Consider the following 70,119-nt stretch of genomic DNA (forward strand, 5'->3'; position numbering starts at 1 on the left):
CTGATCTGGGGACCAGCGGCAGGGCCCCAGGCCAGCGGCCATCTCAGCATGACACCCCCAGTTTTTACCTCAAAGCGTCTTTATTCGCCCTCCTTCCTCAGGGTTGGTGTTTCTGGATTCACCATTCCAAATTGGGAGCCTTTTTCTCAACATTGAAATCACGCCACTCTCCTCTGGCTTCCGCCGCTTTTTTCAGAAGTCTCTTGTTGGCTTAGCTGTCATTCCTACGTGCTGTTGGTAAGATGTTTCTCTCTGGTGTTCTGCAGCTTCAGAACAATATGCCAGCATGTGTATTTGTTTATTGATCCTGCTTGATATGTGCTGTGTTTCCTGTAATAGTAAATTCATGTCTTTGGTCAATTCTGGAGAATTTCTGGTGATTTCATATCTAGCTTTTAGCTCATTAATTCTATCTCTAGCTACATCCAATATACTACCTACCTAATTGAACGACTGGGGTTTAAATTTAGCAAGTAGATTTTTCCAATCTCAAAGTTTTTATTTTTCAAATCTGCTTGATCATTTTGGATATTTCCTTACCCTTCCTCATTTTTTTTATTCTGTCTTTTGTTTCTTTGAATATTTCATATATAACTATTTGGTATGCTGTTTTTGAAATTTCCAGTATCTGAAGTTCCTGGGAGCCTAGTATTTGTGACTTTTCTGCCGACTCGCACTCATGGGCTCCTTTCCTCGTGCCTGGTTTTGGCCTGAGCTCCTCTCTGGGTTAAGGTGACCGGCCTGGACGGCGGGGGCCTTCGTTGGGGAAGTCCTCCTCCGGGGGACTCGTGCCCCACGTCCGGACTCCTGGCTGCACTGGAGGCCCCATTCCGCACTCCCTTCTCTGGGTGAGCCGAGGTTTGCCCTCCAGCCCCCACGCAGGGCCCCCCAGAGGGCCTGGGCTCCTCCAGGCTCTTCCCACTCACCTGTCACCAGGTTTTTCATGGTGTTTTCTTTTTAAGCCTTTAGGGATTTTTTTAGCATGAAAAGGGATATTCACGTTCTTCACCCAAGATGTAGTGGCGCCCTGGTGGAGGGGTGCTCAGAGCACCTACTGCGCACACCGCAGAGGTGGAGCCCCCGGCCATGCGCCAGCTCGGAGCCTCCAGGGTCCCGTCTCCGCCTGCCCCAATGTGTCCCTGAGAAATACACGGGTCCATGGGTCCTGCTGGCCTTCCTCGTACCAACCTCTCGGGAGTGTCTGCACAGTCATCACCCCTCCTCCCCCCACAGCCCCTCATTCTCGGCTGCTGTGACCCCCACACCCCAGAGTCTGCCCCTCTCTGGCTGCTCACTGGAGCCTCCTGCTACAACAAGTCCTCAAAATAGCTGCCTGGGCTGGCTCCTCCCCCACCCCAGTGGTCCCCACACAGCCACCCCTTCCCCAGGCTCCAGGTGCCGTCTGAGCACTGAGGCCAGAATCCTGAACCCCAGGGGCTCCCTTGGCCCACAACCTGCCCCGACTTGTCCGAGCATGCAGACACTCCCATCCTTGACCCCCATCCTGCTTCCTGCCCCCGGCATCGCCCTGCACGCAGGGATGCAGATGGGGGACAGCTGCCACGATGGGATGAATGTGTCCCACAAAGTCACCTCCAAGGGCCGCCCAGTCCTGGGGGCATGATTAGCTGGGATGGTCACGGGGCGGCAGGGTGGCCGGCCCTCCCGAGCAGAGGGGAGGGCAGGAAAGACCCCTGCAGTTTCAGGGGGAGCAGGGCCCCCGCCCACACCTTGATTTGGGACATCCGGCCGTGGTTTTCAGCCCCTGGGTGGTGGGGTCTTTGGCCAGGGCGGCCCGGCGGGAGAGGAGCCCTGCCCTCGGCCTGCGGGAGCCCAGGGACCCGCCTGCCCCTGCGGCTCCCCATGGCCCCTCTTGGACGCCCTCTGCTTCGGCTCCCGGGTCCCGAGCAGGCCCCTGGCTTTCACCCCCCGTGTTCCTTCTGCTTGGACGGCCTCTCGGCTCCGCACCTCCCACCCCTCCTGATTCCGGCTCCCTCTGGAGACGCCCCAGGGCTGGGCTCAGACACCACCTTCTCCACGGGGCTGCCCTGGGCTCCCAGCCGGGGTAGGGGCCCTGGATGGTCTCTAGACCCCTGGCTGGGGGTTTCTCCCCTAAGAGGGCCTGGGGTGCCCCCAGGGGTAAGCCCCACCTCTCGGCCTCTTCCATACATGTTCATTTCATACACATTTGTTGAGTGATTCCTGGGTGCCAGAACTTTCCGAGGAGCTGCTTCAACGGCTGCCCTGACCCCATTCCAGCACCGTCATGGGGGAGCCCAGGGGGAGCCCCAACTGGGCTTGGGGAGGAGGGAGAGGAAGAGACAGTGTCCACAGGGGGATCTTATGAAGCAGGGAGGACGCAACCACCCTGGCTGGAAGGTGTCCCAGGAAGGGGCGGCCGCTCTCACAGGCCTGGGTGCCGGCCTCAGTGGGCGTCCAGGAGTTCAGGGGCTGAGGGTGGGGGGAGAGCGAGGGAAGAGAAAAGAGGCCGGGGGGCTGGAGAGGGCAGGGAGCGGATGGCAGGAGGCCCAGGGCCGCCTTCGGGAGCTTCAACCTGACCCTCAGGAGGAGGATGTTGGGGATAGCGGGGGACGCTGCCATGAGGGCCGGAGGAGCAGTGGGGAGGCAGGTGGCAGGATGGCAGCAGGGCAGGGGCTCCTTTGGCTCGTGCCAGCCTAAGGAAACATCCCAGTGGAAGCTTCCATGGACCCGAGGGCGAGGGCGAGGGTGAAGGGCCTCCCGGATCCCAGGCCGCTGACAGCTGAGGCTGGGGGGACGGGTGGGTGGGCGGGAGGCACGGGGGAGCCCGGAGAGGCCACAGGAAACTGTCGACATTTAATAAGAAAGAACAGTTCAACACCAACAGCAATGGGGCGAGGCGAGGGGTCCGCGCCCGGGCTCAGGTCACGTACTGGTACAGCTCCATGATGTCCTCCAGGAAGTCCAGGTAGAATTTGCAGCTCCTGGAGTCCTGGCCCTGCTTGAGGGTCTCTAAGTCTGCGGCAGAGACCCCAGGGTCTGACTGCCCGGCCCGCTGCAGGGGGAAGGGGGCAGCTACCACGCATCCAAGGAAGGTCCCGGTTGCGTTGGGGGGCACAGCCCCATCCTGGGAGCCCCCGTCTGGTGTTGGGGGCCCAGCCCTGTCCCAGGAGCTGCACTCCGAGGGTGTGCTGGGGGACATGGCCCTGCCCAAGGGGTCCCAGGCTGTGGACGAGGTGGACGCAGAGCTTGGTCCTGGACCCCAGGTCTGCAGGAGAGTGTGTCCCCCGCCCGGGAGAGGCCGGTTGAGGGGAGCATCGCCAGGGGCCGTAAGGGGGCCATTCCCCGGGGCGCGGCTCACGTTTCCGGAGGACCCTCACGTCGCCCTTCTTCAGGTAGAAGCACAGATCACTGAAGTAGTCCTGCAGCAGCCCCCCTGTGGTGGGGAGAGGCGGTGGCTGGGGTCCCCGGGGCCACCTGCTCCCTCGAGGCCACGGCTGCCGGGTACCCCGCACCCACATGGGAAGAAACCAGTGCCGGCGGGGGGAACAGTCCTGTCCCCGGGGGACCCAGAGCCCCTGAGCCCTGGGGGCAGCTCCCCCCCAGAACAGGCTGGGGTCCAGGGGAGGGGCTGGGCCGGGGGCAGGGGTGGGGGCAGCACCCACCGATGAACTTCATGGCCACCAGCTTGAGGTTCTTGTGCGGGCTCCTCAGGTACAGGAAGGCCTGCATCAGGAACTGGTGGTAGCTGCCAAAGTTGCTCTCCACCTGTGGGGGCCGAGACGCCACAGCCATCGGGGACTGGCCCCGGGTGAGCGGGCTGGGGCCTGGGCAGGGCGCTGGGGCAGGCCTGGCCCTGGCGGAGGCCGTGGGGAGCCCGGGCGCAGCTGCCAGGGCCTGGGGAGGGGGCCTGCGTGGCGCCTTCCCCTGGGGTGTGCTCTGCGGATGGGCCCGCGGCAGCCGTTTCTGAGAGGGGGAGCCAGGCGGGGTCAGGGGCCACCTGGGGCCCTGAGGCAAAGCCAAGCGCAGCGGGCAGGGCAGGGCAGGGAGGTGGAGAGAAGGGGGAGCTTCTCAGGGGCCGGTGCCCACCACAGGCTCTCGGTTGGGGGAGCAGGCTCAGACGGGCGTCCTGCTGCCTGCACCACCAAGGGCCTGGATGAGCGGGTTCCCGTCCACCATGGCCCTCACTTCCCTTGAAGGCCTCTGGGTTGTGGGGACCCTACAGCCAGCCCCTCACCCTTTACCACGGGCCCCTCTCACAGCCACCTTCCCTCTGGGCTCCCCCCAGCCGGGCTCCTTGGGGCTGCACTGTGGCCCAAGCCCCCATACCCAGCCCCATCCTTCCCATCACGGCCTGGACGTCCCATCCCAGCCACACACCACCCAAGGCCCAGGACAACCCCTCGCTCTGTGTGAACCCCAGCACGCTGCTCTAAATTCACCCTCCACCCGGAAGGGCACCTCAGCCGAGAACCAAGCCACACGTGGGAAATCTGCCCATCGCCGCCTGTTCTAGTTTGCTAAAGCTGCCAGAATACAAAACACCAGAAATGGATTGGCTTTTATAAAAGGGGGTTTATTTGGTTACACAGTTACAGTCTTAAGGCCATAAAGTGTCCAAGGTAACACATCAGCAATCGGGTACCTTCACTGGAGGATGGCCAATGCTGTCCGGAAAACCTCTGTTAGCTGGGAAGGCATGTGGCTGATGTCTGCTCCAAGTTCTGTTTTCAAAATGGTTTCAAAATGGCTTTGTCACAGGACGTTCCTCTCTAGGCCGCAGCTCCTCTTCAAAATGTCACTCTTGGTTGCTATTGGGGTGTTTGTTCTCTCTTAGCTTCTCTGGAGCAAGAGTCTGCTTTCAAAGGCCGTCTTCAAACTGTCTCTCATCAGCAGCTCCTCTTGTCTCAGCTTCTGTGCATTCTTCAGAGTGTCCCTCTTGGCTGTAGCAAGCTCGCTCCTTCTATCTGAGCGTATATAGTGCCCTAGTAAACTAATCAAGGCCCATGCTGAACGGGTGGGGCCACACCTCCATGGAAATTATCCAATCAGAGTTATCACCTACAGTTGGGTGGGTCATGTCTCCATGGAAACAGTCAAAGGATTCCAATCTAATCAGCAATAAAACATCTGCCCCACAAGACTGCATCAAAGAACTTGGCTTTTTCTGGGGACATATACTTTCAAACTGGCACACCTCCCTTTTCCCACCTGCCGCCACCCCAGGTCACCCCTGGTCACCCCTGGTCACAGCCAAGCTGCACGTGCCGTCCCAGTGCCCCTGCGCCGCTCTCCCGTGCCCTTTTCCTCTCAAGGACATGAGGACCCCCAAGGCTGGCCGGTGCCACGTGGGAAGGCTCTGGGACAGCCTGACGCCGCTGCTCCCTGGTGCTCAGAGGCTGCTCAAAGCAGAAGGCATCTAAGTGAGGGGCAGCCCTGGCCCAGCCTGGCCCAGCACACCGTGACGGTGCTCAAAGTGAGGACGATGGGTCCCTGGAGCGAGCGCAAGCGACCAGGCCACAGAGTCACAAGGAGCCTCATGAGAGAAGAGTTAAGATAAAGGAAGCAGAAAGGCGGCTACATCAAAAAAAAATGGAAACCGTATGCTGATACATTTTACGTTGGTTTTAATAAGAAGGGAAGCGTTTAAACAAGGCGCTTTGCTTCTTCTGGGCGTGTTTTTACAACAGGGGTACTGACGTGGATTTGCTCCCGTCGGTGGAAGCAGGGAAGAGCTCAGGCGGGCGCTTGAGTGGCCCGGCAGCCCGGGGTGAGGAGGGGGCTGGGGGGGCAGCCACAGCGGCAGGTGCCTGTTTCTGCCCAGCCCTGGCTGAGAGATGGGTCAACAGGGCACCCCACAATTATTACAACAAACTGGACAGAAGGAGCGTTTGCATTACTTAGAGATGGGGCCACTGGGTTGGAATGACAGGGCAAGAGGAACAACTACGAGCCATGGAACTTAAAGGATATAAGGTTTCTAGGAAAGGACTGACTTAAAACCCAGAATTTACACGCTGGGGGGCTCCAGAGCTGTGCGCCCTGGCGGGTGGGACTTCCTGCCCAGGCTCCGTGTCCCAAACGTCAGGGGGCCCGGCCAGCCTCAGACAGCAGCTGCTTCCCTTGGGTCTGGTAACACTTAGCCACACCTAGGAAGGCGTGAAAACGGGGAGCTCTCTGAGAAACCGGGAGGAACGAGGAGACAGAAGGAAAGGAGCAAGAACATAAGGCCCCAAAGCCATGTGCTCAAACATCCTCGGAAAGTGCACTGGTCAGTTTCACGGGCCGCACAGCACGTCTTCTCTTATTCACAGTGTTTTGAAACATTTCGGAGAATCTGATATTTAAACTTACGATTTTAATTAAACATCCAGAAGCATTTCATTAAGTCTGTAATCAACATGTAAATGTTCATGGAAATTTACCTTGCTAAATCCGCAAGGTTTAATTCCTCAGTTATCCTCCCAATGGGGGAATGTCTGGAGATAATGTCAACTGTCTAATGTTTAAGAGTGTGGGCTGTTTAATAAATTAACGAGGTTAATAAATTGGGTATTAAATAAAATACAAATGATAGTGTATATGCCTTGACATGCAAAAATAAATACTTTAAAGATTTAAGAACCTATTAACAGATTTCCTTCTAACCCTTAGCTGAACTGGCTGGCGTGAAAGGGAGGCCGCCCCAGGCAGAAACGGGCAGGACAGAGACGAGCAGTGAGAGTGTGGGCTGACGAGGGGCTGCTCGAGCCCGAGGATGCGGGGTGGCCGTTGGTCCTGGGCCCCCCAGCCTGGGCGCTAAAGCTCAGTGGACAAGAGAGGGCCAGGTGCCGGGCCCAGGGGCCACAGAGGAGGCAGAGTGAGCCCAGTGTAAAACAGGGGCCTTGAAGGCCAGCACCAGGTCGACAGGCCCCTCCAAGGACAGACGGGGGGACCAAAAGCCTGTCTGTCCTGGCTGGGTTAGCGGCTGCAACCAAACAAGTCTTCTTGAGGAACGACCACCGCGGCTCAGAGCCCCCAAGGTTTCGAGAGTTTGGGTTTACCCCACCTGTGCAGTATGCGGTGCTCGGAGCCAAGAAGTTCACCTGGAAATGCAGTCTTGGCATCACCCCAGGATGCCTGGTAGAAGCATCTGTGAGGGCACCTGTGAGAGCCACACAGATAAAGCCACCGTCCAAAATGAAAAACCAAAGGCAGGAAAATCCACTACGAGCCAGAGTCAGAAAACATAGCCAATGGCCAGACTGTTGGAGCACCGGAACATCAGGAGGGCGAACCCCTCAGTAGAGACGACAAACTACCTCAGATGATCCCGTCTACAGGAAAGAGCAAAACACTGTGAAGAAAGAGCAGGTGCACTTGAAAAAGGAACAAAAGAGAAACAAAACAAAAGCCAGAGCCACTGCCGTGAAAAAGGTGTGTGGAACAGCAATCAGAGGCGACACGGACCGAGATACTGCACTGGGGGGTCGGTCTAGAAAATCACCCGAAACGCGGCACAAACAGACAAGCCTGAGGTTCAGGCACCCTTTCCCCTGCTCTGGGACAGTGGATCGGGCCTTTCCCTGTTTTTCCTCGGCCAGCTGGTCCTGGACTTTGTCAGTGGACAGCGGTGGAGGGCAGGGAAGGGTCCGTGCGTCCTGCTCTGGGTGTCAGCTGCCCCCGGGGCACCCCCAAGACCCCCATGGGCTCCGGCAGCAGGAGCAGCCTCTTCAAAGCTCAGCTCCGGCAGTGCCCAGCGGGCAGCAGCTCCCCCGGGACCCGCCCCACAGAGCACCCAGAGGGCATGTTTCCAGCAAGTTCCACATCACAGCGACTCCCCTGCCATCTGGTGAGCCCTGGCCGGCTGAGCTCTCCAACGAGGTCTGAATCTCAGCCCGGGGACGGGCTCCCCCCAGCCTGTCCTTTCCTTTCCGGTGCTGCCCCTCCTTGCCCATCCTTTCTGCTGCTCCGTTACACACATATCTGCATTCTCATCTTCCTTAGAGTCCCTGTACTTCCTACCAGCCAGTTTCTCGCTACCCCAACTCCCCGCTGCAGTTGCTTAGCTGCGTTATATTGAGCTTTCCCTCTCCATCCGCTGCGTGGGTCTGTCTTCCGACTGGGCCTGGCTGCGGCGGGACCCCCGGCGACCTGAGGCCCGAGTTTCAGGGCCCTTGCCCGCAGGCAGCAGCACGGCTCCCTTCCCCGGCAGCCATGGACGGGGAGCTCAGTGCTGCGCTCGGCCCCCAGGCACCCCCAAACCAGTCCCCACGAGCCGCCTTTGCCGTCTACCCCTGGGCCACTCCTGGGACCAGGGCCATCCCCAGGGCAGGGGGATTTCTTAAAGAGACCCCAAAGCACAGGCCCCAGGGGAGCAACACACCGGGCTCCAAGGCAAGGAAAGCTCCCGTATCAACACAGACACCCCCCACACAGTAAAGAGACAGCCATGGACCCAAGGGGATCCTTGCAATGCCAGTAACGGAGCCGGGATCCAAGGCGGGCACATCAAGAATTCACATGCGTTTCTAAGCCAGAGACAGAGAGCCCATATCAGATGGAGGGTCCAGAAGGCCGCGTGTGGGTGCAGGGGCCCTTCCGCCTGGAGCAGGGTACAAAGGTCATTGCAGATCCCACAGGTCTCTGCTCCCCTCACCTTTGCACACACCCTCCCTGCCTTTTCTGGGAACTCCAGCCCCCTCCTCCAGGAAGCTCTCCCTGGCTGCGCCTATCCTCGGAGGTGCTGGGCCCACGGCTGGTGATGTTAGGGGGCTTTTTCACTTGCATCTTCTCCTCCTTCCCCGTTTCCTTCCTTCTACACTCCATCAGGTCACGGCCCCATCCTCCATCATGTCGGAGGAAGGAAGTGGCACAGGTAGAAACTACAGCAAATCTTTCTGCCTTTGGGGTCCCCAAGCCTGAACCCTTCAAAAGCAGGAACTGGCAAGCAAGATGGGCAGTTTAAAGGATGCGAATGGAAAAGGATTCTCCCAGAGTAGAGATTCTGGGAGGTCGGTGGGGTGGGCAGGGAGGAGGCACAGATCCTAAGAGGCCTGTGGGTGACGGCTGGGTAGGCACCCACACCCCCGGGGCAGTGGGCAGCCTCGGCAGGGATCCCCACGTCCTCCGGCATTGCCCACGTGGACTGTGGGCCAGGGGCTGGGTGTGCTCCCTGCTGCCCGCCGCCCCAGCCTCGGCCCTGCCCGGGGTCCCCACACGGTTGGGAGGGTTCTCAGCCAGGGGACCCCGTGCGGGCCGAGTCTGAGGCCCAGGCTGTTCTCCCGCTGTTAGGGTGAGGTGGAGACCTTGTTCCTCTCCCCCCCACTCCGCACCAAGCCCCACGCAGGCTCCTAGCCAGGAGGGTCTGCAGAGTCGGGGCTCTGGGGAACAGGATGGACCCCCCACACCTGCCCTCGGGCTCTAATGGGCTCTGTGTCCCCGAGGGCCCTGGGGGACAGTGACGGGGGGAGGGTACGACTGTCAGGCCGAGCTCCGTGGCCCAGGCCCACAGACAGCGTCCTGCACTGTCCACACCCGGGATCTGCGTTTCAACACGGAGGGAAACTTCCCTCCCGGAGGCTGAATCCCTGAAATCCCACAGCCAGTGTGGAGTCGGTGCTTACCAGGTGCCGGGCCCTCAGGGACCTGGGGGCGGCCCTGCTCCCCCGGGACGCCCACCCCCCACCCGCCCGGCCCCTTTCTGGAAGGGCCTTACCATGTGGATGAAGATGTCGTTCTCGGCGCCCAGGCCCTGGCCCCACGTCAGCTTGCTGAACAGCTCCTTCCGGAACTCCCACTTCAGCAAGATGGCACAGCGCAGGAAGGTGAACTTCGTGTTCTGTGGGTGCAAAGCAGGGTGCAACCCGTCACCCCCGGGGCCTGTGGTGTCCTCCCTGCCCGGAGCCCCGAGGGTGCTCACTCTGGTACCCAGGGAGGCCCCACAGAGGCGGGAGGTCACCCCCACCCAGCCCTCCCCCAGGCCGGGGCCCCTCCCTCGTCAGCAGCCAGCAGCCCTGTGGCCTCAGGGTCCCTTAGAAAATCCCACTCCCAGGCCTGGCCTCTCCTGGCCTTGCCGAGGCCGGGGCAGGGGACAGCCCTGCCTGGTGCTGGGGCTCACACTCCCGTCCCCCCGAGACAGCGCTCTGTGGAGGGAAGGGCCGTCTCCTCTCTGGTGTCCACAACATCCTGCTCACAGTGTTCTGTGAACGCTGCGGCCTCGAGCTGACCCAGGAGGACCCTCTACCTACTCCCCAGGCAGGACCCATCCTGCCTTCCTGCACCCTCTGTCACTGGGTGGAGCTCGGCCTCTGGGCAGCTGAGTCCAGGACTGCAGATCCTGAGGCCCAGTCAGAGGCCTGCCTCCTCCAGGCAGCCTCCCCTGGTTGCCCCAGCCCTCTCCTGCTTCAAAACTTACCAGCTGTCCCACTCAGTCTCCCGCTGGGTCATATCCCTGGTCTTATACTGGTCTCTCATTCATTCACTCGTCCCTTTGTTCTTTCATTCACTTCTGCCGCCCACACCCACTCAGCAGCTGCCCTGGGCCTGGCTCTGGGCTGGGGGCTGGCTCGACAGAAATGACCCTGAAACAGGTGCTCTCTAGTCCTGAGGGTCTCCCAGGCCGTGGGGACAGGGGTGACAGGCACAGAGGCTCTTAGGCTTGATGGCTCCAGGACACGGGCAGAAAGGAGGATGGACTGAGAAGCCAGATCGAGGGGGAGAAACGGGAATTGGGGTAGCTCCCTGAAAGCTCAAGGAGGGGTGGAGGGGTGCGTGCGACACCGAGCCAGGCCGGAGCACAAGGCGGAGCAGGGCCGGCCCTGGGAGTCGGCTTGGGGCGCCCTACCTGGTGGGGGCAGGGGGCGGGGCGGGGACGTGCCACGGAACAGCTGCGCCTTCCAAACTTGGGGAAGGATCTGAGTTTCCGTGGGGGGAGACGGACTGGGACAGGCAATGGCCAGAGGACCCAGGTGACGACGGGACAGGCTCTGGGCACCCAGGGCTGGCAGACGCTGCCCGGGCCTGCGGGAGGGCATGGAGCCTGGGAAGACGTGACCCAGGAGGTGGCACCCGGGCCGGGTCTCGTGAGCAGGGGTGAGGAGAAGGGGCCGTCCAGGGAGCACGGTCCGTGACCCTAGAGGGCTTTTGTGAAAGGGCTGGGGGCTCTGGGGCTGCCCGTGGTGGGCGGGGGGCATCGGGCAGGCAGGACGCAGAGGGCCTGAGCGTGGCCCAGCAGGGAGGGGAGGGAGCGGGGGCGGGAGAGGGGCCAGCGCCCGGTTCCGTCCCCTCCTCTCCTCCTCCGCCCGCGGGCCTGTGAGCCCTCCCTGGGCAACGCCTCGTCCCGACCCCACGGGCCAGAGCCAAGTCCCCTTGGGAGACCCTGCTGCTCATGGCTGCCAGCCGGGCCCGGGGCCGCTCACCTGCGCCACGGCGGGGCTGCGGTCGGCCAGGTGGAACAGCAGCGGCACCAGCGCCGGGAACACCTGGTCCTTGAGCGCCTGCCGGTGCTTCTTGCCGCCGCTGTTGATGACGTCTCCGAACAAGAGGATGGCTCCGGCTGCACCTGCTCCCTGTCCTGCGGGAGGCCGGGGGCCTGTCCCTCAGCGGCCACCAGGGCCCTTCCGCCCAAACACAGACGCCCCTCCAGGGCCCCGGGCCCTCCAGCCGCACCCGCCTCCCGCCTCCCCCGCTGGCCAAGTGACGTGCGCGTCCCCCTCTGGACTCAGGGCCCGTTGACCCTGCCCTCTGACCCTGCCCACGACCTGCCCTCTAACTGAGCAGCTCCCCCCCGGCGGCCTCCCCTCATGTCTTCCTGGCAGACTAGGGTGGGGGTCAGAGCGCAGACCCTGGGGCCATGGCCTTTCCAGCTGCGGGACCCCGGGCAAGGCCCCCTCGGGTGTGCCTCGGCTTTGCCCTCTGTGAAGAGGGGACAGTGACAGGGCCCTGGTCCTTGGCAGGTGCGAGGATGGGGCGCAGCGCATGGAAGCTGGGCCGGGGGGTGGTCAGCTCTGTCGCTCTCCTCTCGCCCCAGCTCCCCAGTCTTCACCTCCCGGGTCCCCAGGGGGCCTACAGGGCCATACCGGCCTCCCCCAGCTCCAGCCCCAGAACCACATCCTCAGTCACCCCCTCGTCCCACCTGGGGCTCACCCTTGACCTGTCCGTCTCCTGTCCCTCCACACTGCCCCATCCGTCCCGCAGGCCCATCCACCGTTACCCACGCTGCCCCTGCCTGCCTGGGTTTAAAAACTCACCTGATTCACTCAAACCCCTGGTTCGCCCTGCCCCAGGGCTGGCTGCCCCCAATCCCTTTTCCTGTGACTGCCCAGAGGCGCACCCTCACCCCATTCCCACCCTCCGGCCCCAGGGCCCTCGGTGGGGCGTGCGCGCGCCTTTGCAGTGGATGTGAGCCCCGGAGGGCAGCGGCACTGGATGCTTCCCCACAGCGAGGGCCAGAGTGAGCAGGCCGTGCCGGGCTCGGGCGCCAGAACCTTCCTTCCCGGGGCTGGTCGCCCGCCAGGGGAGGTGCCTGTGGGGGCTGCGGGTGGGAGGGCGCCCCAGGCCCACTCACGTCCTCAAAGAGCTGCAGCAGGCGCTGGGCGACCCTGAGGCTCACGGCACCGACGCCCCGGGCGCCCAAGCGGTGGAGGATGTCGCCCAGGATCTCCATCAGGCCCAGGGGGTCTTTGGGCTCGGGCATCAGGAACCTGTCCAGCAGCCCCTGCAGCCGGTTCCGGAGCAGGACCACCTGTGGGGGAGAGCCAGCCCTCCTCCTGGCTGCTGCCCACACCATCCCACCCTGGAAAATGCCCTCCTGACCCTCTCTGAGTGCGCCACGGCATCACCTCCTCCGGGAAGCTCTCCCTGATGGAGCAAGGCCCCTCCTCTGAGCTCAGCCCCGGCCGCCCGCTGTCACGGCTCCGATCCCACAGTCCTTTGCTCCCTGCCTCTCCCGCCAGACCCTGAACTTCCTGAGGGTGGGGGCTGCCTCCACTCATCCCCAAACGCGGCTCAGGCGAATGAGCCCTGACTGAGGCCGGCTCTGGGGCCCTCTCCCTGCCTCCCCCCCACGCAGCACGGGGAGGTTGATACAACAGCAGGTGATCTGGGAGAAGCAGACTCCTCTGGCAGCATCACGAGGGGACAGCCGTGTCCTGGGGGACCCAAGGGGCAGGAGGAGCGAGAACTTCCCCATTCTCAGAGCTTGCCTGTGAGGCTGAACCCGGCGTGGCCAGGTGGGGCTGAAACGGGAGGACCTGACAGGTGTGCTCAGGTGTGCTGTCAGGTAAGGGATTCCTCCCTGGAAGGGAGGCCCATGTTGCCGGCCTCAGAGCTCCTTCCATCTCAAAAATTCTACGATCCCTGGCACTGCGCACTGCATCAGTTTTCCACCAGGCTTACCTCTCCCACCCCCGAGCCTTACCTGCCCTCCCCGTCCTCCCGCCCTGAGGGAGGCTCTTCCCATCTCTGAGGCCTCCCTGGGTGGCAGCAGGCACCCCGCCCCGCAGCCCCCAGCCTCACCTTCTTCGGCTGCATCAGGGTGCTGCTGAGGCCGGCCAGGCTCATGGCCCGCACCAGCTGGTTGGGGTTGCTCAGGCTGAGGCTCAGGAAGCTGTCCATGGTTTTCCGAGACGTGTACTGCATGAGCTCCCGGCTGTTGAGAAACTGAGCGGGGTGGGCGCCATGAGCCCCCCGGGCCCCGGCCACCAGCCCCAGGACTCAGCCCAGCTGCCCGAGAAAGCCAGCACGTCCCTCAGCCCGAGAGCGTGGGGTTTGGCCTTGGGAGACACTTCCAGACAGAAGGGGGCCAGGGAGGGCTGACCGCCGAGATGATGAGGATGGCCACCACGTTGTCCCGCTCCTCGGGGCTCTTCAGGGAGATGACTGCCTGCCCCAGGACAGCCTTGACCTCGCAGTTGTAATGGGCCATGGCCCTGGCGGGTGGAGGAAGCGGGCACAGGGACCCTGAGGGCTCCCGCCCGGCCCTGCCTGGCCCCCACACCCTGTGGCTGACCCAGGTGGGGGAGGGAGGGGCTCCCTCAGGCCCTGACGGGGCCACACACTCACCTGGCCAGTATGGTCACCCCCTCCGTGTAAGTGTCCAGGTGCTCAAAGAGCTCCCAGCCCCTCAGCAGCTTGAGGTACCCGAACACCTCCCAGTAGTTGGTGGTCCAGAAGAGACCCTTCAGCGCCTCCAGGCACGTCCTGAGGACCACCCAGGTGGGGGACATGGGGGGACGGGGGAGGTCAGGGTGAGGGGCTCACCTCTCCACCCCAGACCATCCATCCCCTCCCCTAGGCCCTCCAGCGACCCTCCCTGGGGACTCGCTCCTGACCCAGCCCAGACTGCAAGCCCCCAGTTCCTAGCCACCCCCCGGGGGCTCGGGGAGGAGGGGGCCGGCACCTGCTGGGGCTGAGGGGCTTCATGTCCAGGGTGTCTCCCTCCTTTTCCGAGATGCCGCTGACCAGGCCCAGCTCAAACAGGTACCGCAGCTGCGTCAGCAGGCCCAGGAGGATGCCCGCGAAGGCCCAGCGGATGGTGGCCTTGTACTCCTTCATGTACAGCAGCTCGTAGATGGTGCCCAGGGCCTGAGGCGGTACACGGAGCCCACTCCCGGGCCAGGCCGTGGGTGGGAGAACCCCTGGGGCTCGGCCCCTCTGCCAGGTCCTGCCCAGCCCCCCGACAGCAACAGGGTACACACCTGCCCCGGGGGCCTGCTGCACCCAGCCCTGCGCTCGGCCCCTCCTGCCTCCACCTCCCTTCTCAGGCACGGCCCAGTGCACACCTACCTCTGCTTCCCAGACCCCCGCCCCAGGCCCCAACTGTTGGCATCTGCCCACCACTCTGTGGCTCACCTTGCCACCCCATGCCCAATTCCCTGGGGGTGTGCCCACCTACCCTGCAGTGTGCCCTGGCCCTTCTGCCCCCTCCCCTAAACAAACAAGTCCTGCCATTGCCACGTCCCCAGTGGGCAGCACACCGTCGGACTGCCCGTGCCCCCCACAGCTCCACCCTCGGGCCCAGGTTGCCTTTCCAGAAGGCAGCTCTATTTGCCCCCCCACCTCCAAATCCTTCCATGGTTTCCACTGCCGACTCCAGCGTGACCCCCCACGGCCCCTTCACCCTCGTGTCCCGCCCTCATCGCAGCCGGGGTGCCACAGCTGTGTGAGTGAGCCTGAGGGGGCCTGGGGGCCACTCACCAATGGCCTCCTGGGGAACCCTCCCCATGGTGGACTCCGACCACCCTGGAGTTAATGAGATGACTCCGGCTGGGGGCAGCCACCCTGGCAGCCTTAGGGGCTCTGGTTAGGGGTTGGGGCTCTGCGCTTCGTCCCATCAGCCTGCCCTTTTCCACTGGAGACCTGGTGGAAACTGGGCACCGAAGCCCAAAGCCTGGCTGACCTTCCCCGGTGGGTAACACACACTGATGTGCCCAGAGGACGAGGCCCTCCCACCCCTTGGGGAGAGGACTGGGAGCTCTTGGTGGAAGACCCTCGCAGACCTCGCCCTGCAGGGACTCTTCTTGTCTCCTTTTTGCTCTAATAGAAAGGACTGGAAGTCTAATGCCTTCCTGGCTCTGGGAATGGTCCCAGCCAATTACTGAACCTGAGGGGGTGCTGAGGACCCTGCATTTGTAGCCAGTTGGTCTGAAATGCGGGTGGCCAGGGAGCCGCCTGGGTGGGGCTGGCGCCTGAGCGAGGGGTCCCTGGGGGCGGAGCCTGGCCCCTGGGTGGTCAGAGCTGCGGGGGTTGGCGTCGGAGGCCACCGCAGGCGGAGAGGCCAGTGCTCACCACAGCGGCCAGGCCCTGCAGCAGGGCAGCAGCGAACGCACCAGCTGCCTGGTGGGCACCTGATGTGCCAGGCCCAGGGTGAGGGGCCAGGGGTCACGCAAACAAGTGAGACCCCGCCCTGCCCTCACGGACTGAATGACCGCACAGAGGAAGGTGGGATTACAAACTGTGGGAGAGCCAGGCTCAGGTTCGCGGGGGCCATGTCCTGGACCGCCCTGGGGTCCCACAGGGCCCCGGAATGACAACGCTGTTGCAGGGGAGGGGGGAGCACAGGGGAGGGGTCCACGGCACGGTGTGCCGCTCACCAGCAGGGAGATGGGCTCCATTTGAGGGGTGAGCACGACGACCTCCTTGGGGGGCCGCAGCTTCAGCTTCATGTAGAGCAGGGTGAGGACCTTGCGGGATAGCTGGGTGTTGGCGCCCAGGGCTTTCCACATGGGGATGATCTTCCTGGGGAGGGCGGAGCCCAGGTCGGGCCCCACGGCTGTCAGAGGACCCGCTGGGAGTCGGCTGGGTCCAGGGGGCTCTCCTCTGAGGACCAGCAGGGGCTGGGAACCCCTGTCCGCGCTCGGGCCCCGCAGCTGCCCCCGACGTTCGCGCTCGCGCCCCCGCACCCCTATCCCCTTCCCGCGCCCCGGCGCAGGTGGGCTTGGCGGCCCCCGGCCCCAGCCAGAGCCGGGCAAGGCCAGGACGCGCGGTGGCCGTGTCTCCCTCAGCACCCGTGTCCCGGGCACACGCGTGTTCCCCGGCAGAGGCGTGGCGGCCTCGTGGGACCAAAGGCTTCCGACGGGCCCGGGCTCCTGAGGGTCCCCAGGGGTGCTGCGGCCGCCCCGCCCGGCTCCGCTTGGACCGCGGGTCCGGTGAGAAACAGCTTCGGACTCTGCAGCCGTCGGGGCGGGGCGGGGCGGATGGCGGATGGCGGGGCCAAGGGAGGGGCGGGGCCAAGGGAGGGGCGGGACCGAGGAAGGGGCGTGGCCTGGGGGAGGAGTGGGTGGTGGGGCGGGGCCAAGGGGAGAGGCGGGGTCTGGCGGAGCAGATGACGGGGCGGGGTCACGGGTGGGGCGGGGCCCGGGGCGGGGCGGGGCCAAGAGAGATGCGGTGAAAGGGGTGGGGTCTGAGGCGGGGCAGATGACAAAGGCGGGGCCTAAGGCAGGGCCGACTCTAAGTCGCGCCTAGGGCGGGGAAAAGGGCGGGGCCAGGGGCGGGGCCAAGGGCAGGGACGGGATCCGGAAGTGGGAGGTGCAGGGGCGGAGCCTGGGCAGAGGCGGAGCCTGGGCAGGGGGCGGTGCTTGGGGCCGCGCTTATAAGAAGCTGCCGGGCCCGCGCCGCCGCTGGCCTCGGTCCCATCGTTAGCGGCGCTGGGAGGGGGCTTCACTGTCTGCGGGCCGCGGCTTGGGCAGCCCAGCGGGATCCCAGCGGGATCCCAGCGGGGCGGCCGGGGCCGAGCGTGCCTGGGGTTTAGAGCTCTGTCCCCCGGCTGCTTCTGAGGCTCTCTGGGTCTGAGGGACGCCCCATGCCCCCTGAAACCCCTTCCGAGCCTGCTGGAGCCCCAGTCCCCTGCCCTGCCTCAGGCCGGCCATCTTCCGGGAGGGGGGGGGTCCTGGATCTGGAGTTTAGAAGGAGGGCTGGGGGGCTCAGGCACCTCTCCGAGGGGTGGCTCAGGGACAGGATCAACTCAATGGTCTCCTGGGTGTGCTGCGTCCCCAGAATAGTCACCGCCTTCATCATGGTCGACTGGATGTCCTTGAAGAGAATGTCCGGCAGCTCCTGGTACAGGCCCTGCAGGATCTCGGCCACCTGAGGGAGGGGCGGGCAGGAGAGAGGGCTCAGGCCCAGCCCCTCCCGCTCCTGGGCCCCCTGCTCCGGCCAGCGGGGTCTGCCTCCTGCAGCAGGTCGTCTTTGATCTCTGCAGCACCCAGCGTGACCCCCTGAGCAGCTCCCTGTAGCACTCCCGGGGCATCAGGTCAGGCACGAGACCCTCCATGAGGCTCACGCGGCAGAGGGGACTGCTCTCGAGTCCAGCCCACCAGGATCGGGGCCCAGCTCCCTGCTCACGGAGTGGGCCACCCCCCGCCAGCCCTTGCCCTCACTCCACCTCCGTGTGTCCAGATGAAAACGAGAACAGTGAGCCTGAACCCCTTGGACTGACACCCCAGTTCCCCCCACAGGGGAGTCTCTGGCCATCAGGGCCCAGCAGCCCCAGGAGCTGTTTGAGGTTCTGGGGTGAGCCCGTGAATTAAGTTGTCCCAGCCAGGCCATGGGGCAGCAAGCCCCTCCTTCCCTCTCTCCTGCAGTGGGGTCCGCTGGCCCCTGCCCTGCACTTTGAGGGGGGCCAACCTAGGGCTATATGGATTCCAGGGACGGCAGAACAGGAAAGGGGGAACCTCGGGCCCCTCAGGGCCCCACTGGGGCTCCCACCCACTGCGCTGCAGTCTGACTGCCCGAGCATTTGCTCATTAAGGGGGACCCAAGGCCATTGCCAGAAAGGGGTCTGGTGGGCACACACATGCACACACACATGCACACATACACAGACAGGAGCCTTTGTTGTGTGACCATGGGTCATGCTGCTTCACTGTTCCCAGCAGGGTGAAGGGCAGGACCCACATGCCCCCTCCAATGGGCAGGAGGAGGGGAGGCCCCGCCTCCCAGCCCACCCACCTGCTCCCGCCTGACGCCGGGGCCCTCAAAGATGAGCAGGAGGAACTCGGAGGCCAGGTCCGAGCGCAGGTGGCTGCAGCTGCAGAGCCCATGCAGCAGCGTGAGGACCAGCTGTGTGTGCTGGGCCACCATCAGGTTCTCATCGAAGGCCTGGGGGGCAGGGGTGGGGGTGCGGGGTGGGAGTCCTGTCCCAGGTCAGCAGAGCCCAGTCTCTCCCCCCTCGGGGCTCGGAGACTCCCTGGGGGTGGGAGGCACGTCTCTCACCCCGAGACAGAAGATGGGCACAGACTCAGGGCACCAGTAAGGCCCCTGCCTGAGCCACCCTCCCCAGCAGCCCGTGGGTGCCCCACTGCGTCGTCCCCAGGTCCCACCAGGGCTCAGCTGCTGGACAGCCACCCTGGGGAGAGGGGGACGCTGCCCCTCCGCAGCCCCCAGCCAGCAGCGGACTGACCCAGGGGGCAAGGTCCGGCCCTCCTGCCTCAAGGTGGGACCAACTCGGTGGTGTGGCCACGCTGCCAGCCCCAGCCGCACACCCCACCCCACTCAGCCCCGCTCAGCTCCTGCCCGGCCTCCCTGCTCCCTCCCTCCCTGCTCCTCAGAACACTTCCTCCACAAGTGCTGTTTCTAGGGAACCTGCCCAGAGGTTCCCAGGCAACTTCCACCTGCATGACCGGGTGGCTGGTTCCTACCACAGAGCCTGTCCCCAGAGGTCCTCGGGCCTAAGGGAGCCTCACTTGAAAGGGAGGGAAACTGAGGTACAGAGAGGTCGAACGACCTACCCATGGTCAGCCAGCCTGTTAGGGTCAGAGCTTGTACTCAGGCCCATCCCTTGACTCCCCGTCCAACACAAGACAGCGGGGAGGGGTGGGTGGCCAATGCCCTGGGCTCCCCTGGGCCTGAGGGACGGTGGCTGGGATGAGTGGGTCATCCCGGCTCGCAGGTACGGAGCAGAGCAGAAGCCCAGAAGGATGGTCCTGCGGACCTTGGGATCTGTGGTTCCACTGGGCCCAGTGCCGCCTCCCGGTCTGAGGTGGGCAGGGACTGGGGCAGGCAAAGAGCCTCGGCGCCCTGGCCCGGGCCTGGCTCTGCCCAGCCGCTGCCCTTCCCTCCATCTCTAAACGCGGCTGGGGCGGCTGGTGGGCAAGATGACCCCCGTGCTCCCGACCCAGCCTCGGCCCCCGGCCGCCCCCGCTGCCCCGCCTCACCTTCGCCACATTGTACAGCTTCATCTCCCACTCTCTGGAGGCCGTTACTTCAAAATTCTTCATCTTATTCAGATGTATGAACTCCAGCACCTTCCCTTTCGGAAGACGCACGTGGTCAGGAGGTTCGGCCTCGGCCTGGGGGAGTGACATCCTCCTCCTGGGACTTGTCGCCCCGACTCACAGACCTGGGGCGGGTGTCCGGGGGAGACTGGGGGTCCCCGGCCGCCGCCCGCCCCTCGCCCCTCGCCCCTGCGGCCGGTTCACCTCTCTGCTGGAGCAGGAGCTGCAGGAGCAGGTAGACGCACTGGCGGGAGTGGTGCCGGGTGAGCGCGTCCTCGTCCCGCCACAGCAGGGTCAGCAGGCCCAGCGGGTGGCCCAGCATGGAGGGCGAGGCCTCTTCCTGGTGAATGGGCGGGGGGCGGGCAGGGGGGCGTGAGCAGAGCCAAGCTGCCGTCTCAGTGTCACCTCAGCTGCTCAGGCGCAGGCCCAGCATCGGACACGGGGCTCTGCTTCCACCTCCAGGGAATCCCTCCCCGTCCCCGGCCTCAGTTTCCCCTCTGTGGAATGACAACTGCAAGGGGACCGGCTCCCTGAGAGCGGCCCTTGCCCCGGTGCCTGGCCCTGGGCTGGTGTTCGGTGACGGCCACACCACAGGTCGGGTGTTCTCCCAGCAGCCCTCCCTTCCCTTTCACTGAGGGGCCCACCTCCCCGGGGGGCCGCCCACCAGCCCCCCAGCTGCCTCTGCTCCCTGCACTGGGTGACATGACGAGTCAGGCCCTGCCCTGACCCAGTCACAGCTGCCTGACTTGGCTTTTCCATTCCTCGGAACCTCCGGCATCCCGGGTGACACAGAATCCAATGCCTACGGGTGTAGGCTGTGTGCGCGAGGGGGTGTGTGAATTGTGCTGCGTGTCCCCCCTCTTCCAGCCTCCCCGCAGGCTGCCAAGGGCAGAGTGAGCGGACGGACACACATTTCCTAATTAAGAAAAATTAAACTTGAACTAACATAAAGTCATGCTATAACTATTATTCCGTAACTTCACTGCTTTCCTACAACAAAATGCCATGGACCTGTTTCCCTTGGATGCAAAATGCTAATTTAGACACGATGAGAAAGGGCAGTCGTTTGTTCAGCACTTTCCTGCAGCAGGGGTTCAGGTGGATGCCTTCTAGTGGGTGTGTGCTGACCCTCGCCAAGCTCCCACGCAGGAGGGTGCCTGCCCCCTCCAACCCGGGACCAGCGATCCGCCCCAGGGATCTGCCCCAGGGACCCAAAGCGTGGCTGGTTCCAGGCGGAGCTGGGGAAGGGCCAGCGGAGCGGCCCCCAGATCCCACCACTTTTCAGTGGCCTTTTCATCCACTCGCCACTTGCCCTGTTGCTGCCCAACTTGACCTGTTTGCTGGAGCTCCGCGGAGGAGGTTTCTGCCCGTTCTTTCTGGTTGCTCCAAGCTTCTGGGGGGTCGCCCTGTGTCCTTCCGCTGTGTCCCCCTTGGTCTTGGTGCACCCCCTTACTTCCTAGCATAACAAGATGCTCCAGGCTGATAGTGTACCAGCCCCGGAATAAGCCTTCTCTGCAAATAGCCCCTGTTCCTTTGTATGGAAGATCCAACACCTGGGCATGAGGTGAGCTCCTGGCTTCTGCTGCAGCGATGCTTTCGGCTTCACAGGGTGCCCCGCGGGGAGACCCACACCCCAGCGTGAACCCTCGACGTGTCCACTGACAGCTCTCTCCATCGATGCCACACCGCAGGGCACATCCTCCTCTTGCCCCTGCCCTGATCGCCGCTCCCTGTCCCGACACCGAGGGCCCGGCTCGCGTTCCCTGCCGTGCGTTTCCTCGTTTGCTCAAGCCTGGAGCGCACGCTTCAGAACCGCAAGCCAGCCTCCCCGCAGGAAGCCGGCCGTCGCGTTTGCTTCAAGCGTTTGCTCCCCTCCAGTGAAGTAATCCAGGAGCCAGTGAGTTTGGACAACTGAACATGCCCGTGTATCCCACCTCCCTCCCAAGACGGAGGGCACCTCCCCGAGCTCAGGAGGGGCCCTGGGGCCTCACGTTAGTGGAGGCGCACCCCGATGTCACCTGGGCTAGGCCTCCTTCCTCCCGGTCTGGGAGATTCACCCACGTCGGCATCGGGTGGGTCAGTGGGAACACCACAGTGACAGCGCAGCCGCACGTTCTCCCAACAGGAGCTCGGTTTGCTCCCAGTTTGGGGCCACAGTGAAAAAGCGGCTGTGAAGGAATGTCTTCACTTCTGGGTAAATGCCTGGAGTGGCGCGGCTTGGCCTGAAATATCTCATGTTTAGCCTTATAAGCGGCTGCTGCAGCTTCTCCTGAGTGGTTGTGCCGTTTTACATCTCCCCTGCAGTGTGCGGCCCGACGACACCGGGGAGTGTGAGTCTTTTTCTTTTCAGCATCGTCGTGGCCGGTGGAGGGACCTCGTTGTGATTTTTACTTGCGTTTCTCTGGTGACAAGTGGCGTTGCCCAGTTTTCATGTGCTTTCTAAAATGCGTGTTTAATTTTTCTGCCCATTTTTAAAAACTGGGTTGGTCATGTTATTATGGAGTTGTAGAAGTTTGCTATATTTTCTGGCAGCAAGTCCTTTGTTAGCTACATACATTACAAATATTCTCTCCCAATCTGTGTCTTGGCTATTCCTTTAACAACGTCTTTTGATGCACAGAAGTCTTCATTTGGATGAAATCCACTTTGTCAGTATTTTATTTATATAATTATTGCCTTCTGCATTCTAAGAAATCTTTGCCTGTCCCAAACTTTGTTCACATATTCTATATCTCCCTCCAGAAACCTTGTGGGTTTGACTTTTACATCCAGCTCTCTGATCGCTCTTGGGTTATTTTTGTGTGCAGTGTGAGAAAGCAGTTGAGGCTCATTTATTTCCGTTTGCGTCTCTTCTTATTCTGGCACCGCTTGTGGAAAGTACTTTCTTTCCCCCACGTTTGGTGCCTGTTTTAGTTTGCTCAAGCTGCCAGAATGCAAGACACCAGAAATGGGCTGGCTCCTGCAACAGACATTTATTAACTCACAGCGTACAGTTCTTAGGCCGTGAAAATGCCCAACTCAAGGCACCGACAGAACGACACCTGGGCTCTGAAGACAGGCTGCCAGCACCCGGGGCTCCTCTGTCACTGGGAGGGCACGTGGCCGTGTCTGCTGGGCCTCCGCTCCCGGCTTCCACTGCTTCCAGCTTTGTTCCAGTGGCTCCTCTCTGAGCTTCTCTGGGGCTTTTCTCTGTGAGCTTCTCTTGACGTCATCTCTCTGGACTTTTCTGTGTGTCTTTTATCCTTTCCAGAAAGGGGATTAAGACCCACCTTGAATGAGCAGGGTGACATCTCCATGGAAACAACGTCATCAAAAGGTCCCACCCACAACAGGTGTGCCCCCACAGGGTTGGATTAAAGGAACATGGCCTTTCCTGGGGACGTAACAGCCGCCAAGCAGCACGGTGCCTTCGCTGAAAACCAGCAGCCTGTCAGTGGTTATCTCTTTCTTGACCCCTTTTCCTGCCCCATGGGCCCGTTTGTCCGTCTCTACCCTAGCACCAAGCTGTCCTCCTCACTGTTGCTTCCTGCGTCTTGAAACCAGGATGCAGAGTCCTGCAACTTTGCTCTTTGTCAGGTTGGCTCAGGCTGCTCTGCACCCTCCACTCCCTGTCCTTCGCCTCGGACATCGGCACAGCTGCTCTCTCTGCGTGGGTGCTGTCCCCGCGGTGGCCACCTGGTGCCCTCCCTGCTCTCCCTCATGGCTTCACTCCCAGGTGACCGTCCGGACCACCCTGAGTGAGCTGCAGCCTCTGCCCAGGGCCAGGGCTGGGTGGGGGGCTCCTCTCGTCACCCAGTGCCGGGCTGGGGCATGGAAGGTGCACAGCACCCATGGCCAGCTCGAAGGTGACCACTTGCTCTTGGCCGTGAAGCCCCGTCTGTGGGCTCTGGGGCCAGACCACGTTAGGCAGAGTGCCGGGCCTCCCCAAAGCGTGGTGGGCGCGGGACCCCTGGGGAGTGCTGGGGCTGACCGTGTGCTCCAGGCAGTCCAGCGCGTACTGGGAGGTGGACTGCAGCGCCCGCCTCCGCTCGTGAATCTTCTTGGACTGCAGCCAGGTCTCCATGTGCTGGATGGAGAGAGGAGAGCCCGGGGGCCATCAGCCCCGCAGCACCCACCCCCCACCCTGCAGACCAGGCCCTGGGTGGGCAGGACGCTGACCTGTGGCGGGCGAGCCACCCCTGGCCCACAGCCTCCCCAGGCCGTGGGGTTCCCAGGCCCACGGCCTCCCCGGCTGCAGGTCTCCCGGCCCACGGCCTCCCCAGCTGCAGGTCCCCCAGCCCACGGCCTCCCCAGCTGCAGGGACCCCAGCCCATGGCCTCCCCAGGCCATGGGGTCCCCCGGCCCACAGCCACAGCCAGGAGCAGATGGTTGCTGTGGTTTCAGCCCTGCTGGTCCTCATCCCCCTACCCCACCAGAACTCCCACCCTTCCCCGCTCCTTCAGGCAAGAGGGCCACCCGAGAGCTGCCAGAAAGCTCTAGAAAACTGTGGGCTTGAGGACTTGAGAGGCTGACAGTGCCCCAAGGAGCCCCGGGTTTCCCACGGAGCCACAGGGGGGCCACGGCAAGTGGGGGGCAAAGGCAGGTCCAGGATGAGCTCTCCCCACCCTGGCTGCTCTCACCTGTTTTGTTTCTCAGGCAGTTTCAGGGAAACCAGGGCTCTGCTCGAGGCCCCCTCCTCCCACCTGCCCCCTGCCCACCCCATCCCTGCGTTCCCTTACCCAGGGACCCCTTATTCCCCCCCCACCTCAGCCCTTCGAGGACCAGAGCCACATCTGAAGCCACAGACTGTGCCCCGTGCCCCAGGGCCCAGAGGTGTGGGCACAGGAAGGGGACAGAGCTGCCAACTTTGGCCTGGATTTATCACTTCAGGGTCAGTCAAGCCCCCACATCAACGTCACGCTCTGTCCTGTGGCGTGTATGGCGGGAGACTTGTCTGCTTGTCACGACTCTACGAGGTCAGTCCCCGAGGTGCACAGCCTTTGGGGACAGATCTGTGCTCTCCGTTTGTGTCTCCGAGCTGTAGAGAGGGGACCCCAGACTCACACCAACCTGGGGGTCCCTGGGATCTCACTGACCTGCGGGTTCCGGGGCAAGGTTTCAGGGCGCAAGATAAACATGGGAAAACCAATTACATTTCTTTAGACTAACAATGAATATGCAGAGGCCGAAATTAAAAACAAAATACAATTTGTAATTGTTCCAAAGAAAATGAAATGCTCAGACATAAACAAGACAAGTACCATATCTACATGTTAAAAATTACAAAATGCTGCTGAAGGAAATTGAAGAACTAACAAATGGGTAGACATACTTTGTTCATGGTTTGGGTGAATCAACATAGTAAAGTTGTCAATTCTCCTTAATTTGGTATATAGGCATAATGCAATTCCTATCAAAATCCCAGCAAAGATTTTTGTAGACACAGAAAAGCTTATTCTAAAATGTATGTGAAAAGGCACAGACTTTAGAATAGCTAAAGCAATCTTGGCAAAGAAGAGTAGAGTGGCAGAATTAATTACTCTACCTGATAGTAAGGCTTACTCTAAAGCTACAGTGATCAGTTCAGTGCAGTATTGGTGGAGGTATAGACACATGGATCAATGGAACATCATACAGAAATACAGAATCCGAAAACAGACCCACACAGTATGCCCAACTGATTTTTGACATAGGTGCAGAAGCAATTCAAGAAGGATAGCCTTTTCAACAAATGGTACTGGTGCACTTGATATTGATAGACAAAAGGGAAAAAAATATTCTCAGGCTCAATCTAACACCTTATACAAAATTTTACTAAACAGATCCCAGACCCACATATAAAATGTAAAACTATATAACTTTTAGAAAGAAAATCTTTGGAGGCTAGAGGTAAGCAAAAAATTCTTAGACATGACTACAAAAGCATGACGTGTGTACTGGTTTGGATGTATTATCTTCCCCCAAATGCCATTATCTTTGATGCTGTCTTGTGTGGGCAGGAAACGTATTGGTATTGATTGGGTTGGAGACTTTTGATTGGATGTTTCCATGGAGATGTGATCACTAAATTGTGAGCAAGATCTTTTACTGGATACTTTCTATGGAGGCATGGCCCTCCCAATCAGCATGGGCCTTGATTAGTTCCCTGGAGCACTATACAAGCTCAGACAGAAGGAGCGAGCTTGCTACGGCCAAGAGGGACACTTTGAAGAACACACAGGAGCTGAAAGAGGAGCTGCAGCTTACAAAGCAACATTTTGGAGATGGTCTTTGAAAGCAGACTTTTGCTCCAGAGAAGCTAAGAGAGGACAAACACCCCAAGAGCAACTAAGAGTGACATTTTTGAGGAACTGCAGCCTAGAGAGGAACATCCTGGGAGAAAGCCATTTTGAAACCAGACCTTTGGAGCAGACACCAGCCACGTGCCTTCCCAGCTAACAGAGGTTTTTAGGACACCACTGGCCATCCTCCAGTGAAGGTACCCGATTGCTGATGTGTTACCTTGGACACTTTATGGCCTTAAGACTGTAACTGTGTAACCAAATAAACTCCCTTTAAAAAAATCAATCCATCTCTGGTATTTTGCATAATGGGCAGCATTAGCAAACTAGAACAACATGTATAAAAGGAAAAATCAATAATCAAAATTTAAAACTTAAGCTCTGTGAAAGCCCATGTGAAGTCGATGAAAGACAAGCTACACACCGAGAGAAAATACTTGCAAACCACCTATCTGACAAAGAACTTTATCTTGAATATACAAAGAACTTGCAAAACTTAACGGTAAAAAATAGCAACCCAAGTAGGAAATGAACAAAAGACATGCACTGACATTTCACTGAAGGGGACATATGGATGGTACAGAAGTCCATGAAAAGATGTTCAACATCACAAGCCATTAGGGAAAAGCAAATTAAAACCACGAGATGTCACTACGTGGCTATCTGAAAGGCTAAGATTAATAGAAAAAAATAGTGACAATGACAACTGCTGATGAAAATGCAGGGAAACTGGGTCCTCCTACACTGCTCTCTTCCAGAATATTCGGGAAGGTTCAGGTTTGCTAATGTTTTTGTGGTATGGTAGAAGCATAATGGAAGCAATGAAGTTATATCAGATATTTATTTTTCCTGTTCCTTTGTTCCATTTTATCTGTAAATGGTTTAAATTTTTTTTTTGATGAAGTTAATTAAAAAAAAAAAAAAACAAACAGAATATTTAGCAGGAACACTTCTGAACTCACTTTAGGAGTCCAGAATTTAAGAGGCCAGCTTTACCCAAGGAAATCAAAGAAAAATAAACTGTAGATTAATATCCCTTATTAATTAAGCAAAAATCCTTAACAAAATAGTAGTAAATCAAATCAAACAATACATTTTAAAAAGAAGACAAATCATGATCATCTCAGCAGGTGCAAAAAAGAAAGTCTGACAAAATTCAACATACATTCGTGAAATAAGTCTCCACAATCAACCAAAAATCTAAAATCTACATCAAACTTAATGGAAATAGGCTCATCAAAAGGCCCTGTTTACAGGAGTTCACACCCGCAAGAATGGATTAAGGTTAAGAACCTACTTTTTGGGACACACAATTCAAACTTTTATACCCTCTAGAAAAATTAACTCAAAATGGATCTAGACCTATATGTAACACTACATTGATAAAACGTGTAGAAGAAAACACAGGAGATGAACTTTTTAGCTTTGGGTTAGGCAAAGATTTCTTAGATACAACTCCCAAAGCACAGTCTGTAAAAAGAAAACAAATTGATAAAATGGACTTGATCAAATTTAAGAACTTCTGCTCTTCAAAAAACACAGATAAGAGAATGAAAAGATCATCCACTGAAGCGGAGAAAATATTTGCAAATTACATATTTACTAAATGACTTTTGTCTGGTATATGTAAATTATTCTCATAGCTCAATAATATGAAAACAAGCAACCTGATTTAAATAGGGGAGGAAAGACCTAACATACGCTTTACTCAAGAAGGCATGCAGAAGGATTGCAAGCACGTGAAAAGACGTCCACCATCATTAGTCACTGGAGAAAAGCAAATTAGAGGCAAATTCAATGCACATAAAAACTGCAGTAAGCCACCACTACACATTTATTAAAATGGCTGGAAAAACAAAAAACCAACCAACCAACCAACAAAGAGAAACCTGGCGATGCCTGGCGCTGACAGGAAGCAGAGACCCTGGGCGTCGTGTGTTGCTGGTGGGAACGCACAACGGGCCAGGCCCTTTGAAAGTCGCCGGGTGGTTTCTTATACGTTGAGAGTCCCCTTCCCTCCCAACCCAGCAATCCCACTGCCGGGTGTTTACCCTGGAGAAATGAAAACGCCTGTTCACACAAAAATCTATGAGTGAACGTTTATAGTGGGTTTCTTGGCTTTTTTTTTTTTTTTAATTAAATTCAGTTTTATTGAAATACATTCACACGCCATACAATCATCCATGGTATACAATCCACTGTCCACAGTATGATAACATAGTTATGCGTTCATCACCACAATCTATCTCTGAACATTTTCCTTACATCAGAAAGAACCAGAACAAGAATAAAAAAAAAAAAGTGAAAAAAGAACACCCAAATCATCCCCCCATCCCACCCCATTTGTCCTTTAGTTTTTATCCCCATTTTTCTACTCATCCATACACTAGATAAAGGGGGTGTGATCCACAAGGTCTTCACAATCACACTGTCACCCCTTGTAATCTACACTATTATATAATTGTCTTCAGGAGTCCAGACTGCTGGGTTGGAGTTTGGTAGTTTCAGGTATTTACTTCTAGCTATTCCAATATATTAAAGCCTAAGAGATGTTATCTGTATAGTGCATAAGAATGTCCACCAGAGTGACCTCTCGACTCCATTTGGAATCTCTCAGCCACTGAAACTATTTCGTCTCATTTTGCATCCCCCTTTTGGTCAAGAAGATGCTCTCAGTCCCATGATGCCAGGTCCACATTCATCCCCGGGAGTCATACTCTGCGTTGCCAGGGAGATTTACACCCCTGGGAGTCGGGTCTATAGTGGGTTTCTTGATGCTCGCCCCAAATTAGGAGCAGCCCGAATGCATAAACGAGCCGAGGAAGGGCCACACAATGGAATACCACCTGGTGGGAAGAGGAGCAGACTGCAGCCAGGTGTAACGGGGGTGACCCGCCAGGGCTTTAGGCTCAGTAAAGGAAGCCGGAACAATAAGGCTAGCGACTGTGTGACCGTTTTAAAGACATTCTTGCAAAGGCAAAACCGGAGAGACAGGGCACCATCAGCGGTGGCCAGCATAAAGAGGGGCCCAACTAAAAGGACATGGGGGGATTTTGTAGAGAGGTGGAAAAGTTCTAAATCTAGATATTGCCCACAATGTATAACTGCATTCATTTTTCAAAACAAACAGAACTTTTACTTTGAGGCAATACATTTGATAAACAGATGAAATAGACAATTTTGTCTAAGAATTTAAATGACCAAAATGGATTCAAGGAAAAGTAAAAAATCTGAGCAGAGCTAAGGCTACTAAAGAAACAGAGCTGGTGGTTAGAAAGTCTCCTCCATAAAGGCAGCAGCCCCGGATGGTTTTTGTCAACAAGCTTTATCACTTGTGGTTTGGCACTTTATGCCCCAGAAAAACGTGTTCTTAAACTTAACCTACTCCTGTGGGTGTGGACCCCTTGTGAGTAGGACCTTTTGTTGAGGCTCCTTCAGTTAAGACGTGGTCCAGGCCAGTCAGGAGGGGTCTCGATAAGAGAATGGAATGCAGGGGAGGGGGGGGAAGGAGAGAGGGAGGGAGAGAGAGAGAGAGAGAGAGAGAGAGCCCAGAGCACCACAGTCTTTGAGGAGAAGCATCTCTTTGATGACGCCTTGATTTGGATTTCCTTTAGCCTCAAAATCTTGAGTAGATTTCCACTGTTTAAGCCAACCCATGGCCTGGTGTCTGCTTGAGCAAGCAAGGAAACCAAAACACATGTCAAGGTAACAAATAAATCACACGTTAATTTTTAACATGCTAAAAAGAAAACTTGTCTAAGTATTAAAAATATATAAAGGATAAAAGCAGAAAATAATATATAAACAAACAAAAAATTGGAAATGATCTAAAAATAAATATCCTCTAAAAGGACTAATTTCTTGTGAGGCAGAAAAAAAAAAAAAAAGAAAGAAGGCTCAAATAACACATTGTGAAAAACTGAAAAGAAATGTGATAACTTCAGCTAGGATAGAGATTTTTAAAAGCCTAAGAAATGAGTAATCCCTGCCTTATACAAACTGTCACAGAGACTAGAAAATGAAGGAAAACCAACCAGTTTATTTTATGAGGCAAATATAATCTGGATAACAAAACAAGAAAAATTTACTTTGTCATAGATGAAAAAGTTTTAAATATACTATTAGCAAATCAAAATCAATGGAGTATTAGCAAAATAATACAACATGACAAAGTCATAGATGAAAAAGTTTTAAATATAATATTAGCAAATCAAATTCAATGGAGTATTAGCAAAATAATACAAAATGACAAAGTAGGGTTTACTCGGAAATGCAGGGACACTTCACCGTTGTAATGCAACCAAGGTAACTTCCCTTATTAATAGAAGAAAGAGAAAACCACGTGGCCATCTCGGTACCCACAGAGAAATATCTGATGAAATTCAGTTCTCATTCAAGGTCAAACCTGAGTGCAGTGACCTTGAGGATGTGGCTCTGGGCTCTGGCGGCATCACTGCCGAGGACCCAGCTGCTGTCCCCCGAAATCCATCCCAGTGCTTGCGCCAAGGCCATGGCCGACTAGAGCAGGGGCACCCCCATTCCTGGGAGAAGTGGGGCTCCTCTGACAAGTGGCTTTGAGCCCCCCACAGCTCTAAGGTGCTCCCCCCAGCCTTCCTTCCTGCCTCCTTCCTTGCCCAACAGCTCCCCCAGCTCCTCCCTGCCCCATTCCCCTCTTCTCTCACAGGCGTTTCCCCTAATAAATGTACCCCATGTCTAATTCCTGCTGCTCTGAGGACTCAGGGCAAATCAGAAATAGAAGAAAACATTCTTCACCAAATAAAGGGAATCTTAGTGTAGAACCAGGACACGCTTCTTCCTAAACTCAGGGGACAGGAAAGTGCCTGCCACCACTGCCCCACTCCACACTGGGCTGCCAGGGCCCCACCAAAGCAAAGAGACGTGAAAAGGGGATTTTAAGAAAATACAGCGTTTTGGAAAGAAGAGATGAAAATTTCATCGTTTGTGAATAACATGGAAAAATCCCAGAGAATCAACAGACAAATTATAAACCTAGAAAGAGAGTCTCATGAAGTGGCTGGATATGAGAACAATATACAGAAGTCAACAGTGTTCTTAGAATCAGGTAGATTCTTTTAAACAATCCTATTTCCAATACCAACAAACTCTCGAAGATGTCAAAGACACCAGGGGGTGAAACCTGGTCTCAGCTCTGAAATTCAAGAACAGTTTAGTATTTCCAAGAAGGGCACCTCCTTTTGACACATACTCTGGGACTGGTGGGTAAAGCAGAGGCCAATTTCTTACTTTTGACAAAGAGCAGTAACGTGCTGCGAAGGGGCAGCCGGGCTCATGTTTCCTGACCGACCCCGTGCAGCTGCTCTGTGGGAACCAGACTGTGCTCGGCAGGGAGACTGGGAAGGCCAAAGCAGAGAAGCTAGAGAGAGAGGGGGACAGCTTTAAATGGCTGGTGGCATCAAGGTGTAGCAGAGGATGCATCTGTGCCTGCTACAGAGAGAAACCTGTCAGGGGAACAGCACCTCAGCTTCAGGTGGGCAGGCCACCAGCTCCAACATCGCCTTCTGCCTGGCCTGGAAACACACACACCCTTGAGTTCAAATCCCTGCTCTGCCACTGGCAGGCTGTGTGACCTTGAGCAAGTGACTTAACCTCTCTGTGCTTTGTTTGCAAACTTAGGTTGGTGGGCACACTCACCTCAGGGGGTCATCATTGTGAGGATTAACTGATGTGCCTGGCAGGGAGTGAGGGCTCCACCAGTCAGCTCGGCGGGGGGCATGGCGGGGGTGCTGATTGGGAGGAAGCTGGGAGTTGTCTGGGCAAGCTCGCTCCATGCGAGGCCCTGAGAGCACCCCGAGCCCTGGGTCTCCGTTACAGGACCCCGAGGAGAGCGCCTGGATCAGCCAAGTCTTGTTGTCCCCTCTCACCTCCTGGACCTGCAGCCCAGCACCTTCTCAGCCCAGAATACCTTTCTCTCCTGCCTTCATTACCTGCCTGATTCTGCCCATCCCTCAATCATAGCCCAGGGTCCCCTCCTCCAGGAAGCCTTCCTGGATAACCTGTCCTAACCCCATAGGTGGTGGTCTAAAGCTGTTTTTACCCCCCAAAAAAGCAAGTTCTTAAAGTTTGTGCGTCCCTGTGGGTGTGGACCCACTGTAGGCAGGACCTTGTGCTGAGGCTCCTTCATTTAAGGTGGGGCCACCTCATTCAGGATGCCTTCTTCATCCTGTTACTGGTGGCCTTTATACATGGAATGAATGCAGAGGGAGAGAGCAAAAGGCAGGGAAGCGAGACGCTGAAAGCAACGGAACCCAGAAGAGGAAGGAGAGCCCAGCAGACGCGGCCGTGGGCCTGGCCATGTGGCAGAGGAGCCCAGGATCGCCGGCAGCCTGTCTAAAGGAAAAAAGCATCACCTGAAGATGCCTCGATCTGGACATTTTCTGACCTCAAAACCCTGAGCAAATAAATCCTCATTGTTTAAACCAACCCATTTCATGGCCTCTGCTTGGAGCAGCCTGGGAAACTGAGACACCACCCCTCTCTCAGAGTGCTTATTGCCCTGGGTCCCGGTTGTCTGTCTATTTGTCTGTCTTTCCTTTCCTCTGGACTGTGCGGGGCCCACAGCTGGCTCCAGGAGTGGATCTCCAGGCTGCCCGAGAACTCTTGGCCGTTCTCAGGGCCTTGCCTGCCGGCCGTGGCAGGAAGCATGTCCCATGCATCAGGCCAGCTCCCAGCGGGGCCCTGGACAGCTCTGGAACAGCCACCTCTGCTCTGGGGCCAGGGGAGAGCTGGGGCCTGCAGCCGGACACCGGGGACAGCCGTGGGTAAAGAAGTCCACCCCTGGGCTTGGACAGGACTCACCTGCAGGAGGAAGTAGATCTCGTCCATGCTGTTGTCCTCCGAGAGGAAGCTCTGCAGGAGCAGGTTGAGGGCCCTCGTGGTCTTGCTGTACAGCGTCTGGCGGAGGGAGACGCCTGCTGGCACTGCCGCCTGCCCTGGAGGGCTCGAGCACCCCTTGCGGCAGGCCTCCTGGGGCCACTGCCTCTGGGACCTCAGTGCATGGAGGACGATGGTGTGCCCCTGGCCTGGCCCTCGTGGGCAAGGACAGGCAGTGCCTGCTGCAGAGTCTTCAGGCAATGGCCTTGGCGGTGGTACCATCTGTCCTGGACCATGGACAGCTGCAGGCACCAACCCTCCCCTGGGATCCTCGGACAGCGTCCCCTCTCCCCTCCCTTCCCCCACTCCAAAGATGAGAAATGCACACAGTGTCGAGCCAGATGCTGCTGAGACCTGGGGGGTGTTTGTTACTGCAGCAGAAGCTGACTAATAAACAGCTAGAAGCACGGCACATCTTTCTAGGCCTTTGATCTGCAATCCCACCTGAATCTCACAAAACACTGAAGGGACAGCCCAGAGACTAGAAGCCCCAGTTGAGGGGGCACAATCCAAAGGCCCAATTCCTTTTAAGGTCCAAGCCGGGCAGTGGCAAAGCCAGGATGACCCCAGGCCCACGCCAGAGCCGCCCCTCGGCCATCACCCGCCACCCTGGGCTTGACAAGGGCCCACACCCCGGAAGAAGGCAGGAGGCCCGGGAACAGCGAGTCACCTTGATATCCGGCACGGGCTGCAGGGGCGGCAAGCTGCTCTCCAGCAGCTCCATGGGTGGAAGCGCGTACACGCTCTGCAGGCACGTCTCCAGGATCCTGGACTTGACCATGGGCTTCAGGTGTGGCCGCAGGCGGCTGAAACAACATGGAGAAGGGGCTTTGCACAGCCTGGGTCTTGGGGACAAAAGGCCCGGCTGGGAAGGGCTCCCAGGAGGGACAGGCTCACACCCTTTAAAATGTGGAAGTGGACTTGAGTGATGACTAGGCCACAGGCTCTGACTTGTGGATGAACTGGTGGAAAATGGGGCTCAGTTGGGTGACAAGGGCCTGCCAGAGAGGACTTCCGCCCTGAGCCATCCTGACTCATTCACTCAATTCTCTTGGGTTTATTGACGTTTGCTTATGAGAAAATGTAGGGATTATTCTAGGCTCCAGGTCAGGGCTGTGGATGGGATTAGGGTTCAACCTGTCACCAGGGTCAGGGCTTAGTATGTAACCAGGCCAGGGTTCAACTTCACCAGGGTCAGGGCTCAGGGTGTGAATAACAAGGATCAGTTCTTAGAGTGTGACTAGGATCAGGGCTCAGTGTGTGACCAGGGCCAGGGTTCAGTGTGTGAACAATAAGGATCAGGGCTCAGTGTGTGAACAATAGGGATCAAGGATCAGCATGTGACCAGGATCAGGGCTCAGTGTATGACAAGGGCCAGGGTTCAGTGTGTCTTCAGGCCCAAGGCACAGTGTGTAAACAATAGGGATCAGGGATCAGCATGTGACCATGATCAGGGCTCAGTGTGTGACAAGGGCCAGGGTTCAGTGCATCATCAGGGTCAGGGCTCAGTGTGTGAACAAGGATCAGGGCTCAGTGTGTGACTGGGATCAGAGCTTAGACTGTATCAACATAACCAGTCTCTCTTAGGCTAGAAGCGGAACAAGCCTAAATCCCCACAGAGTGTGGGCCCCGGCCTCAGGCTGCCCAGCAGTCCAGTTGGCCCTGTGTCACCCCGGCCCCTGCCCCTCGCTCTCCCCTCCCTCCCCCTTGCAGCCTGCCCCCCACCCCCATGCTCAGAGGACCTGGGCCTGGCCTGGCTCACCTCAGTCCCGTGATGACCACGATGACCTTCTCCCGGAGGAGGGTGGCCAGGAAGCTGGGCTCCCTCTGCAGAATGCACTGGGTGGGGGTGAAGGAGGGGGCAGCGTGGCAGCCTCTGTGCGGCCCCACCTCGCCCCGGCCCACCCGCAGCCCTGTGGCACCAGCCGGGCAGGGCGCAGGGGTGCCCCTCACCAGGAGGCACTGAATCAGGTCTGGAATCTGAGTGAACTTGTAGCTCTGGGTGCCGGGCTCCCGCTTGATAGCCGCCACGAGCATGACGGCCGCCGAGAGGAAGCTCATTTTCAGGATATTGTCCTGCCCGGCACAGGGGGCACAAAAGGCAGCGTCCGCACAAGTCCAGGACGTCCGGCCTCACAGGCAGGTGCCCACCATCACCAAGTGCTCACGGCACACGCACACTCACACACAGCACACACATATCACAGCTCACATACACACACCACATCACACACACATCACACACACAACACACCACATCACACACACATCACATCTCACATACACACACATCACGCACACACATCACACACACAACATACATCACACACACACACCACACACACAACACACTACATCACAACACACATCACATCTCACATACACACACATCACATACCACATCACACACACAACATACATCACACACACACACCACACACACAACACACTACATCACAGCACACATCACATCTCACATACACACACAACACACCACATCACACACACAACATACATCACACACACACACCACACACACAACACACCACATCACACACACATCACATCTCACATACACACACATCACATACATCACACACACAACACACTATATCACATTCACACAACACATACACACCACATCACACACATCACACACACACCACATCACATCTCACATACACACACATCACACACACACATCACACACACATCACACACACAACACACTACATCACACACACATCACATCTCACATACACACACATCACACACACATCACACACACAACACACTATATCACATTCACACAACACATACATACCACATCACACACATCACACACACACCACATCACACACATACACTGCATCACACACACACCATATAACACACATATACCACATCACACACACACACACACATCACACACAGAACACACACACAACACACACACACACACACTACATCACACACACAACACACCACATCACACACACAACATACATCACACACACACACCACACACACAACACACCACATCACACACACATCACATCTCACATACACACACATCACATACATCACACACACACATCACACACACAACACACTATATCACATTCACACAACACATACACAACACATCACACACATCACACACACACCACATCACATCTCACATACACATACATCACACACACACATCACACACACATCACACACACAACACACTACATCACACACACATCACATCTCACATACACACACATCACATACCACATCACACACACAACACACTATATCACATTCACACAACACATACACACCACATCACACACATCACACACACACCACATCACATCTCACATACACATACATCACACACACACATCACACACACATCACACACACAACACACTACATCACACACACACCACATCACACACATACACTGCATCACACACACACCATATAACACACATATACCACATCACACACACATCACACACACATCACACACAGAACACACTACATCACAACACACATCACATTTCACATACACACACATCACACACATCACACACACAACACACCACATCACACACACATCAAATCTCACATACACACACATCACACACACACATCACACACACACATCACACACACAACACACCACATCACGCACACACATCACATCTCACATACACACACGTCACACACACATCAAATCTCACATACACACACATCACACACACACATCACACACACAACACACCACATCACACACACACATCACATCTCACATACACACACAGACACACACATCACACACACAACACACTACATCACATTCACACAACACACTACATTACACACACACACACATCACACACACACATCACACACACACACCACATCACACACACACCCCTAAACATACACAGACCAGGGGCTCATACAGGACTGCACAGTCCCAGGCTGCAGGAGACTTGCTCTGGGCACCTCCCCTGGGTACTATTTGGATTTCTGAAGTACAAGGAGGCGTGGAGGTGCCCTCCCCAAGGCTGGGGTGGCTGCTCGGGGAGGGGTCCTGCCTCGGCTACTGTCCTTGGGGAGGACGACAGGCCAGGCCCGCCCCTGCCCGCCCCCCAGCCAGAGCTGCCCCAACCCAGTGCGGGGGCCCCTGGGCCACTGGACACAGGCAGTGGGGTGGCTCTGCCCGGCCACCTCACCATGTGCCCCGAGCCCCGTTTCCCAGTCCCTGAGCCCTCATGCAGGAAGGGAGCGCGGCTGGAGAGGGACACCTGGCCGAGTGACACCCCTGAGCTGCTGGCACAGGGAGCAGGCTTCCCGCCCTCCCCACCCTCCCCGCTGCCCACAGGCTCCCGGCAAGACAGACGCCGGGCGTCTCAGGACCCGGACGGTGCCAGCCCCTGGGGGCGCGCCCACTCACGTGGCAGCTGCTTGAGAAGTAGTAGACCATCCGGGAGGCGAGGTTGTCCACCCAGGGCAGGATGTTCTCCCTGGTGTGTGCGGCCACCTGCCCGTAGCACAGCAGGGTGGTGCTGCCCACCCACTGCCAGTGCAGGCTGGGGCCCGGCTGCTGCGGGGGCAGGAGCTGGGGCTTGGGGGTGGCCCTGGGCTGGCAGCCCCCCGCCTCCTGCCCTCAGGGAAAACGGACCTGCTCAGCTTGCTCAGAGCCTCCTGCACATGTCCACGCAGACCCCCTTTCCAGGCCTAAGGCTGACCCCCCACCTCGTCCAGGAAGCCCACCTGCGCCCCCCAGCCTTGCTGAGCTCTCCCAGACGGCGCCTCCTCCCCCATGTCTGAGCTGCTCTACTCTTCCCTGTGATCTTCCTGGCACCATGGCTGGCTAGGAAGATGGAGACACGCAAACCATCTTCCAGGGTCAGGAGGGGAAACCGAGGCTCAGAACACACACATTGCTGTCAAGGCCAGGCCCGGGGTCTGGAGCCCTGGCCCCTGATTCTCAGCCCTGATGAGGGTCTCGGACAACATGTGGGTGGCACCAGGACTTGTGGGGGCAGGGGTACACCCCCAGTTTATGAGGTTCTCCAGGCCACAAGGAGAGGTCGAGGTGCACGGGACCCCCAGGCCTCACCCCTGCCTCTGCCACCCCCACACGTGCTGCCCAAACCTGCGCCCGGCGCTGAAGCGCGCTACCTGGTCGTCTGCACCTGCGGTCGGGGATCTCAGGAACCGGGTCCGGCCCAGGTGCTCCAGCACGGCCCACACCTCCTCCAGGTGCGAGGCGGACGTTAAGCCGATGGCCAGCGCGATGCCCTGCAGGCCGGAGGACGCCAGCTGTTGGTGCCCGCGGCTGCCTGCACCTCCCTTCCGGTGGGCTCGGGCGCTCGCGCAGATGGCGCCTGGCCCCGTGTGGCCCTCGGGTTTACAGACAGGGTGGATGAGCGACACTGAAGGGCACAGGTCCACAGGTGGACACGCAGCGCTCTCGGCTGAGCAGGGCTGAGGAGGCAGGGGCCGTCTCCCGCACCGGGACCCCCCACGGGCAACGCACCTCTCGCTGGGGGGCAGACTGGTGGGACAGCTCCAGGAGGCTGGTCAGGTGCCTCCTCACCACGTCCCTCCCGGCGGACTCCCGCAGGATCAGGCCATAGTAGCGGAAGAGGAAGCTCTAGGGGCAGGGGGAGGGGGAGGGGATCAGTGTGCAGGGACAGGGACAGGGGTGGGGAAATTGCGGACCCCACTTCCAGACTGCCCAGGTTCCCCACCCCCCACTCTGGGCAGGCCCCCCATGCTCTGAGCCCCCGGTGCTTGTCCATGGGGGCATCTCCTCAACTGGGTCCTGCTCGAGCCCCAGGTCCTGTTCCCATTGTGGTGTGAGCTGCCCCCTTGCTGCCCCTTGGTCCACAGGTCCCCGGGGGCAGCGCCCCAAGAATGGACCCCGTGTCCCGGCTTCCTGGCTCCCCCCATGGCCAGGTCGAGGGCCCGAGGTGCCGCCTACAGCCCCGAGGCTCCCAGGACCGAGCCCCCACCTGCCCAGCAGACCCGAGGGTGCCATGATCCCTGCCGGTTGCTGAGCCCGGCCCACCTTGAGGTCCCCCGCAGAGCCCCCAGCCCTCCGGCATCACCCTCTCCCTGGCGCACATGCCGTAGCACGGGCTGTCTCTGGGGTCGGCCCTGGGAGGACAGGGCCTGCGTCTCCCAGAGGAGGCCCAGCTGGGCTTGGAGGTCAGCCCATAGCATTCGGTGAGTGAACCCATGAGCGTGGCAACCCACCCCGCGTCCCCACGGTGCCCTCCTAGAGCCCAGTGGGGAACCAGGAGGCCAGGGGCAGCCCAGGCGGGAGCGGAGCACGAGGCTGGACGGGCACCCCGGGCCTTTCTGGCACATTCTGTGCCCACAGGGCTCTGGGAGGGGGGCCTGGGAGGCCACATCCCCACCCTCAGCCACACCCTTGGGGGTTCTCACAGCCAGGACCCCCGAGCGGGCGGGAAGCTTCTGGGTGGACGGCACTGACCTTCTCCAGAAGCAGCTCGGGGTCCAGGGCCACGGATGCCAGAAGCCCCCGGATGTAGGTGTCGGCGGCACTGGGCTCCGGCCACCTCCGGAGGAGCTGGGGGCAGAGCACAGGCCCAGCTGCCTGCCCCGGTCACCCGCCCAGACCAGCAGCCCCAGTGAGCTACCCGGGGCTCCTGCCAGTGGAGCCAGGGCCAGGAGACTCCATACCGTGGCCAGCCCTGGGGGCCACCATCACCCTGGGGGCAGCAGAGGACACGGCAGCCCACCCCCAAAAGGATGAGGGAAGGGTGGGGGTGATGCCCCACGGGCAGCGGGGACCACCTTCAAGGACGGGCTTCTGGCCACACACTCCCCACTGAGAGGGCCCTCGGCAGCCCACCCCTCTCAGGACGAAGGAGACCTGCTGCCCACCTCCCCAAGAGCCAGTCCCCTTCCCCGTGCGCTGTCACGCAGGGCCTTGGCCCGGGTCCTCCCTCCCACAGCCTCAGCACCCGTCGGCTGTGGCCCTTCCCTCTCCCAGGGTCCACTGCCTGCTCGGCCAGGGATTGGCAGTGGCCTTCGAACTCGATGGCCAGCAGAAGGCTGGGGGCCTGGTGGTGACTGCTCTGTACTGGTAGGGGACAGCACCTGCCCTGACCCTCCCCCAGAGCGTACTGGGAGGCCGGGGGCCCCAAGCATGCAGAGGTCCACTGGGGCCCCAGGCGTGCACTCTGAGGGGTTGTGGACAGCAGTGGTGGCAGCGGGTGTCACATGCTTGGGCACCTGACGAGGGACAGAATGGCCTCGGGGCCCCGTGTCCCCCGGCTTGGAGACTCCCCCGTGGGAGCATCGGGGGTGGGTGAGGGGCTCCTGGCAGTGCCCGCGGCCCCCCAGGCCTCCTACCACACTGCTCTCCTGGAGGGACTGGCAGATGGTCTCCAGCACCAGGCTCTTCTCGGCGGCCGACATGGCCCTGACCTGGCTGAGCAGCACGTCCTCCCAGGGCGGCCGGCGACTCGGGGGCTCACCCAGGAACCCCCTGCCCGGGTGGTCTGCGGGAGACAGAGAAGCGGAGAGGCAGCGCCGGGGCCACCCAGCCCCCTGCCGCGATCACGGCTCCCGGGGGGCAGCCTCCCCGCCCAGACCTCAGGGCACCCGCTCCTGCTGGGTCCGGGCATCACACCCACAAAGAGCGCTGGAGGAAAGAGATTGCTGGTGTTCTGGAAGGCTGCCAAAGCAGAATGTACGGGCAGATCCCCCATCCGGAGGCTAAGAAGGCTTGTTCCAGAGGCAGGCACTGGGCCCGGGGAAGGGTCAGCCTAGAGCGGGGCGGGCTCCAGGAGGGAGCTCGGAATCCAGACCACGGAGGCAAAAAACAGACAGACTGGGCTGCCCAGGGGGCCGAAATAGTTGCTCCCCACTTAGAACCTAAAACGAAGTGGGCTTAGCTCTCCCCTACTCATTGCACCCGATTAACTGATATAGCAAAAGTGTCTGGGGCCCCTCAGAGCCAAAAAAGTGATGCACTACCTCCTCTTTGATCTCCCTCTTGAGTTTCCTCTTGGTATCTTTTGAAATTTCAAATTCCCACCAGTTGTTTAAAAAATTCAAGTGCCCATAACCTAGGCAAACAGGACTAGTTTGATATTGTTAGTTAAATAAAACAGCTAGGTCTTCTGAGTTATCGGTGTTAAAGATGATACAAGCATACAAATTTATTTTGCTTGGGTATGTTCTTCTGAAATGGACATAGGTTTACTGATCAAATAAGCTAACATGATATCGACTAGATGTTCAAAATGATGAAAAATGTCAATTAGCCCTTAACCAAATTGAGTTATTATTCTGACAAATTTTATTTCAACAAATATTGTGTTTTGTATGATGTCGGCTTGAAGACAATTTCCAAGATCTGTTTGGGAACTTGAGTGTGTAAGGTATGCAGGGTGATTTTTTGTTAAGGAAGAAGAGAGGACTTTTGTCCTAAAGTAAATTGGTTGTTGCAGAGTGAGAAACAGAGCAGGGTTTGAAGATGCTGGATGGATATAGAAAGTTTGCAGAAATGAGTTTTATTTGTCATGGTACATGCTGGCTAAGATTTAATAGGTTTATTTATAAGAATTTTTAAAGAGCTTTTGCATCAAACGGCATTCTCATGCAGAACCAGAATTTGGTTCTTTCTCTGCTTATGTGATGATATTTTCTTGGATTATTGGTTTGCTTTTATTAAGAGGTTTTACTTAGCCATCTGAGTAATTTGCCTAGAAGACAGAGATTGTGTCTTCTCAGAATAATATTCTGTGCTTTATACTGACCTTATCCTCCTTTATTGTTTGAAAGAACAAGTCTCACTTTTAAAAGAACTGTGTTTTTGTTTCCTATTATTTTTACAATCATGTCACCTCCTATATTTACTTTTAAAATATTTTATTCTTGCTTTGGTTAGGTAGTGGTATTGTTATCAGTGACCTGTGTGCCTATTTAGCTAAGTGTTCAAACCACCTGCCAACTTTTGACACTTTTCCTTCTCAAAATCAAAACCTTAAATGATACCTTTTTTATTTAAGACTGTCTTTGGGATTTTACAGGGGGCCCAGGAAAATCACAAAGGATTTGTTCTTTCATCTTAATAAAAAGCGAGGTGCTAGAAATAGTTTTGTTTGGCATGTTATGAGTTGCGTGGGAGGTGTTGTCAGATTAAAAGGAATTTTCTGACCTTCTGTTGCTTAAATTTTTATCAGTAAAACGTTATTATATTAATAAAAATTATTCAGAAAGTATATGGAATTCCTGGAGATTTGTCAGCCTCCTTGCTGCCCATGACATGTCCAGGTATCATTCTACCTGATAATAGACATCGACAGAGGGTTATTGATCACAATTTTAGTTGCCCTTAAAAAGTGCTTCATGCCACAGACACTACTGAAGTTCCTTGTCATTGCTTTACGCAGCTGCCTTCCTGAAAGGGTTTGCAGTCAGAGAGGTCAGAGTTTCATCTTCAGCAAAAAAGGGACTTCAGTTGAGAAGCAAAACAAGCCTATGAGTCATGCTCCACCTGGCAGCCACACAACCTGGGAAACCTGTAAAGGTGGGACGGAGGCAAACGTCTCGAGCAACAGGGCCTTTGAACAGCTTCAGGTGGACTTGAGGCCCACTCCCTTCTCCGGGATGTGAATATGTCCTTGCTGTTTTCCATCTATGTTCTGGATGGATGGAGCTTTCCCCTGTCACGAGGCCGCTGCCCTGACAGTAGCTAAAAAACTTTTAGACTTTGTTCTCCCCACCTGGGGAATCTCCCTTTTCACCCAAGCAGCAGAGGCTCCCAGCCGACTGGAGCTGTAATCAAGGAACTTCACCAGGTCTCACCCGTCAGCCAAAAGCTTCTCTGTCCCTCCTACCACCCCCGGCTGTCAGGAGGGGTGCAAAGAATCAACAGCGTCTTACAACTTGAGTCTGCTGAGCCTGAATCCCTCTCTCCCTGGCCCAGGGTTCCTCCCTGAGTCTTGATGGACCCAAGATCCAACCCACCGGGAAAATACTGGCCGTCCCTGTGAGCTCATGATGGGATGACCCACGAGGCTTATTGTTTGTCCTACTGTACAGACTCCAACCTATTACAATGTGAAATGGCTGATTATTAAGGGATAAATCCCGTATGCCCAGTTGCACCATTCACAGATCCGGCTGCCTTTTCCGGGAGTCGTCCACAGCACCTTCAACACGGAGACTTGCTTTTACAAGAGGTGTCAGTGAAGGACGGCTCGAAAACCCAGGGCGAAGGGCCTTCTCACGTCTTCCTGACCCCCCACCCCTCTCCTGGCAGTGAAACCACAAGGAATTGACCCCCGGCTCCACGTGTCACAACCAAAATGGGCTACAACTGAGGCGAGGTTTCCAAAGCAGACGGCATCTGACGTAGACGGCTCCCGCCCGAGACGGAGGAACGAGGAGATGACGCCGGGAGCAGGGCTCGAGACCCGCCTGGATTTCCCCACTTACTCCCTCTTCCTTTCTGCCGTCAGCCCGAACGCTCTGCCGCTCCCCCAGGGCCAGGCCCCCACCCCAACAAGACCATCCACCTTCACCGATTTCCTCTCCTCTCTACCCTGTGCTGCCCTGGGTTCTCCAGCTCTGAACACGGTTTCTTCATCCTCCTAGCACACCACAAGGCCGTGAAACCAGTTAGAGCATCTGCTGGGCCTGTCCCCTTCCACTGAAACAGGAGCCGACTGAGGAGCAGACCCAGCTTTAGAGACACTGTTTTTCTCCAGCCACCCCAAGGTTTAGTCTTTCTTTGGGGTTTGCACCCAGTTAGCTCTCCAAGCCAATATCCCGTTCCTAAAAGGCAACAGGTAACCCATTAAGCGCTCCGACGGCATTGGCTGTGTGTGCACTACCGGTAAACTGGGTGGTTCCTGATACACAGCTGATGCTGTCCCAGATGGTTATTATGAGAAGCTTCCAGAAGGGTTAATTAGAAACCCGAGGGCTCTCGGGACCCCTTCCCATACTACAGAAAGCCATGAAGAGAATATCGCCGGACTAGAGGCAGCTCTAAATGGGTCATGGAAAACCCCCTTAGGGCAAGCTACCCTCACCAAAAAGAGACTCGGATGCATCGGATTCGGGAGGCACGTGGGCTGGTTTGGCGGCTTCTCTGGCATGGGCTTCTCTGGCATGACCATTACCTCCTGGTCAACTGCCTTTTGACCGTCATTTGCACAGCACTGGGTGCCCACGAGCGCACACACACACACCTCCTCGTGAAGACGGAATGTAGTCTAACGCCGGGTGATTCTGTAGGGTCGTTTTGCGAAGTTCTGACATCTTACCAGCCAGCGAGCGGATGGCCTGCCCTCGGTGGGCGACAGGTTCTTCTGACCCCACGGCTGCCCTTTATAGTCCATCCGTAACGTCATCGTGTTCTCATTAATCTCCCAGCACGGCAGCTAGCTGCCCGCCTGACGAGGGCGTGGGACCCAGAGCCCCTGAGTGCAGCTGGGGTTAGCGGGCTTTTCCGTGACCGTCCGGAGCTGCCTCCATTTGGCCATCGTCTCTCCGTGGGTGGTCTCGCAGAGGCCGGACCCTCACCCTGACCAATGCCGGCGGCCAAGATGCAACGGGCTCCTCTTCCAACCCCAAAGCCCGCATCACTCAGTCCAGCCCGACTCAGGCCGTCCGGCGGGGTGGCCTCCACAGGGCTGGTCAGCTGGCGTCACACACTCACTCATTCATTCATTCACTAGCTCATCCATTCATTTGCTCACTCATCTGATTAGTGTTCATTCTTTCCTTTGGCAATTCACGCATTCATTCGTTCACTCATTCCTAAGAGGAAACTAGTGGAGAACTGGGCGATGCCCTAGAGGGAGGCTCTAGGCCGGCTTCCTCTCCGCTCCCCAGAGCACCTGGAGCAGGGCTCCCCACCAGCGGGTCCTCGCATGGTCTCCGAACAGCGGATTGGCCCCAGCCCCACCCGTCTCCCTCCCCAGGGACGGAGGCTCCGGGCCTTCGAGGACGGGGCCAGGGAGAGTGCCTGTGGGGTGGCCTGCTGCAGCCACTGCTCCCTGCAGCCACTTGCCCTCTCTGGACCCTGCTGTCCCCTCAGAGAAAAGCTGCCTCTGGCCTCACCTCCAGCTGCTCTGCAGTGCCCTGAGGTGATGCAGAGGATGGTGGGGTGGGCAAAGGGCCGAGAGGGTGTGGGGGCGGCAGGAGACGGGGGCACAGAGCAGAGGCCTCAGAAGAAACCTTGCCTCATTGGTCAAGTTGCAGAAGGCTCAGGTCTATGGTGGACCCCTAAAGCCCTTCCAGAAGTTTCTGTCTGCCTGCTCTCCTATACTATTGCCAGGAGGTCAGAAGAGAGAGCCCCCGAATCCTGGGAGGTTGGAGTGCAAGTCAATCACACATCTGCAGGTGCACATGCTGCAGGGGGCAATGCATGCTGGCCATGGGCTCTGGGGTCCCCTGGAGCTGCCACTCGTCCCTGCCACACCTGTGGGACGTGCCTAGGCGGCCCTCCCAGCCCCACGGCCACACCTCACACATAGTAGGTGCTTTAAAATGCTGGTTGATCAAAATTACTCAACAAATTAAAAAAAATTAAAAATGAATCTCAAGTACCCGCGGGGTGCCTGGTGGACCACCTCCTTATCATGACCAGGGAGGCAAAGGCCCTGTGGGGAGCCATGTCTGCCATTCCAGGGCCCCCTCCTCGCCCTCCCCATGGAGGAGGGTCCCCGTGTCCCACCATTGTGGGTGGGTGGTGGAGACCCCTGCCCCCCACCCAAGCCCCACCCTGCTCCCCCACCCCTCCTCACCAATCTCTAGCTCTTGCTCCTCGGTGGGAGACGGGTGGCTGCCCGTCGGGTGGGGTAGGTGGATGCCATCACGGGGTGCAGCCACCACGGGCAGTTGTGCCTCCGGGTGGGCCATGACTGGGGGTGGGGATGGAGAGCAGCGTCCGAAGTACAAGCCTCACCAGAACCTGCCAGAAACAAAAGCTCAGGCTTCACCAGGAGCCCCCTCCACACCACGGGGTCAGTCCCCCCGTCCTTTCCAGCATTCCCCTACCAGTGACCCCTGACCTGCCAGGGCCCCCAAACCAGTCTGTGGCCGCAGCCCTGGAGGGTCTTTAGGGGACGTGGAGGAGGAGGGACAGAGGTGGTTCATGAACCTGAGCTGACACCGGAGCCCACTCCACCCATACCTGCCCCCTGCCCAGTCTGTCACCAACGGCACCTTCCCCGTCCACGCAGCAGGGACAGCGGCTCGCACTGCCTAGGCCTCACCTTGGCACAACTCCTAAGGAACTTTGCAGGTGCCCCAGGGAGCAGCTGGCAGCGGCACGGACAGACACGTGTGGGCTGACTGGGGGAGGTGGGTGTCGAGCCTGCCTCCCTGCCCCCTGCCCCCTGCCCTGACCCCTGACCCCTGCCCCCTGCCTCCTGTATCCCTGGTGGCTTGATGGGACCTGGGAGACAGCCCACAACCCTGAGGCCTTGCCCACCTTGCTCTCTGACCTCACCCAGGCACACGGTGACCCCACAGCTTCCCCACCACCCTGTCCAGTGTCCTGAACCCTCCTCCCCTCCGACCTGCTCTCAGCACCTCCACACGTAGAGGGCCCACCTGGCCATCAGGTGAGGGTCAGCTTCTGACTCAGTGGGTTTGGGACGGGGCCCCCTGAGGCTGCCACCTGAGGACCCCACCAGCCTCACACCAGCCCCGGGGCAGCCCCAGACTCCCCCTGGCACTCGGGTGTGTCCCCACTGGCCCGCCGAGCCCCCGGGGTCACCTCGGACCCTCCTGCTTGCTCTCCCACAGCAGCAGCCCTGGCCGACCCCAAGGCCTAATCCTGCGGAGAGCTGCCCCTCGCTGCACCCTGCTGCCGCCTCGCCTCTCCCGTGAGACCTGAGGGCCCTGACCGCACCTCCCGCCGGCCGCTGTCCTCCCCCCAATCAGTCCTCCTCCCTGCCCCGGGACTCACCTGGGTAAAAACGGGCCATTCCATGGTTTCCCAAACCCCTGAGCTTGGCATGAGGAGTCCAGAGCCATCCCTCCCGCCACGCTGGCCCCTCTCCCCTCCTGGGCCCTCGTGCAGGCCACCGTCCACGGAGCTCCTCCATCACCTCCCGGGGGTGTCCTCGTGGAAGCCTCTGCCCCCGACCCACGGGCACGTCCCCTGCAGAGCTCCACTGACTCTCTAGCCGTGGGATCCAGGTAACGTCGGCTTCCTCCTGGACAGCTGCCCTGTTCCTGTTTGCACCCCTCAGGCCTGGCAGAAGACCTGGCATGGAGAGTGCTCGTTGTGTACTGTTGAATGAATGAATGTGAAAGAATGCACGAGTGAACGCATGAATGAGTGTGTGGGTGTGTGAACCAATGCAAGCAAACAAGTGAATGAATGACTGACTGAGTGAGTGGGTGCACATGAGTAAATGAGTGACGAGTGAGCACGTGAGTGAATGAATGCATGAGGGCAAGCGTGCCCGAGTGAGTGAGCGGGAAGCGTCTGTCCCCGCTGGGCCGAGGGGCCTCGTGTCCCCTGCGCTCGGGGCACGGCTTCCTGCTCCCCTGGCCTCGCCTCTCGCGACAGCCTGTCCCCGGGCCACCCTCCCTCCGCCTCCCCCTTCATGCCCCGGCCCCCGTGCCAGCCCCGCCTGCCCCGCGTCCTCTCGCCCCTTGCTGCCCTTCCCACCCCTGGCGGCCAGTGGCCTTTCCCTGGGACCACGTCCGAGGACCGTTCATTCCACACCCAGGTCCAGCATCGGCTCCTCCCACCAACTTTCCCTGAACCTCCGTCTCTCATGCACCCCAGTACTCTCCTCTTGTGTTTAGCTCCCAGCCCCCCCCAACCATGTGAGATCCGTGAAGACTCACCCCACCTTCACGTGGATAGGAGGACAGAGGAGTGGGGAGGGAGGGGAGGACAGAGGGAGGAGGGAGGAGAGAGGGAGGAGGGAGGGGAGGACAGAGGGACAGAGGGAGGAGGGAAGAAGGAGGGAAGGAGGAGGGTGGGGAGGACAGAGGGACAGCGGGAGGAGGGAAGGAGGAGTGAGGGGAGGATAGAGGGAGGAGGGAGGAGAGAGGGCGGAGGGAGGGGAGAGGGAGGAGGGAGGGGAGGACAGAGGGACAGAGACAGGAGGGAGGAGGGTGGGGAGGACAGAGGGACAGAGACAGGAGGGAGGAGTGAGGGGAGGACAGAGGGAGGAGGGAGGAGAGAGGGAGGAGGGAGGGGAGGACAGAGGGACAGAGACAGGAGGGAGGAGGGCGGGGAGGACAGAGGGAGGAGGGAGGGGAGAGGGAGGAGGGAGGGGAGGACAGAGGGAGGAGGGAGGAGAGAGGGAGGAGGGAGGGGAGGACAGAGGGACAGAGACAGGAGGGAGGAGGGCGGGGAGGACAGAGGGAGGGGAGGACAGAGGGACAGAGACAGGAGGGAGGAGGGCAGGGAGGACAGAGGGAGGGGAGAACAGAGGGACAGAGACAGGAGGGAGGAGGGCGGGGAGGACCTCCAGCTGGCCATCACTAATGAGGAAGACCTGGGAGAAGGCTAATGAGAGCAAGTCTGAAGTGGCGGCGCATTTAGAGCTCTGTAACCGTTACTTCCGAGGCCGCAGAACACCCACCTCAGCCCAGACCCTCCTGATGGGGACACTGGCCGTCAGCCTCCACGAGAGGCTGTCGAGGAGTCTGGAGGAGACGGATTTTTCTGGTTCTCAAAACTCTTTTCGTGGAGGAGGCAAAAGTCATTCCCCATCCATCCCGCTCCCAGCCCCCGGTGGGGACAAGGCCGCGAGAAGTGATGGTGGGAGTCCAGGGCGGCTTCCTGGAGGCGGTGAGGTGAGCCCCAGGAAATATGGTCAGAGAACGGCAGGCCTAAGGTAACCGAGTGCCAGGGAGGGCAGCTGGGCCAGCTCACCCCTGGGGGAGAAGGCAGAGGTCACCGGGAAAGCAGCTGGAGTGGGGAGACCCTGGGAGCCCTGGGGGGCCTGGCCACACTTTTCCCTCCTGCTCCCGCAGCACCCACTGGCCTGCACCTGCTGCGTCGTCTCTGTGTCCCTGCCTGTCCTCTCATTCCGAGACCACCAGACCCTGGCCGAGCCACCCCTGCCCCTGTGCAGTGAGCCGGCCATGCTGGAGCCCAGGACCCTCGACACCCTCCCCCAGCTCCCCACTCAAGAGAAACACTAGCCCTGGCCCCGCGGTCCCGTCCCCAGGGTCCTCCCCACTCCCCGTGTCCAGCGGTGCCATGCCAAGACCCTGCTCCCCACGACCCAGCCACAGGCCTTTTCCCTGTCCAGACGGCACCTCGTGCCCCGGCCCCCGAGCCTCTGCCCAGGCTCTCCTCCACCTGCACAGCCCCCACCGCTCACCTCCCGCTCTCAGTCCCAACCACCCTCCGGGGCAGGGGCCAGGCCGTGCGTCTGTCCGTGTATCCACAACCCCCGTGAGGACTGGCACGGTGGCACAAAGCCAGCTTGGAGAGGAAAGGCCGCGACATAAAGAGTGTATGTCTCCCTGCAGGTGGCTTAAAAGATTTTAAATGGTGACAGCCGGGGCCCAGAGGGACAGAAAGGCTCTGCCAAGCCCTGCTGGCAGCACGAAGCCCACCACCGGCGGAAGAACCCCCAACGGTGCATGCCGTGTGCCTGTGAATCCACGTCTGGGAACATAATCGAGGGGAAAATTGCAAATGCACGAAACATTCAGTGCTGAAGGATTTGTCCCAGTGTTGGAAAGAGCCGTTCATGTTCGAAAAGCGGCGGGCTGGGCAGAGGCTGAGGCCCGCATTTGCAGAGACCACTCCACTGAAACGTGGGCAACTGCTCGGGACCCAGCGAGGGGTGGAAAGGCCCGTGATTCTGGGGTACAATCAGGGGTCCTCTCTGGCCATCGGGATTCCCAGTGATTGTTTTTCTTTTATCAAAATTTCCAACTTGCCTACCTTGAGCATGGGCTCCCCTTAGCAGAAAAAATGTGTAATTTAAAACCAAAAATGAGAGGTTTTTTAAAAAGGAGGAAATATGTAAGTCAGCAAACACTATCTCCCACCCCAAAGGGTGGGGGACCAGAGCAGCCGGCAGGGGCTGGGAGGTCGGGACTGGTCAGTCCTGGGGTCCGGAGAGGCCAGAGGCCGTGGGGAGCCTGAGGAGGAGGGCAGGGGTCAGGCCGGGGAGGGGGCAGCACGTGGGGGGTCACAGGTCTGGCTGGGACCCGGCAGGACCAGAAAAGGCGGCGTCTGGCGGCAGCTGTGCCGAGCACGGTCTCTCTCTGGCTCCGCTGGTCTGGGCGGGAGGAGGCGAGGCCGCGGGGGCCAGGGGTCTGAGGGGGGATTACTCAAGCTGGGCCCGACGGCGCCACCAGAGGCCTGAGGGGAATCGTCCCCCCGTGAGACACAGCGGCTGCTGGCCACCGCGTCGGGGTCCCCACCGGGCAGCCAGGCCCCCCGTGGTCTGCTCGGGACGAATTGTACCCCACCCCCCTGAGAATGGTGGACGGTGGGGGGAGTGGAAGGGAATTGTTCTCTATAAAGCCCCTTCCACCGCGGCTGCTCTCAGGGAAGTTTCTGTGGGGTTTTCTGTGTTCACAGGGTGGGGAACAAACCCAGGCCCAAATCGCCAAGGGACGCTCCTTCCCGCTCACCCCGGGGGCTTTGCCCAGAGCCCGGCCAGCCTGGGAGCCCAGGCCCAGATCCCCCAGGAGCCTGGTTTGTCATTTGAAGGGCAGGAAAAGCCCGAGGTGGGGAGACTCCGAGGAGAACTCACAACAGGACCGGCCGGCCCGACCTCCAGCCCACGTCAAAATCGCCAGGGCTGCCCGTGCCTGGGGTGGGGGTGCACGAGGGGAGAAACGGGGGCAGTCTGGGAAGAACAGCCTTCGGGGACAGCCCGTGGGCACGTGCCCCCGAGAACCCTCTTCACCAGCTGCTGCTGTGGGGAAGCTTCTTTAGGGATCTCGGGGTTCGTGCTGCGGCAGGGATTTGAGACCGAGCTGGCCCCTGGCGCCGGCTGCCCGGGCTCCCTGGCACTGCTCTGTGGCTGCCCCGGGTGGGGGCCGGCTGGGGCGCGGCTACCTCCCCGGATGCTCCGCCTGTGGGCAGCGAGTCACTGTCCCTGGGGCTCGCCGGAACGACGCCTGGGAGAGGGTGTCCAGAGAACACAGGACGGGCGAGGGACGACCCCCGGGCCAACCCGACTTCCCAGCAGCCACTGCCAGCGCCCGGGAGGATTCTGCCCCCAACGGACGCCGCGCTGGCAGTTGGCTGGAACTTCCGGGCGTGTGCCAGGGGCCTGGCTCGCCGAGGCAGAGAAGGACCTCGCTCCAGAAGCGACAAGAAGCCACTGTCGCCTCTCAGGAGGCTTTGCCCCCCGAACCCCCTCCCCCGAGATATTTACGATCCTCAAGCCTGTTTACAAGTCTATAGGACCCAGAGGCCCTGAGGACCCCTTAGGGGAGCAAAAGAGAGGGTCTGCCTCTGAAATGGCCTCTTCAAAGCCTCTGCCAGGGCTTGGCTGGAGGGGCTCCTCTTCTGGGAGACCCCTGCCCACGTCCCACGGCCTCCAGGGTGACGCAGGAGGGCACACGTCCCCGAGAGGGCACCCGCTAACCCCACAAATGGGCGTGTGCTGGGGTCTGGGGATCGGGCCTGGCTCGCTGGGTGTCTAAGAACACAGGCTCCTCCCTCGTGTCTGGCCTCCAGGCAGCCCCTGCCCTCAGCTCCCACAGCCCGAGGCCATAACCTCGGCTCCCGCAGGGTCCTGAGAGCCCCGAGAGACAGCTGACCCCACCTGTCAAAGCCAGCCCAGCACAGCCCGCGAGGCTCCCTCACCCCCAAGCGCCAGGGCCACTTTCCCTGGAGTCTCCTCTTTAATTTATAGAGGCCACAGGGCCATAGGGGTGGAGGTGGCCGAGCCAATGGCGGCTGCTGGACGATGCCTGGAGACCCCCACTCTCGCCGCACCCCGGGACTGCGGGTGCTCCCGCACTGCTGCTGTGGGACCCCGGAACAACGCTCAACGGGGCACATCCTGGGGTCCACGGGGTTGATCTGAGAGGAAAACTCCCCCCAGGGACCCCTGCTCTCCAGCAGGGCTTTTTTGGTGGGTGGTTTTTTGTTTTCTGATTTTAAAGAATTTTCTCCTCTGAGAGGCGCTGCCCACCCCAACCACCCTTGATGACAGTTGGAAAGTCTTCCACAGAGAACCTTCCAGACTAATAAGCCGGGGAAGCTATGGAGGGGCTTCCGAGTCACGGTGTGGCTCTGTTTCTTGAGGCAGAGAAAATCCGGGGCTCCCCAACTGTTTACACCAAAAGGGGATCCCCTTGCCTTGCGGGCAGAAGAGGCCACCCTCGGGGGTGCCAGGGGCAGGGGCGAGCGCGGCCGCCTCACGGTTGTTTAAAGTCGTGAGTAAGGGGATGAGAAGGGAGCTGAGAAAGCAAACGGCCCGAGGGGCCGCGGCTGCCGTCCAGGGGGTGGGGGGAGAACCCCAAGAAGTGCCGAGTGGGGATTCGGAGGACATTTCTACCCTGAGCCACGGCCACCCCGTAACACAGCCCAGGCTCAGAGAGATGGGCACCCCGGGCAGCGGGTGCTGGCGAGGCTGGGGAGAAGCCCCCTCCCTGGGAGAAGCCCCCCTCCCCGGCTGCGCAGCCCCGGGCTTGGCCGCCATCCTGCGCCTGTCCGGGTCTCCCCTTTCCTCGGGGCCGCAGGATCTCTGGGTTCACACAGCATTTCTGCAAGCTCCTTGTGAGAGGAGCCCCCTCCACGCCTGCCCCGAGGGTGGGCTTCCTGTGACCACCCCTGTCCCTCCCCAGCCTCAGGGGTCAAGGAAGGGGTAGGGTGGGGGTGGGACACGGGGCGGGGGGGGGAGAGATGACCCCGGCCCGGTGGCTGCAGGGGAAGAGCCTGCGGGCACTTTCCAGGGCCCCACACCTGCTCTGAGGGGCTAGACTTGGCCCCCCGCCAGCAGGGCCCCACAGTCCACCCTGGAGGACACTTGAATCTAGGCCCCAAGGGGGCGAGGGGGGCTCCCCGAGGCCCGCTCCCTGCCCGGTTTCCAGGGCAGTGGGAGAGGCGGGGGTGGGCCCTGTGCCCACGCAGAGGAGGCAGGCGGGCAGCGGGGAGGGGACCCCGGCCTGGGCAGAGCGAGCTGCTCAGGGGCTGGTTCCCGAAGGGTCTGCAGTGAAGGGTCACAGCCCAAGGGCAGGCAGAGAGGGCACTGCAGCCCCCTGCCCCCTGCCTGGGGGAGTCCAGGGCCCATCCGAAGCCCTCCTCCCCTCCCCCGCCCCCACCATCTCTGCAAAGATCCCTCCCACCCCAGGCAGAGCCCCCCACCAAGGCAGAAGCCACGTCCTGCAGCTCTGGGGTCCCCACAGCAGCCCAGCCTCAGAGGAGGGCTCCAGAAGGGGCTGGGATGAAGCTGCTGTGCTCAGGCCCGGACACCGGAGAAGTGTGGGGAGGGGGCTGTGAGGGGCAAGCCCCAGCGGGGGCAGTGAGACCAGGGCCCGGGGCTGAGCTCACGGGTCGGGCTTGGGGCACACTTGGGATGGGGTGATTGCCTCAGCCTGTTGGTGGGTTCAGAGGGCCGTCTGGCACCGGGGTCAAAGGGCGAGCCCGAGAGAGGCTGGCCCACCTAGGCCCCTAGCTCTCAGGTGCCCAGTGGGGTCACCCCCGCCCCAGGCCCAGGCCCACTCCAGGCTCTCAGGGCTGAAATCACAGGGTGCGGGCAGAGCTCAGACCCAGGCAGGGGCACCCCGAGGGAGGTGGGGCAGGACGAGGGGCCCTGGGTGTCGGGGAGTCTTAGCACTCTCAGTGAGATGATTTAGGGGTGCGGGAAGGTGTGGAGGGCTGGAGGGAGGATGAGGGTCGTTGGTTATTTTAATGCTGAGGAAAAGAGCTGCTGAAGTGGGCAGGGAGAGGGTAGGAGGGAGTGCAGCCTGAGGGGATGAGCAGCCGCTGCGGGGATGTTGGGGTGTGGCGGAGTCAGAGCTTGGGGCGAGGGTTTGTTCTATGGAGGCCAGCAGGTGTGGGGGGCTGGGGTGGGGAAGCAGCAAACTGGGTGGGAGGGGGAGCCCTGCTCGGCCGGAGAAGGGGGAGGTGGGCACGCGGCTGTGGGCTGACCCCCCGTCTCCCCTGGAGATGGCCTGAGCCAGCCACGGTGCACAAACACCCTTTGCCACTCGGGTGGGAAAGCTCAGACTTGGGGATATGGGAATCGGGATGGACACACAGGGACCAGGGACGTGCCTACCAAGAAGCACCCCTTGGCCAAGGGCTTGTCCCGAAGGGCAAAAGCCCCCCACGACCCCACGAGGTCAGCCCGGCCGTCTGCGGATGGCTTGAGTCCCAAGCAAAGCCCCGAGCCCCACGCAGGAGACGGTCTAGCCCGAGGCCACCCCTTGTGCTAGTGGCCAGCTTGGGCTTTATTTGACCAGGGTCCCGAGCCCCCCCACCCCCACAGGACAGGCAGCCACCATCTGACTCATTCATTTATTCAACGTGTAGCGATTGACCACAGACAAGGCACCTTCCCCATCAGCTTGGCAAAGGGAGAAGCAGGTGTGAACGAGGCCGTCCCCACCCCTGAGGGCTGGTAGGGGACCCAGACACACCCGGGAAGTCCTCTGAACAGGCCAGTGCTGCTTCCCTTCTGCCAGGGGAAAGCGGGGCAGGCTTCACAGAGGAGGGGGCGTTTGAGCTGGGGCGTGAAGCACAGATGGGAGTTTGCCAGATGGTGAAGAAAGAAAAGGTCTCTCTGCAGAGGGTCGGCACCCAAAGCATGGCGTTGGGGGAAAGGTCCGGCAAAGCCGGGGTGGGGACCTGCCGGGGGCTCGCTGGGGAAACGGGGCGTCCATTCGCAAGGTCCTTTGTAAACGTCGCGCTCAGGAGCTGAGTTTTCGTCTTAGGGTGGAAGGGAGCCCTCCCAGCTCCAGAGCGGCGTGGCTGAGAGCCGGCTCTGATTTTAGGAGGGTGGCTCCGGGGAGGCCGAGCCGGGGCCCTCTGGGTCATCTCTGCTCTTTCCTCCGGACTCGGCTCCCCAGGCTCAGCTGGGGCCCCACACCGTGCGCAGAGTCCCCTCAAACTCCAGGACTTTCACTTGCGTTTCCGGGCACCGTGCAGGAGCTGGGTGAAGCCCTCTCCAGCCCCCCACCCTCAGTGGTCACAGCGGTTTTGGCCTCTCCCCGGACGCCTGGAAACGCGTCCCCCACACCCCCCAAATCTTGATGCTGGGTGCCCGCCGCGGAGCGCAGGTGGGGCCGGGTCAGGCTAGGGAGGGAAAGCGGGACGGGACGGGGCTCCCTGGCGGTGGGGAGGCTGCGGGGGGCTCGGGGAGGCCTGAGCCGTGACACGGCGCCCGCAGCCAGCACCCTGGGTGCAGCCCGGGCCGGGGGCAACAAAGCCGACAGGCCCTGCCTCTGGCCAGGTTCAAACCCCGGTCCTCCGCTTCTCTGCTGTGTGGCCCTGGGTGATGCCTGGGCCTCTCTGGGCCTCAGCGTCATCACCTGTAGATGAGCACCTCCCTCAAAAGGCCAGTGGCCCCGGACCCGGGGTTCTGCCTGCAGTGCCTCTGGCTGGCCCCGTGTCACAAGAGCCATGCTGGACGGCCGCGTCAAGACGTGCCAGGGGGCAGGGGCTGCAAGAGGGGGTGGGAAGGGCATGAGCAGGGCCGTGAGATGTTGGCAGCAGCTGTCTTCAGATTGGGTAGTTGGGGAAATGGCGGCTGAGAAGAAAGGGGGCTTCCAGCTCTCCGTGGAGAGTGTCCGTGCCCCCCACGCCTGCCCCCCAACCCCCTGGAGCTCACAGTCTAGCTGCGTTGTCAGACCCCCCATCCTGCGCCCCCCGGGCCGGGTGCCCCGCGGCCTGCACTAGCAGCCAGGCTTCTGGACGCACAGCCAAGGGTGCCGTCGGGATTGGGGGACCCCTGGTCAGGGGTGCAGCTGGGAGCCAGGGCGACCAGAAGGCAGGCCCCCCACCGGCTGGGGGCTACGTGGAGGGGCAGAGTGTTCTGCGCAGCCTGAGTCTTCCCCAGCAGTGGGGTCTCCGGACCTCCCCTTGTGGGCTGTGGGGACACCCAGTGCGCGTGCACTGCCCCAGCCCAGGGTGCCCTGAGGAAGGGTCTGGTCCCTGAGGGGAGGTCCGCTGAGAGCCAGTGATGACGGGGGTGGGGACGACGGCCTCCAAGACCCCTTCCCGCCCAGAGTGCCGTTTGTAAGGGGCCGGGGCTCTGTGAGGAGGGGGTGCCCTGCAGAGAGGGGCGAGCGAGCAGGAGAGTGGGGGCCAAGCCCCGGCCAGGGGGCTGGGAGGCGGGGTCTGAGGGCCCCATCCCAGGGCTGTGGGGTCCGGGGCAGGTCACGCCCCACCTGTCAAGGGAGGGGACGCAGCGTCTTCCTGGGTCTACGCGGGGGTGAAGTGGCACCGAGGGAGGAGGTGGGGTGCCCGTCCCGGACCCGGACTCTCGCCTTCCCGCTGCTCAGAGGAGCCGTCCCCTGGCGCACCCCTCTGCCTGCGGGGCCCCCCAGCGCCGCACACGCACGGCGGCCACGGACACTGTGGGAGGCAGCAGGACCCGCCTGGAGGCCTCAGTCCTGGTTTGCTGAGTGACTGGTGACAAGTATGGAAAGTTCCAGCCCGGGGCCTACCCAGGGAAGGACACTCGGCTGGAGCAGCCCGGCATCTTTGGGGAGGCCCTGGCCGCGGTGGGGGAGGGGTCACCCTGCTTTCATGTCTCGGACCCCCCCAGGGCATTTGTTTTATGCCCCTTCCCTGTTGGGTTCTTACCTGGTTCTCCCATCTCTCACACACGAGATTGTAAGAACCTTGGAATAAAATGGTCTTGTCTTATGTTGCTCAATAAATGTTTGTTGAGTGAATGAATGAGTGAGTGAATTAATGGGCAAAAAGAGGGATGGAAAAACAAATAGACACCTGCAGCTGTGAGCCAGGCCAGATGTGCGAGAAGGCCTGGGGTCCAGGGCTAGTTCGGCTGCAGGTCCCACTGGAGCCGGGAAAGGGGCTGTGTGCCAGGAGCCAGAGAGCCCCCTGACCCCGAGCCCTGGACAACAGTGGCTAGGCCTGCCAGACCCTCTCCCCTCCGTCCCAGGTGCCGGGGCTGGGGCCATGAAAAGCTCTGCCATCTGTGCTCCCAGGGCTGGAGGCCGCCCAGGTGGGCAGTGCACCCCAGGAAGGACACAGAGGCCCACCTTTGTTCCCCCAAGACCTCCCTCATGCCCATGGCTCAGCTATGCCCACCGTGTCCTGGTTCAGAGTGGGGCTCAGGGGCTGGGCCTGTGTCCCGGCCAGCAGCCGTCCCCTGGCCATCCACTCGGGCAGGAGCCATGTGCCACAGCTGGTTTCTGTTCTGCTCAAAGGTGTCAGAATCCACCCTCTCAGGGTCACAGTGAGAAATGAGAGAGTCAAGTGGGGGAGCCAAAAGCAGTTCCCCTGAAAGCAGGCCTGCCAGGGACCTGGGAGGAAGCAGGAATGAGGGGGCAGGAGGAGTCTCTGGGGCTCGGTGCCATGGGGGCCCTTGGAGGAGATGTGCATGGCAGCCCTGGGGTTGTCCCGCTGGAGACAGGGACACTTGGCCCCATGAGTAGGGCCACCTCTGCCTTTCCAGTCTATTATTCCTGAATCTTGTTTGCACCCTAACACAGCCCCCACTCTTTGGAGACAGCTCAGAAGCAAAGAAGAGACAATGTGGCTGCAGGGGAAGGTGGAGGTAGGCTGAGAGGGTATGTGGGCAAGGGTCACCACCTCTATCTCCCCCTGTTGGGATGCCCCTGGCCGCAGCCAGCCCCAGTTCCATGGTAATGGCTTAAAAGAAGTGGATGTTTTTCTCATATAACCAGAAGTGTGGAGGTGGACAGTCACCACCCAGTTTGGCAGCAACATGTCTCACCAAAGACCAGGCTGTTCCTGCCTTCTTAATATGGGATTTTCTTTTCTTCCTCTTATCTCCAAGATGGCTGCTTCACCTCCAGACATCACATCACCATTCCAGGCAGCAGAAATGGGGACTAGGTCTCCAACAGATTTAAATAATAGCTTTCTGTAAGCCCTATTTGAGGGGCTTCTCATTCCCCACTGGCAAGGAATGGGCTACATGGCTAGAGAGCCTGGAAGGGTCTCTGAGGGGACAGACATGGCCACCCCAGACAAGATTGGGGTGGTTCTGTAAGGAAGAATGGGGCTTGGGTGCTGGGAAGGCAGCTGGCAGGCTCCGTCAGCGGCAGATGTCATTACTGGTGATTATTCAATGCCCCGTGCTCACTGGGAGCTGGCGTCCCCCGCACCCCAAGTCTCACGTCAGCACACGACTGCTGGAATGGCCTCCCCATTCCACACTCGCCAGCGTGGGCCTGTCTCCCTGCCCCAGAATGTGTGCCCCTCGAGTGGTCCCTGGAGCCCCAGCCCCTGCCCCCGAGATGCCAGCAGTGCCCGTGGACCGGTTAACGGCACGTGCTGGACGCTGCCCGTGGGCCAGCTGCGTGCAAAAACAGGCTCTAGGCCAGCTCGGGGACCTCAGTGCCCGCTGGCCACTCGGCCACCCACGAAACGTGAAACCCTGAGCCCAGCGAAGTCGCGTCCCGGCTGCCCAGGGACGGAAGGAGCCTGGGAGGGCCGCTCCCAGCCGGGGCCAGCACGGGGCTGAGCTGTGCACAGAGGAGCTGGTGCTGCAGGAGTGGACAGATGCAGCCCAGCAGGCCCAAGTCCTTGCTGCCCCTCGGGGTCACCCCCCAGGGGATGTAGACACAAACCGGGGCACTGGGGCCACTGGAGATTCCCGGGAAAGGGCACGGTGTGTGCGTTTTCACCGGTGGTTCCAGGGACAGCCAGCGTGGGGACCAGGGGCTTGAGGGCGCCCCCACCCCCACGCGCACCCCAACAAGTCTTCGTCAGAGGCATTGACTGTGGGGAAGCCCCACCCGGGGCAAGACCTGCATCCCGGGGTCCTGGTCCCGCGTCCTGGAGCACACGGGGCAAGCCGCTGGAGAAGGGCGCCCTGCTTGGTGGGACCCCGAACAATGCAGGGGTGCAGGGCAGAGAAGGTGTCCTCTCTGACGGGGGGTGGCACCCACATGTCCTGCTCATTGAGGGCACATTGCTGGGTGGTGCGTGATTGCCTGACAGCCAGGCTGGGAGGAGGTCAGTCACTCATTCATTCATTCATTCACCATTCACAGAGCCCCCTCTGTGTGCCAGGCCTGTGCTGGGCGCTGGGATGGGGGCAGGCGGCACCGACGGGCTCCCACTCTCGTGGGCTCACGGTCCAGCAGGGAGAGCAATTGAGATAATCTCAAACAACCAAGCACTGTCGAGGACCCCACAGTGGCTGTGGTGGTCTCCAGGACAGGCCTCCGTTACAAGGGCCTCCAGGGCCGAGCAGGGCAGTGGCGTGATCCGCTCGGCGTGTTCTGAGGGTCCCTCTGCAGTCCAGGTGGGAGTGAGGGTCTGCTTTTCAAGCTATTGCACCCTCCACGTGAGAGAGGGGTGGCCTCGGTGGGGCAGAGGTGGGGGAGGGAAAATGGGCACGGGTGGGAGAGGCCGCGTGGGGAGAGATGGCAGGAGGGGAAGGAAGTGGGGAGGAATGGCGGTTCCGCGTGTGGGCTTGGGGAAGGTGAGGGGGGGGCCCGAGTGGGGGCAGGGCAGGGTGGGATCCTGCCTCCCACCCATGTTGCACCCAGCCCCTCTGGGACCACAACAGGGGAGGGGTCCCTGCTTGGCAAGTCCCGCACAGTGTCCCGGTATATGGGGTGCAGGGCTGGGGGCTTGGGGCCCCGAAAGACACAAGCCCCACACCAACACCCCCTCCTACCAGCCTCATGATCCTGGGGCGTCTGTGCACCCCTCTAAGCCCTGGCCTCCCCGGCTCTAAAGGGAGCACAATTGCACTAGGCTCCAGGGCCATTGTAGAGCTCGGGGATAATGTTCTCCCAGAGCCAGACAAAGAAACAGCCAGAAGGTAAAAGTGCAGACCAGCATCGCTTGTGAACACAGGTGTGAAAGCCCCAACCAGCTACCAGCAAACAGAATCCAGCAGCACAGGAAAGAGGTCGCGCACCACAAAGTGCGCTTTTCTCCAGGAATGCAGTTTAGGGCAATATCCCAGAACCAATCAATATAATATACCACATTGGCAGAATAAACAGGAAATTCCACACGATTGTCCTGATAGATGCAGAAAAGGCATTCGACAATGTCCTGTACCCTTTCATTATTAAAAGAAAACAAATACTTAAACCAGGAACAGAAGAAAACCTCCTGGACTTGTAAAGGGCATCTATGAATAAAGCCGGCTGGTGCGGCACGTACGGGAGACGGGCGGCTGCTGCTCCCGAGGTCAGGCGCGAGGCAAGGATGTCATCTTCACCATCTCCAGGAGGCTTTGGAACTGAAGCTCTGCCTCGCAGTTAGGCCAGGGAAAGAAGTAAGTGGCATCCAAACCGGAGAAGCATAACTAAATTCGTTTGCAGATGACATGATCTTACATGAAAAGTCCTAGGAAATCTACTAAAAATCTGTTAGAGCTAATGAACAACCCCAGCAGGTTGCCAGATACAAGGTCAATACACAGAAATCAATTTTATTGCTGTACACTAGCAATGAACAATCCGAAACTGAAACTAGGAAAACAACCCCCTGTACAATAGCATCAAAATGAATGCAATATTTAGGAATCAATTTAACAAATGAAGTACACTTGTACAGTGAAAACTGCAAAACACCGTTGGAAGAAATTTCAAAAGACCTAAATAAACGGAAAGTCACTCCACGTTTACAGATTGGAAGACTTAATATGTTAAGATGGTGATAGGCCCCAAATGGAGCTACACTCAGTGCAATCCCTGTCAAAATTCCAACTGCATTATCTGCAGAGGTGGACAAGCTGATTCTAAAATTCACAGGGAAATAAAGGGACTACCTCTAAATAGCCAAAACAATATTTGAAAAGGCAAAACAAGGTAGGCGGACTCACACTTCCCAATTTCAGAACTTACTGCAAAGTAATAATGAACAAGACGGTGTGGTCCTGTCATAAGGATGGGCATGGAGATAAATGGAATAAAATTGAGAGGCCAGAACCAAGCCCATGCATCTGTGGCCAACTGATTTTCCACAAGGTTGCCAACCCCATTCAACAGGGGACAGAAAAGTCTTTTCAACAAATGGTGCTGGGACAATGGATAGCTGCATGCAAAATAATGTGGACCCCTCCCTCATGCCACATACAAAAAATTAACTCAAGCTAGATCAAAGACCTAAATGGAGGAGCTAAAATGCTGAACCTCTTGGAAGGAAATGTGGATGTAACCCTAAATGACCTGGGATTCAGCAATGGGTTGTTGTATATGACACCAAAAGCACAAGCAACAAAAGAAACAAAGAGCAATTGGACTTGATCAAAATTTAAAATTGTTGTGCATCGAAGGATACCATCAATTAAGTGAAAATACAACCCATAGAATGGGAGAAATATTTGAAAATCACATATCTGATGAAGGTTTAGCATCCAGAATAAAGAACTCTTACAAGTGACCAGTAGAAAGCCAAAGAACCCAAATAAAAACCGGACAAAGGGCTTGAATACACGGTTTCCCAAAGAAGATATACAAATGTCCAATAAACACATGAAAAGACACTCAATAACATGGGTCATTAGGGAAATGCACATCAAAACCACACTGTGATACCACTTCACACCCATTAGGAAGGCTTTAATTAAAAAAAAAAGAGAATAATGATGGTTTGCAAGGATGTGGAAAAATCGCAACTTTCATACACTGCTGTTAAGAATGCAAAATGGTGGAAATAGTTTGGCAGTTCCCCAAAAACTTGAAAACACACTCACCACATGTCCATCAATTGCATTCTTAGGTATACACCGAAGTCTTAAAAACTGGTACACAAATGTTCGTTGAAGCATTATTCACAAATTGCCAGAAGGTGAAACAGCCTCCGTGTCCATTGGCAGATGGATGGAGAAATGAAATATGGGCTACATGTGCGTGGGAACACGACTCAGCCGTAGAAAGGAAGGAAGTGCTGATACAGGCACAGCATGGATGAACCTCGAAGACATTATGGGGTACAAAAGAAGCCAGACGCAAGAGGACAAATCCTGCCTGGTTCCATTTTTGTGAAATGCCCCTGTAAATGTGCAGAGGCAAAAGCAGACTGGAGGGTGCTTAGGGCACGGAGGCGAGAGCTAAAGGGCCTGGGGTTTCTTTCTGAGGCGAGGAAAATGTTCTAAAGGTGACCATGGTGGTGGCTGCACACATCCGTGATGACACTAAAAACCTTGGATTGTACACGCTGAGGGGGTGAATTGCAGGGTAGGCAAAGTGTGTCTTAATAAAACTAATTTGTAAAAAATCACAGAAAGAAAGACTGTAACCGACTCCCTGGCACAGACAAACATTGCTGCCTCTCTCCTGTCGGGTGAGGGGCCCAGGCGGAGCCCGGCGGATCTGGGGTCCCCCGTCCAGGAACGGGGGCGACAGCTGTTTCTGCTCCGTTGGTGCCGTATCACCCACACGTGCCCGCAGCTTTGCCCGAGGCGAGAGCCCGAACTCGTGCACAGTGAGTTAGAGCAGCGGCGGGTGACTGCTCCGTCAGTAGGAGTCCGCGCAGCCCGGCCCGCGACCACTCTGATGTCAAACGTCCCGGAGCTGAGGACCGAGGACCGTCCCGGGTCAGCCAGAGGCAGATGCTGAGGGAGTTGGGGAGGGTGAGGGGCCAGACCTGCCACAGCCTCAGGCTCCCGGGGCTTCACAGTCACATGACGGCTCCGCCACTGATTCCCAAGTGTGGAGTTGTCTCCATCCATCAGCCGAGCGGCTCGTTCGCCTGAGAAAAAAAGAGCCTCAGCATCCCCAAACCTTCCTGGTCAGGCCCCCATCTCCAGGACAGGAGTCCTTTCACAGTCCTTTCACAGCATCCCTGACCTGGGGATCGTGTTCTATTGGTTCTAGTTGGTTACCTCTCAGGCTGGGGAGCTCACTACCTCTCCAAGCAGGCAGGAAGGGAAGTCTGGGTATGGATAATGTAAAACCCCAATTACCCATCAGTGGCAGTGATAACGAAGCGCAGCGCATTCTCTCCAAGGCCACTAAGATTTTGAGGGAACACCTTTCCGAGGGGCTTTCCTGAGTGGAGCTGGGCTGGGGTTAGGCAGCCCCCTCTGTTGTCCCAGTGGTGAAGTGCCCCCTTTGCATGGAGGAGACATTGGAAAGGGAAGTAGGGCTCAGAGAGGGGCAAAGCTGCCCACGTTCAGCCAGGACGGGAATTCGAACCCAGGTCTGTGCGAATCCGAGAGCAGCCGAAGGCAGGAAACTGCAAAGCACAGCCCGCCCCTGAGCCAGCTGTGAGGACCAGGCCCGGGAATTTGACTAGGGTGGGGGACCCAGGGCAGGGGCAAAGCCTTTGGGTGTGTGTGGGGGAGGTGTGGGGGCCATGGGGGCCACGGGGGTGGGGCTGGGGGATTTGGGGTTTCCAAGCTGCTCCTGGCACGCACCCATTGGCTCAGAGGGATGGGCAGGCTGGACTCGGCCTGGGGCTCCTCTGCCAGCCCCACCCCTCCCTCTGTCTTCTCCCCAAATCCCCCTCATCCTCACCGACAGTCCTCGGTCCACCTCTGGGCCTGTCCTGCCCCCGCCCGCGGGAGGGCCCCCTCCCCTTCCGCCCAGGATTTGTTCAGCCCCTCCGCTCCAGCCCGCACTCCACGACGAGCCCTGCAGCCATCCTCACAGCCCCTGCCCCCACCTGGGCCTTCACACCCCCACCCCTCTCCTGGAGGCTGTGAGCTCTCTCTGGCCTTGGCCCCTCCAAGCCGGGGCTCCCAAGGCCTGGGGAAGGAGAGCGGGCCCAGGCCGCGCCCCGGCTGAGTGCCGAGTTGGAGACACCCCCTCGGCCCCCCCCAACCAGCCGACCAGACCCGCCAGGCCACAGGCCTCTCTGCCCACATCCTGACCCGACGGGGCACCCCATCTGTGCAGTGCACGCTCCCCACGGGGGAAACGTGAAATCCTCCAGCCCACGAGACACTTGCAGCCCTGGGAGTCACTCACCAGTAACCGCAGAGCCCGGCGGAGAAACTGAGGCCCGGGCTGCAGGGAGGCCTGCCCAGGCCCCACCAGCAACCTGCCTCCAGGCACAGGGGTTCTGAAGCCCCTCTCTTCCTGCCATTTTTATATGAGTTCCTTTCCTTGCTGTTTCTCTTTTTTTCCATTTTTTCTTTATTAGAGAAGTTCTGGGTTTACAGAAACATCCTGCATAAAATACAGGATCTCCATATCCCACTCTCCTGTTAACACCTGGCCTTGGTGGGGAACATTTTTACGATTGATGAAAACACATTTTTATAATTGCACAATTAACCACAGTCTGTGATTTAACTAAGGGTTCATTGTTTGTGTTGTGCAGCTCCACGGATTTTTAAAAATTTTTTTTTTCTGTTACCATATATACAATCCAGTATTTCCCCTTTTAATCGCATTCAGATACTTGTTCCAGTGATATTTTGTTTTATTAAGTAAGAAAGGTGGTGTTACAGGACTCTCTTTTAGAAAGGCAGGCATGGCCCCCGGGAGCTGGGGCCGGAAACCAGGAGGGAGCGGCAGAAGGTGCCCAGGGCTCCGCTGACATCCCCAGACGAGGGACGCCAGCTGGAGAGGGACAGGCATCTGGGTGGGGCCCGCTGTGCGCCCAGGGCAGGTCACTGCCCTCTCTGGTCTGGTTTCCTGTCTAGAAGTCTAGAAATTCTCAGGTTCTCCTCCACCCGCATCTTCGTTGAACACCCAGTCCCCAACCTCCCAACCAGGCCCGTTCTCCTTTCCGTAGCCTCATCCCCAGTGCCTGTGCACGTTTATATTTATTTATGAAAATGTTTGATGAGTGTCGTTCTCTCTCTCCCCCAGACTCTAAGCCTCACGGGGGCAGGGCCCACTTCCTGGTTTGTGGTGGGTCCTTGATGGTTGTTGAATAAAGGAATAAAAGAAGTACCCACAGGTGGCTTCTCCTTGTCCCCCTCCCCCTTCCTGCGGGATATGGGGTGTTGGGGAGGCAGAGACGAGGAGGAGCCCAAAGTCTAGTTGGGGAGACGAGACCCAGGAACAACATTCCCTTCCAGCATGTGTGTGCTCTCTTCAGATGTGTCTAGTCTGCCATTGAAGACGGTTCAGAGCATAGCGTGGACCCCACAGCCTCTGCCTGTCGCTGGTCAGGGGTGGGAGGGAGACCCCACGGGATGCCACACGTGGGTGCGGACTCCACATTCACCCCTGCAGCCCAGAGGGCAAGCACCTTAACCTGATTATTAATTAACACAAAGATGGGTCCTGACGGGGGCGGAAAGCATCGGGGCTCCTGTAAAACCACCACGTTGGGTTTGCAGGGACTCCGACTGCAAACACCCGGGGTTGGAGATAAGCTCACAGTCCATGCGAAAGGAGATTCAGCAGGTTCAACAGAAAGAAGGGCTAGCACCCAAGAGCTCGAGGTGATGCAGACATCCAACATATCTGATGCTTGAAAAAACCACTCGGTGGACAGCTTCAATGGCAGATTAGACACACCTGAAGAGAGCACACACGTGCTGGAAGGGAATGTAGCATTGAGAGTTGAGGACACTATTGAAAATGTGAAAGAGAGGTTAAGAGTTAGAGAGGATAGGAGGAGATGGTCCGATATCCATCTGGAAGGGAGAGAGAAGCAGCCAACATTTAAAGGAGTCATGGTTAAGAATCCTCCAGAATTATTGTAGGAATCGAATCCTCAAATTAAGGAAGCCTGCTCTTTCCAAGTGCGATAAACAGAAATGTTGCACTGCTTTGCCCCGTTAGACGGCTTTGGCCAGTCACCTGCTAAGAAGCCCTTTGAGGCGCTCTCAGTCGTCATGTGTCGGAGGACGCTGCATTTGGCTTTCAGGAGTTGCTGCTGAGCCCCAGCACTGGTGTCCGTGTCAGACAGCTTGGCAAGACTGTCATATCTGCACCCGCCTTTCGTTCTGGCCCTTTTGATGGAATCAGGGAAGGGGGAGCCATCAAGGGCTCAGAGAAGGAGGTTCAGCTGGGAGGTGGCAGTGTCCGAGTTGGAGGGTGAGGGGCACGTTTTCTTTGGGAAATCTGTCGTCCATCGTCGCTTCGATTCAGGCGGCCAGCGGCGGGCTTCAGCCCAGAGGCGTCCTCTGTCTGCTGCGGAGAGCGCACTGGCGAGGATTTAAAAACGACCCAGAATAGCCTTACACACCATATCCCTCTTCTCCTCGTCTCCATATGCTATTCTTTCTCTTGTCATTCCTGTTATTAATATTCAATTACATCAGTAATGCAGGATAATATGTCTTGGATCTTTCCATGTTAATATGTAAAGATCTTTTTCCTTCTTTTTAAGCACTGCTTTTTCATTCCATAGGATGGCTGCACTGTCGTTTATTGTTTGCTATTTAAAAATATTGAAGAATAGTGATAGTGATGGGAGTTAGAATACAGGTTACCTCTGGAGGGTATCGGCTGGAGGCAGCTGGTGGGAGGGTTCCGGGCTGTGGTAAGTGTCTGTATCTGGATCTGATTGGTGATTACATGGGCATATGCACATAAAAAATCACCTAGTGTGTGTAGTTTACTTAGTTTATTGCATATAAATTATATCTCAATAAAGAGTTCAAGAAGTGAAAAAAATAAGTCACATTGGAATGATACTGAAGAAACCAAAGAAAAAGATAAATCTTAAAATTAACCAGGGATAAAGTCAGATTATCTATAGAGAAACAGTAATTAGACTACGACTGATGGCGAACTTTACATTAGCACAAATAAGTTCCAGAAGACAATGGAGAGTCTGATCAATCAAGGGTGAGGGCAAAATAGAGGCATTTTCAGAACAAAGACTAAGTTGGCTTGTCACCCACAGACTCACTGAAAAATCTGTTATTACAGAGTATACCTCAGAAACAAGAAAACTGAACCAAGAAGAGAAAAAGGCATGCCTATTTATTAGCCTCCCTGGTGCTAAAGCTATACAGTTAGGGTTTATTGGCTCGGGGTTTTGAGGTTGGAAGTCCAAAATCGAGGCATCAGCAGGGCGATGCTTTCTCCCGGAGACCGTGGGGTCTGGGGCCGGCTGCCGGTGACCCTCGGTCCTTGGCTTCTCCGTCCCGCGGCCGTGCACATGGTGGCGTCTTCTCCTGCCTCCTTCAGGCTCCACTGACTTCCAGCCTCTGGCTGCTCCCAGGGCTCGTCCTTCCAGGTCCAGTTTCCTTCCTTAGAGGGACTTCTGTCATGTCGGATGGAGACCACCTCACTCGGGGGGGGGGCACCTTCACTAATAACTTCAAAGGTCCTGTTTATAAAGGGTCCACACCCGCAGGGCCAGGCACTGGGACCTGGACATGCCTTTTGTGGGGGACATATTTCGATCCCCAACAGCATGAGAGGCTAGAAGCAAAGAAGAACACAAAACTCGGTGAACATGTGGTTAAATTTTAGTAAGTGCTGACTATAAATGTCAGTAATGAAGACCAATTTGGGGGAGAAATTAAAAACGATGTGGTCCTTACAAGCTGGTCACACTTTGAGGTAACATAAAAATGCCAAACGTGACGGGCTGATGAAAGATATACCAGGCAAATGCTAACCAAAAAAAAAAAAAAAAAAGTGTGGGTGGCAGTAGTCTACGTACACTATAGACTTTAAGGCAAAAAAAAGCATCATTAGAGATAAAGAGGAAGTGAGTTACCCAGTGGACTCTAAGCACCTAAGAATATAGCTTCAAAATACAAAAGGCAGAAATAAACAATTATAAGGAGAAATTGGCAAACCCATGACCACAGCGAGAGCAGAACGTGACTGTGGTCTCCAGCCTCCGCAGTGACCCCCACGACCCCGGCCTCCCGGTGCCCTCAGCCTTGCGTGGTCTCCCCCGGGTCGGACAGCATCCGTCCAAGTGATAGTGCGATCCGGCAGCGTGATGGCGCGTCACTCCCAGGGCCAGATCACGAAGGGCCTGCGTGGGCCTCCAGCCAACAGCGTGCGCCATCTTGGAGGTGGATCCTCCAGCCCCGGCCAGCTCCCGGGGGAGACCGCGGCCCGGCCAGAGGCACCGGCTGAGCTGCCCCTGGGCCTCTGACCCTCAGAAACTGGGAGAGAATGGTTAAAGGGTGATTTTTATTTAAAAAAAAAAAAGAAAAAAAGGTCAAGCCATGACTTTCATCCGGACATTAAATGAACCTGTATTAAGGATTTTATTGAGCCTATTATTAATGAGGAATGGGTGAGATGCTAGAATCATTTCAGAAAAGAATCCCAAGAACAGGCACATTTACGGGAAGCTGGAAAAGCATGTGCCAATGGGGGCAAAGCTGTTTTCCTCATGGGCATGTGGGGAGGGCTTCCCTGCACCAGGCAGCAATCCCTGTATGTGTCTACAGACAAGAATGGTTTTTCATTGCTATTTGCTGTCTACAAGGTATGGAGTTGTCAAATGGCTCAAAGAAAGGCTAGAATCAGTGAACTCGGGAAGTGTATCCTCTAGACCAAGGATCAGCAAACCTTTCCTGTAAAGGGCCCGATAGTCCGTTTTTTAGGCTCTATGAGCCATATGGTCTCTGTCAAAACTGTGCAACCTGGAGAGAAAGAGAGTGGCCATAAACAATATTTAAACATGAGTGTGGCGGCTGTGTTTCAATAAAACTTTATTTCTTGATGCCAAAATTTGAATTTCATATAAGATTCATATGTCACGAGATATTATTATTCTTTAGATTTTTATAGCCATATGGATGTGTAAGCATTCTTAGTTTGTGGATTGTACAAAAACAGGTGGCAGGCCAGATTTGGCCCACGAGTCGTATTTTGCCTACCTCTCTTCTAAATGGTGCATTTTCTATTGAAGCACAAATTTTTCCCTAGATAGTAACTGTTCTGTGGTTTTAAGTTTTAGAATAATTCGATATGCAGCAATCGATAACAGATAATCAACGCACTGATAGATCAGTCAGGCAGAAACATTTTAAGCATTTAGATTTGGGCAAAACTAACAAACTTAATCTAATAGATATATATATAAAATACTGCATGTAACAATTTGAGAATACAATTCTTTTCAAGAACATGTGGAATTCTTACAAAAATTAACCAAGTAGGAGCTCACTGCTTAATAAATCAAGACCCCAACTTGAGACTTGCTCTTGTTAAACAGGGTTGTAAATAGGAGGCTGAGCCCTCCTATAATTATGCCTAAGAAGCACCTGCAGGGAACCTCTTTTGTTGCTCAGATGTGGCCTTTCTCTCTCTAAGACTAACTTGGCAAATAAATTCATTAACCTACCCCCCAGGAGGGACATGACTCCCAGGGAAATTAATCTCCCTGGTGTCATGGGACATGATTCCCAGGAATGAGCCAGGCCCCGGCAGCAAGGCATTGAAAATGCCTACTTGACCAAAAGGAGGGGGAAAAAGAAAGGCAAAAAGCTGAGTTCACAGTGGCTGAGAGATCCCAAATAGAGTCAGAGGCTATCCTGGAGGTTTCTCTTATGCAAGCTCCAGCTAAACATCCCAAATGGCCACTGTGTACCATGCCCTTACCAAAATAGTCCCCAAATCCCTAGGTCCCTACCTGAGATTCTATAAAAGATGAACTCACTAAGTTTTATCTTTCAGAAACTTAAATCCACCAGAATGTTCCTATGCCAGACAAGTCCTAAAACCCAGAGCCAACAGCCTCTTTAAGATCAACAATTAGATGTGCCCCCCTTCCCCATACTCTCAACAGCCCCTTTTAATATGAGCAAGTTAGGGTGCTCACTGCCTAGGCACCCCTGAAGACAGAGAAAGAGATTAAATGAGAGGAAGGCATAGCAACAAACAAGATAAGATTTAACAAAGGTCTATGAATACTGAAACTTTATATAATTATACATATATTTTTGGATGCTGGGGTGTTGGAAGGGCTGGACGGAGGTAATGACATGGTGGAACTGTAGCCTGTAGCATCCTTTGGGACGGGCTCTATAGCTGCTCGTTGAATTGCGCCTTGAAGGTCTTCACCTTTCTGTATATACCTTGTATTGCACAATAAGGAAAGAACTGACAAAAATAATTAACCATGCAAAGCAACTCTTAACAAACACAAAAGAATGGTATGGTCCACTTTTTCTGAACCCAAGGCAATAAAATTATATATTGAGTATAAAAAGAAAGCCAATGCCCCCATATGTTTGGGAATTAAATAATGTACTTCAAAATCCAAGAAGAAATCAAATGGGAAATTGTATTTAGAACTGAACAAT

At 57.9% G+C, this 70,119-nt stretch overlaps 1 protein-coding gene across 1 annotated transcript; it reads right to left on the reverse strand.

The window, feature by feature from the left end:
* Nucleotides 1-2,857: 2,857 nt before the first annotated feature.
* On the reverse strand, nt 2,858-40,303 carry LOC119508920 (maestro heat-like repeat family member 5). Its single transcript, XM_037802626.1, has 25 exons — nt 40,010-40,303; nt 39,289-39,449; nt 38,869-39,013; nt 38,391-38,507; nt 38,033-38,152; nt 34,799-34,921; nt 34,608-34,684; nt 33,516-33,651; nt 32,771-32,866; nt 23,644-23,739; nt 19,878-20,013; nt 19,614-19,708; nt 18,409-18,558; nt 17,390-17,544; nt 16,053-16,197; nt 14,360-14,544; nt 14,023-14,160; nt 13,778-13,889; nt 13,477-13,620; nt 12,523-12,703; nt 11,379-11,521; nt 9,677-9,799; nt 3,645-3,747; nt 3,341-3,415; nt 2,858-2,997 (listed from the first exon to the last, which is right to left on the reverse strand). Exons 1-25 carry the CDS (start codon nt 40,301-40,303, stop codon nt 2,900-2,902), a joined length of 3,348 nt encoding a protein of 1,115 aa, XP_037658554.1. The 3' UTR covers nt 2,858-2,899.
* Nucleotides 40,304-70,119: the final 29,816 nt, after the last annotated feature.

This window comes from Choloepus didactylus, chromosome 14 (genome assembly GCF_015220235.1).
Source record: "Choloepus didactylus isolate mChoDid1 chromosome 14, mChoDid1.pri, whole genome shotgun sequence".
In the NCBI taxonomy this organism is placed as follows: domain Eukaryota; kingdom Metazoa; phylum Chordata; class Mammalia; order Pilosa; family Megalonychidae; genus Choloepus; species Choloepus didactylus.

What these genes read in the sequence shown, in the direction of transcription:
- LOC119508920 (XM_037802626.1), bottom strand. Translation starts at nt 40,303, where the DNA reads ATGTCGGCCGCCGAGAAGAGCCTGGTGCTGGAGACCATCTGCCAGTCC. An exon ending in GGCTGTGAGAACCCCCAAGG is followed by an intron (nt 39,014 to 39,288) that starts GTGTGGCTGAGG and finishes CTGTCCTCCCAG; the next exon opens with GGCCGACCCCAGAGACAGCC. An exon ending in AGATCTACTTCCTCCTGCAG is followed by an intron (nt 23,740 to 32,770) that starts GTGAGTCCTGTC and finishes CTCTCCATCCAG; the next exon opens with CACATGGAGACCTGGCTGCA.